The following is a 72,089-nucleotide window of genomic DNA, read 5'->3' as shown; positions in this document are numbered from 1 at the left end:
TAGCCAGAGCACTCAGACAACAAAAGGAGATCAAGGGGATACAGATTGGAAAAGAAGAAGTCAAAACATCACTATTTGCAGATGATATGATAGTATATTTAAGTGACCCGAAAAGTTCCACCAGAGAACTACTGAGCCTGATAAACAACTTCAGCAAAGTGTCTGGGTATAAAATTAACTCAAAGAAATCAGTAGCCTTCCTCTACACAAAGGATAAACAGGCTGAGAAAGAAATTAGGGAAATGACACCCTTCACAATAGTCCCAAATAATATAAAATTCCTCGGTATGACTCTAACTAGGTAAGTGAAAGATCTGTATGATAGGAACTTCAAGCCTCTGAAGAAAGAAATTGAAGATCTCAGAAGATGGAAAGACCTCCCATGCTCATGGATTGGCAGGATTAATATAGTAAAAGTGTCCATTTTGCCAAAAGCAATCTACAGATTCAATACAATTTCCATCAAAATTCTATCTCAATACTTTGTGGAGTTAGAAAGAGCAATTTGCAAATTCATTTGGGGTAACAAAAAACCCAGGATAGCAAAAACTATCCTCAGCAACAAATGAACTTCTGAGGGAATCACCATCCCTGACCTCAAGCAGTATTACAGAGCAATGGTGATAAAACCTGTATGGTATTGGTACAGAGACAGGCAAGTACATCAGTGGAATAGAATTGAAGACCCAGAAATGAACCAACACACCTATAGTCACTTGATCTTTGACAAAAGAGCTAAAACCATCTAATGGAAAAAGGATAGCATTTTCAAGAAATGGGACTGGTTCATGTAGAAGAATGAAAATTGACCCATTCTTATTGCCCTGCACAAAGTTTAAGTACAAGTGGATCAAGGACCTCCACACAAAACCAGATACACTCAAACTAATAGAAGAAAAAGTTGGGAAGAGTCTTGAACACATGGCACAGGGGAAATTTTCCTGAACAAAACACCAATGGCTTATGCTCTAAGATCAAGAATCGACAAATGGGACCCCATAAAACTGCAAAGCTTCTGTAAGGCAAAGGACACTGTCATGAAGACAAAATGGCAACCAACAGATTGAGAAAACATCTTTACCAATCCTACCTCTGATAGAGGGCTAATATCCAACATATACAAAGAACTCAAGAAGTTAGACGCCAGAGAGCCAAATAAGCCTCTTAAAAATGGGGTCCAGAGCTAAACAAAACATTCTCAGCTGAGGAATATCAAATGGCTGAGAAATACTTAAAGAAATGCTCAACATCCTTAGTCATCAGGTAAATGCAAATCAAAACAATCATGAGATTCCACCTCACACCAGTCAGAATGACTAAGATCAACAGGTGACAACAGATATTGGTGAGGACGTGGAGAAAGAGGAACACTCCTCCATTGATGGTGGGATTGCAAACTGGTACAACCACTCTGGAAATCAGTCTGGTGGTTCCTCAGAAAATTGGACATTGCACTACCTGAGGACCCAGCTATACCTCTCCTGAGCACATACCCAAAAGATACTCCAACATACAACAAAGACACGTGCTCCAATATGTTCAGAGCAACCTTATTTATAATAGCCAGAAGCTGGAACGAACCCAGATGCCCTTCAACAGAGGAATGGATACAGAAAATGTGGTACATCTACACAATGGAATATTACTCAGCTATCAGAAACACTGTCAGTAGATACGTGTGTCCAGATGTTCATGCACCACGTGTGCATACAGGTGGAGACCAAAGAACAAGTTTTGGTGTAGTTCCTGAAAAACAGTTATGTTCATTTTGGGGAAATGTGTTTTCTCACTGGCAAGAAACTTGTCAAGTAGGCTAGGATTCGTGGCCAGTGAGCCCCAGGGGTCTGCCTACCTCAACATCATTAGCACCGGGCTTAAAAGTGTATGCTACACATGTAGCCTTATTTGCATGGGCTCTAAGTGGTCAAACTCAGGGATCCCCGTACTTGGAAGATAAGCCCTTTACCCCTGAGCTTCTCTCCAGCCTTGATGCAATTGCTATTTTTAAAATGTTATGCATGTAAAAAATTTGGAGTCATATACCCGGCCAACATGGTAGTAGTTACTTTTCCCATTGTATAGTGATAACACTTGAAACTTTTATAGTAAGTATTAATTATTCTTACATGGAGACAGTCATTGAAAGAGAAGGCAAAAACAAAACAAAAAAAAATTACCACTGAGAAATTGTAGTGAATCATGGTTTTATTTAAAGATTGCTTTTCTTCTTCAACTAAAGTTTGGATTTTTTTCTTACAGTTTGGTAATATTCTTTTGTGAAATAATATGCTACATTTTCAATAGCCACTCATTGGCTGACAGACATTTAGACTGTTTCCATTTCCCCACCCTTGGGAATAGAGCAGCAATGAACACAGAGGAGCAACCATCTCTGAGGTAAGGCGTAGAATCCTTTCTACACAGGATCCCAGTAGCACAGGCACTAAAACCAATGACAGACAAGAGACCTCAGGAAACTGAAAGGCTCCGGTACAGCAAAGGATATACGCCCATCAGCTCTGTAGCTGGACCAAATGGCAGATCTTTCTCCTGCTTTTCTAGGAGCCTCCACATAGATTTTGACAGTGGCTTGCAGTTTGCAAGCCCACCACCAACAGCGAATAGATGTCCTCTCCCCACACCCTTGCCAGCATTTGTTGTCCTTTTAAAAATTCTTAGTCATCGCGACTGGAGTAATACGAAATCTAAAGCAGTTTTGCTGTGTCATTTTCTGACGTGGCTGTGGAGGTCGAGCATTTTTTAAACCACTTTTGTTGTTGCTCTTTGTGTATTCTAGGGGAGAGCAGGTAGAAAGTTTATCCCATTCTGTGGGCGGCCCTTTCCCTCAGTGACAGAGTCCTTTGCGAGCCTTTTCGTTTCATGAGGTCTTTTTTTGTCCATATTGGTCTTAGTGTCTGTGCTTCTGGGGCCCTGTACAGAAGGTTCTCCCCGTGCCTATAATTTGAAGCATATCCTATGCTCTGTTATGTCAGATTCAGGCTTTCAGATCTTGATCCTTGATCCATATGGAATCGTTTGGTATGGATAAGAGATAAAGATCAATTTCATTCTCCTACATGTAACCATCAAGTTTGGCCAGCATAATCAAGACGATGTATGTATGTATGTATGTATGCATGTATGTATGTATATGATGTATATATCATATATGTCATAAATGTGTATATTTATATATAAATATATATTATAGTTTAGCAGTATAACTTGAAATTGGGGGTGCTGATACTTTTGGCAGTGTTTTTATTCTTCAGGATTGTCTTGACTGTCTTGGTTCTTTTGCATTTACATGTGAATTTTGAGACTGTTTTTCAATTTCTGTTAAGGATTATGTTGTAATTTAGATGAAGTGTGTAGATTGCTTTTGATGGCGTAGCTGTTTTCACACTATTACTCCTATTAATTTATTAGCACCAGAGGTCTTTGCATATTCTGGTATCTTCTTCAGTTTCTTTCTTTAGTGTATTAAAGTTTTCAGTGTACAAGTTTTTTATTTCTTAGTTTGATTTATCCCAAGATACATGTTTCTGAGGCCACTGTGAATGTGATCCTTTTCCAGATTTCTTTCTCAGTATGTTTGTTGGTGGTGTATAGGAAGGCTACTGGATTTTGTGTATTTTGTATCCTGCTACTTTGCTGAATGTATGTCAGTTGCAGCTGTTTACTGGTTGAGTCTTTAGAGTCTTTTATGTGTAAAACCATGTTACCTGGATATACTTTGACTTCTTACTTTCCTGTTTGTGTCTCCTTCGACGGATTCTCTTGTTTTACTACCCTAGCTAGACTTTAAGCACAATATTGAATGGTGTAGGCATCCTTACCTTGTTCCTGATTTAATTTTTCTCCATCATGACCCTAGCTATGCACTACATTTCCTCCCTTTTCTCCCCTAAAAGGCCCTGTTTTGGATATATATTGAACATAATTGTAACAGTCATGTAAGCTATGATGTATAATAGATACTAAAAGTGTCTATTAATTTTGTCGCTTTAGATAAAGAATTCTATCTTTTATCTTAATATGAAGAATTAATCATTTTACATCTGAATTAGGTTTTGACTTTAGCTTGTATTATCATTTGAAAACTATCTTTTTAATTTATATCATCTTTTTAAATGTCAAACAACTTAAAGTTGGATTATGAGGCTCTAATTAGTCTTTAACCTTGTTAGAAATCTGAGAATGAATTATTATTTGGAAATATAGGATATAGTATAAAATATAGTTTTTAAAATTTAAGAATTTGTTAAAACGTTGGAGCATCTGTGTTTAGTCTTTTGACCTGATATGAATATAAACATACATATATTTTATATATTTCATCTTGAATGAATTATGCTGGGCAACAGACCTTGACATGAAGTAGAAACTATGAAGGACTAGTTTGTTCTGTCTTGGCAGAGCTAAACTGTCAACTATTTTGCATTGTGTGTCTTTTTTTGGACAGTATTTTTTTGTGTGTAGATGAATAGGGCTATTTTTGCCTAGTGGCTATCTTTCTACAGTTGGAATAACTCTATGTGGAGGTTTTGATGTTTAATTTTTCCTTTGAAGGGGAATTTTTCCTTTGTCAGGAGTAGATATGCCTCATTGTCAAATGATCTTTAATAATGAAATAATATTAAATGTCACATTATTTATCATTATTGTCACATTGTAGTTTTTGATGTTTTAGAAGGCTAGCTATATAAAGTATATCTGAACTCTTAAAGAATTATTCTTAGCAATTTCTATTTGAGTAATATTGAAAAAATTATAATTAAATTAAAATCTAATACTACTATAAGTTTACTATCTGGCCCAGTTATTTAATCATCTTAAACAGTTTGTAATAGCAGCTATTAGAAGGACTGAGTCAAAGCCTTATATTTTTAAATGAGTTGATTAGGCACAATCTCTAAGAGTAACCATATAAATTTTAATTATTGTATCCATATATAAAGGTTAATATTAATGAAAACCTTAAATCTGTAACAATATATAAATATATCAGTGTAAGAAATTATAACTTTAATTTTGTGTCAATTATAAAGATTTCAACCAAGTAAAATTCTGGCTACGTGTTTTGTTTAAGAAGAATTGAGTAATCTATCCCATATAATGTGCCTGTATATTGACTACATGCTGAGATATGCCTCCTGGATCTCTAGACTCTCCAGAATTTTATCATGAAGGGATGTTGGATTTTGTTAACGCCTTCCCTCCATCTAGTAAGATGGTCATGTGGATTATATCCTTGAGTTTATATGGTGCATTATATTTATTGATTTATATATGCTGCACCATCCTTGTATCTCTGGAATGAAAGTGACTTGATCATGATGGATTACATTTTTGATTTGTTCTTGAATTTTATTGAGAATTTTCATGTTTATTTGTATTGAGGAAATTGCTTTATAACCGTTTCGTTGCATTTAGTATTTTATTGCTTTTTTTTATTAGTGTTTTATTTCTGGTTTAATAAATTAATCAGTTTATTACTGATTAATAAAATAAATCAGTATTTCATTTCTGGTTTCAGTATTGGGAGTGTTACTGGTTTCATTCAAAGGGGTTTGAAAGTATTCCTTCCTTTTCTGTATCAATATACAAATATATCAGTGTAAGAAATTATAACTTTAATTTTGTATCAAGAATAAAGATTTCTACCAATGTAAAATTCTGGCTATATGTTTTGTTTAAGAATAAAGTTAGCTATCTATCCCACATCATGGACTTGCATTCTATTTTATGGGATAATTTGAAGAGTATTGCTGTTAGTTCTTAGAGGTCTCATCAAACCTTGTGCCTCATCCAACAAATGCCAGGGTTTTATGAGGTTTGAGGTTTTCTCATAGTGCTTTGATCTTACTGGTTATTATGTGTCCATTTAAATTCCTTAATTCATCTTGATTTAACTTTGGTAGGTCACATTTTCTAGAAACTTATTTATTTCATTTAGATTTTTACAGAATTAGAATACAGATCTTTTAAAAGTACGTCCTTTCAATTTCTGAATTTTCTGTGTTTGTTGTAACTTCTTACTTCTCACCTCCAATTTTATTTCCTTCTTTTGATTAATTGGCTTATACTTTGTCAGTCTTGTTAATCTTTTCAAAGAACCCGTTCTGCCTTTCATTGATTGCTTGTGTTGTTGTTTTATTTCTATTTCATTGACCTCATTCCTGATTTTGATGATCTCTTCCTGTCCACTGTTTGGGGGTGTGGTTTAATTTTGCTTTCTAAGGACTTCAGTGAGATTAGTACTATAAATTTTCCTCGTAAGACTGCCTTCATTATGTCCCACAAATTTGAGTATGTTAGTATTTAATTATCATTCAATTATAGGAACTTAATTTTTTTTCTTTATTTCACCCTTAACTTATCATTCAGTAGTTTGTTGTTTGGTATCAACAATTTTGTGTATTTTCTCTTGTGTTTTCTCATATCTAGTTGTGTTTCACTGAAGTCTGAGAGAATTACAGATGTTACTTCCATTTCCTAGATTTTTTGAAACTTGCTTTATCTTTTAAGAACAACTATTACAAAATCTTGTTTTCTAGTATAATCTGCTAGCCTGTGCCTTTTTATGAGAGAATTGAGTCTATTATTATTTAGAGTTAATGGTGGTTATAAATTCTCTTAATTTGTTTTTATAATAGGAAGTTTTCATTTTTCCTTCAATTTCAGTGGATACGTTTGCTGGGTATAATAGTACAGCTTGACATTTGTGATGTTTCAGAGATGGGTCCTGAGATCTCTTCAGTTCACTGAGGGCACGACACTGACTAGTCTCATCTGCCATATAGGGGAGGTAAAACATGAGCACACACACTAAGACCAGAAAAACAGTAAACTATGCCTGGGCAGGGTGATACCCGGAAACTCTGGTGGTGTCTTACTGTAATGGTCCTGATGTGCATGCAGCCTTACCTGATCTGGGTATAAGATTGAAAGACTAATCGAACCATGCAGTAGCTAGTTCCCTCTAAAGTATCCCTCGGGAGAGTTGGTATTCTTGCTTAGGGGCCTAAGGTGGGACAATTGCATTATACATGGGATAAGTTACATAATCTTAGGCATAATTATGATTTGGCTATTGTTTTCATTTGGAAATTAAGTATGACATAAAAAATGATTGTGTGGACAAGCAGTGGACTTGTGATGGCTAATCTTGTTCACCAACTTAACTATATCAAATTTAATTAAAACCCAAGTATATGGGCACACATGTTAGGGATTTTTTTTCTTGGTTGGAATATTTGAGGTAGAAAATCTACCCTAAATCTGGATCATTTGAGGTCAAAGCTTAGAATATATCTTTCAGGCCTTCTACTTTTAAAAGTTTCTGTCAAAAACCCAAACCAAAACCAAAAACAGGTGTTAATTCTGATCGACTTAACTTTATAAGTAATTTTACCTTACTCTCTTGGAGCTTTCAATATCCTTTCCTTGTTCTGTGTTTTTAATGTTTTAGGTGTTCTGTAAATCTTTGGTATTCAGATCCCATCTCTTTAGGGAAATGAGAAATGTTCTATTATTTCATTAAAAAATGTTATCTATGCCTTTGCTAAGGTGTTCTTTATGCTCCTAATTCAAAGGTTTCATATTTTCATGGTTCCCCAAAGCTCTTGCATTTTATACATTATTTTACATTTCTCGTTGACTTTTACTTTGCTGTCTAGCCCTGACCCTGCCTTTACTCATGCAGTTCCTTCTGTTTGTGAGGCTCTTCACTGAGTTTTCAATTTGGTTATTTAGTTTAGCATTTCAGTTTGGCTTTTCTCCAGCATTTTTCTTGAGCTCATTCTTTGAAACTGATGTTTTATATCCCTTCATAAATGTTCCCCTCCTCACTGCTCCCATACCCTCTCTGCAACTTCATTCTGCTCTGTTCTGTATATTTTTCAGATTTCAACTTGTGGTAATTAATGCAGCCAACTTCTGTGTCTTGTTATATTGGAAGCATGGAGCTCATTTATGAGTTCACAGGTTAGAGATTGCCTTGCGTTCCAGGTGAAAACCAGACTTGAGCTTTTTAACTCTGAACTAATACAGACTACTGGAATATTTGAAATGGAACTGAATGTATTTGGCAGTGTGAAATAAGACCAGAAATGGAAGGTTATGACTTTTAAGTGTGCTGTGATTGGGTGTGAATTTAAAGGATAGGTGGAATTGCAATGGTTGATATTGATTTTTTACTTGGCAGGATGTAGGATTACGTAGGCAGTAAGACTTTGAACATGCCCATGAGGGATTATCTAGGTCAGGTTAATTGATGTTTGAAGAGTACCTTAACTGTGGACTTAATGGGCTGTCGTCCTGGACTGAATACAGAGGAGAGAATGAGCCAGACACTAGCATTCCTTTCTTTGGTTCAAGACTACATAATCGATGAGAATAGTTTTCTCAAGCTTCTGCCACCATGCTTTCCCCACCATGATGGACTGTACCCTGTAACCATGAGACTAAACATACCCTTCCTTCATTAAATTTATTTTTGTGGGCATTTTCTTGCAATAGTGAGAAGAGTAACTAATACAGATAGATAAGTAAAATCATGAAGTGTCTTTCTGTGTCTTCCTTATTTTACTTGGAGTTCTTTAGGCTTTTTCTCGTTCTGAACAAAGGATTTCTATCTTTTTTGAAAGGCTGAATAGTATTTAGTTGTGTGTCTATGTCATACTTTCTTTTCCCACCCATGCATTTGTGCCATTAGACTGATTCCATCATTTGGATGCTGTCAATCATGCTGCACTGAACCTGGGGGGACAGAGATACCATTCAGATATGTCTTTTGGTTATATAACTTTAAGTGAAATTAATGGGAACTTCATTATTCTATTTACTCTTTTTGAGGAACTTCCACACTATATTTCATAATGGTTATACTTACATCCCCCAATAGTATACATGCATTCCATTTTTTAATGTGTTTGCCACCATTTTCCCCCTGGGAGCCATTCTAATATGTTTGTGAAATGAAAGACAGTGTTTTTCAAAATGTCATTTCATTCTTTAATGGAAAAAGTCATTAAAATATGAAATACCCTGAATTTGCAAGCCACCGTCACACAGAGGCCATGCTAATCTCTGAATCATTCCAATTTTAGTATATGTCCTGCTGAAGCAAGCACAACTATTATGGCTTTAGTTTATATTGATTTTGATACTTGGCAATGTTTATCTACTGGCCATTCACATATCATTGAGATTAATTTATTTGCCCAGTTTTAATTGGATTATTTGAATTCCTACTATGAATTGACTTCAGTACACATTATGAATATTAGCCCATTATCACTTTCAAGGCTTACAAATATTTTTGTCTTATTTTACCCAGATAAAAATACCTTACCACTAGGCAATTTAAAAGTTACACAAATATATTGTTCATAATTTTGGAGGCATCAAAAATTCTGTGGTAAAGGGTCACTTTCTGCTTCAAAGAGGGCACCTCATTGCTTTTCTTATGAGGTAAGCCAGGTTCCCTGAAGCCTGTTCACGCTAGCACTCTCCTGATCATGACAGCAGAACTGTAAAGCACTCATGAAAAGTCTCTCTCGAAGGCCCTACCTTGTAATGCCATCATCTTGGTGATCGGATTTCCACGACATTCCCACTCTTTAGTCTGTCTCCTTACTTGGTTGGATCTTTTGCTGATAAGCATTTTAGTTTTAATGTAATCCCATTAGCCTGTTTTTTACTTTTGTTCTCTGTGATTTCAGGGTTATATTTGGGGGAAAAATTGTTAAGAGCTCTTACCCAATCTTTGCTTTACTAGTGTCTGAGGGACTCATTTGAGTCCCTAAGATGTTTGGGTTGCTCTTTGTACACAGTCCTGCTTCTTACACTATGGGTGTTGATCCCTTATGGGTTCATGTAACCAGAAACGGAAGTCACCATAGTCAAAGTGTTCAGAACATGCAACAACTAAATCTAAATCAAGCAAATAATGAATCCTGCATTCCTGGCAAAGCTTAGCTAGGTTTCATCAAACAAATCTACTAGACTTGGATGTGAATCATAGCTTTGCATTGCAGGGGTCACTACAGTGCACAGATCCGAAGCTCAAGATGGAGATCACTGTGATTCTTACTGGAACAGTGTGGAGCGATGTCACTGGTGAGGCAGGTACAAGATAGAAGGAGGCCTGTCATTGGATGAGAAGGAAAGATGGGTGGGAGAAAAGTTTGAAGGAAGAGGAGGAGACCTGAATGGAGGAGGAGGAGAGAGAGGGAGTGGCCGGGGACAATATGGCGGGTGATGTTAAGATTCCACGCTGTACCTTTACAGGTTGTTATATATGTCTTTAAGGGATGGATGTGTATAGGGCTTTATATGTTTAGGTGGGCAATTATATGTTATCAATTGGGTCAAAGGTTGTTGTGTTGTGTGTTCTTTTTTGTGACGGTTTGAGTGTAGGAAAGTGTGCGACGGCTGGAGACTCTGGGCCGCATTGGGGTTGGGATGTGTGTTTCTGGCAGGGAAACCTGCCTTGGGAACTAGATAGGTAGAGAGACTCAGAAAGAGGCCTTCGGCAGTGTGATACGGGATGGAGCAAAGCAGGTGAGAGGCTTTGCTGACTGAGAATTAAGATATCCAGCAGATATTTTGGGGCACTGCGGTGCCAGATCTAGCAGTAAAAGACAGCATTTTATTTTTTATATTTTTTTTTACAATAGAACAGTTTCCTGCTCTTTAGAAACAATAATTTATTTGCAGAAAAATATTTCCTTATCATCATTCTCCAGCACGCAAATTTGGATTAGTATATCCAAATTGTAGATATTGCTAACTAGAGTTTCATTTAAAACAGTTTGTCCAATGAATGCAGTGTGGAGTCACAAACCCTTAATCCTAGCACTGTGGGGCACAGGAATCTAGGGTTCTATGAATTTGAAACCAGCCTGGTCTACAAAGGGAGTTCCCATCAAACATGTCGGGGAAAAAAAAAAAAAAACAAAGAAAATAAATTTGGCTTTGAGTTGGGATGGAATGTCCAATCATTTCTGAAATAACTCTGAATCTTTGTATGTTATTTTGCACTGCATAGTTAAGTGAACTTCTCAGTACTGATGGTTATAAAATCAAAATATCCATCAACTCTGGCAAACACTGGAGATGCTCTCTCTATAACCCATGGTATCATATACTCAGCCAATATCTAATTCTTGATGAAAAGCAATCAAGTCTCATCTCGTTAAGATGCACATTTGCTTTCATTTCAATAAATGGAAATACTGCATGTATACCAGAGAGCTGTGGGAAATAAACCTGTTATGTATCAGTGAGTGGTTGCTTTGTAAGCCAACTGCTATACACCTATAAATATCAGGGGAAAGGAAATCCCGGTGTGTGGCATCAGATAAAGCTTTGATACCCTTTTATCTTCTTCAGATGAACATCCACTTCCTCAGAACGATTTATTAAGGAGGGTATCCACTCCCCGTGGTGTGTTCTTGGTATCTTTGTTGTGATCCACCTGGAAATAAAAGTTTAGTTTAATGTCTTCAACTGGTAACTGTTTAACTTTGATTAAAAACCCACTTCTACCTTCCCCCATCTGTTTTTGTTGCAACTTACATTTTTTATATGGTATATCCATTGACAAACCATGATAGCTATCATTGCTTTTAAATATAGTCTCATCTCTTGGCTGTATTACACATATGTGACTTAGCAACCACCATTATAGTACTGAGAATACTCTGCCTACTTGGTTTTTACCATGATTTCTATATTTTCATGTTTCTGTGTTATTAGTTGAACTATTTTTCCCCCCTGATTTTCTGGAGAGTTGTTATAGCTACTACTGAAAGTCGGGTATTAAGATTTCCAAGTTATTGTTCTTTAAAACTAACTGTTATTATCATACGTGTATATGTACTGGAGCAGGTGTGTGCATGCTGACGTCAAGGAAGTCTTTGTCCAGTCTCTTCTCTCCCAACTATTTAAGTAAAGGGGATTTGTCAGGCTTTTAGGCAAGCATCTTTATCTGCTGAGCTATTTGTCTGGCCTTCCATTATTACTATATTGCTTTTCCTTTCAATTCTGACAGTAATGTGAGGCTGCATATATAATAATTATATTTAACATATGATTATTAACTATATACCTATAATTCCTGTCATCTTGATGAACTGACCCATTGCCACCAGCAAGATCCATCTCTTAAACAGTCCTTGTCTCGAAGTCTCACTTGATCTGATATAGATGTAGCCACTAGAGCTCTTCTGGCTCCTGTTTGCATAGTTTTGTTTCTATTTTACCTTCAGCGTATTTGTACGAGTCACTGAATATTAATATGCCTCTTAATGATGGCCCACTGTGGAGCTGCTCCTTTTGAAATTCATGTTTTCAACCTTCACCATTGGCTGGGAGAGTCTGATGCACTTGGTTTCTGATAAAGTAGGATTTATGCTGTCACTTTACTACTTTCTATGACCCTCTCTTCCTCCTGATCTTGTCTGCAATCCCCTTTTAGTTATCTAGTGTATAATTCTACTCACTTCTTGTTTAATTAGGTGTTTTATCCTCTTACTGGTTACCCTGAAAACTATACCACTTAACCTTTAACAGTTACCAACCATGGGGTTGGGGATTTAGCTCAGTGGTAGAGCGCTTGCCTAGGAAGTGCAAGGCCCTGGGTTCGGTCCCCAGCTCCGAAAAAAAAAAAAAAAAGAAAAAGAAAAAAAAAACAGTTATCAACCTGCTTCTGTGTAGCTTTCTTTCCTATCCCACTTATGTTGTTTTTGTCCTAACTTACCAATACCATGAATGCACTAATTAGAATGAAGAGATGAGTCATACATAAGACTATCAAAGTACAAATGTAAAATCACTCAGATGCAACTTGAAGAATCCATCATTCTCATCATTCACACAGAATGGGCTCACTGGCCCAGAGTCTACTGAACCCCAGATCATCACCATCTAAGTCCAACACGACCCCTTGCCACACAGCGATGCCTTTTCAGAGAAAATGACTTTGATAAGTATTTGCTCTTGGTTTGTTTGAGCTTTTCAGCAACTACAGTGTCATTTGTTTGGAGGTCATGGAAATGGGCTAAGCTTTTCTGCAGATATACTTGTTCCCGCCTTCACATCTAAGAAACCAGATATGAATCTGAGGGCTACTGTACACGACAAGTGTACAGTCTGGTACAAGCTGTAGTACTGTTGTTGTAGTGAAATAAGTGACCAAGGCTACTTACGGAGGGATGAGTTTACTTTGACTTACCATTATGGAGAATCAGGGTTCATAATGGCAGGGCGGGGCAGCAGGCAGGGATGACCAGAGCAGGAAGCTGACCGCTCACATGGTGAACTTCAAGTGTGAGGTAGACAATATGAACTGGATCAGGTGAAGGCTTTTAAACTTACAAACACACCCCAGTGACATCTCTTTCAGCAAGCCCACACATCCTAAACCTCCATGAACAGCGCCACCAACTGGGAACTAACTACTTAAAATGGCCAAGACTTGAGGGCTGAGGTGGGGACGGCAAAATTACTTACTCCACACAAAAAAAGTTGTTTCTTTGTTTTTAATGGTTTCTTTGGCTTTGACTTTCTGAGGTGGGTTTGTTTCTTGAGTCTATATTTATTTGTTGAGTTTCCAGATTTGCAAACTGGTGTGATGTTTTGGATCATGAATGTTACCTAAAAGCTCATGTGTGACAAATTTTGGGCTCCAGGATCGTACTCTGGGAGGACAGTGGAACTTTTAGGAGTTAACGCCTCATTTGTAATTGCCAGTGTTATCCTCAAAAGGGAGTGTGGGCCCTGTTTTGCTTTCTGACCCAGAAGTAAGCAGTTTTCTCCAGTACATATTCCACAGCCCTGCCACCTGGAACCCCATCAGGCCTAAAAGCCATGATCTGGTCCACTATTGTTTGAAATTTCTAAAACTGGAAGCCAAAGTTAATCCTTCATCTTCCTATCATAGGTATTTCGCCTTTCATCAAATCTGGGGGTCTTTGCAACCACTGTAACCCCAATATTCCCTTTCCTTGCTCCCTCTCTTCTTCACCTATGGCTTCCGCACCACCAAGCCCAGTGAGATGGCAGTGGTCTTGTTTCCTTTTCCTTCTGCTCCTCCAACTTGGTTATTGGGAACTGAACTTGCTTATGTTTACCATTCTTCCTCCTTAGTCTACTGTTTGCAGGCATGAGGTGCTGAAGAGATGATTCGGCAGTTGACTGTACACGCTGCTCCCTCAGAGACCTCAGAGATTCATTCCTAACACATCAGGAGGCTCACAGCCACCAGTGAACTCCAGCAAATCCAGTGCTTTCCTCTGGCCTCTGTAGACACCTGCGCTCCACCACTCCCCCTCCAAATACACATAAAGCATTTTCTTTAAAAAAAAAATTCACATCTTTTTTTTTTTTTGGTGGGTTATTATCAGAGTGAAAAACTACAGTATAAATTGCCAGAACTTTAAACCCTCTGTCTGTTCATAGTTCTCCTGTTTTCTTCAATTAAGTCTGGTCACTTCAGCACTGGATTTAAAATAGCCGCTTTAAAGTCTTTCCCGAATAAATCTATTGTTTGGCTGTTCTATGAGACTGCGTCTGGGCCTGGTTTTTAAGCCTGGGTATAAACTATACTGCTTCTTTCTGTGCTTTGTAATATTTTGGTTGGAAGACGGGTATTTTGAAAAATGAGCCAGCTCTGTTTCTCCACGATATTGCCAAGCTCGCTGTGGAATTGTTGTTTGGCACCTTTCTGGAGATGAGGTGCCATTTTCTGGGTTCCCAGTGAGGTCTTGCTATGGTACTGAGGCAGTTCTCTGAACGGAGAAGCCCCCCACTTTGTGTTCCTTGATAAACGTCCTGCCCTGCTTCGGGCACCTCCCAGCTCTGCACTCCTCTCAGGTCTTCTTGAATGTGTGTGTAACCATACAGTGCATATACGACCTCGGCTTCACTGTTTTATTTTTGAAATGCATACCTATCGGGGCCCTTTGTTTCTTTCTTAACAAAGTGTCTGTCTCCTCATTACAAATCTGTTCTCTTATTTCTTTATAGTTTTGCGGACTAGGCCGTTTGGTCCACATCATGGTTCCTTTCAAGTTCTCTTTATGTGAGGTTGTCGTTCTAGTTCCCCTCTCCATGTGGACACAGCATTCGTTATCATTTAACTTGCTTAGTGAAATGGTGTGGTGCCTTGGTCAGGAAAAAAACGAACATGACGTCTACAGGTTTGTTTCTGGACTCGCTTTGTCCATTGGTCTGTTTATCTAGTAATCTTACAGTGCTATAGTTTAACTATTGTGGCTTTACAGTGAACTATCTCTTTAACAAGAGTGCTTCAGCGAGGTGATGGAGAGCTGGGTCAGTGGCCAGGAATATTTGCTGTTCTCCCAGAAGACCTTGGTTTAGTCCCTAGTGTCCTTGTGGTAGCTCTCAACCATCTGAAACACCAGTTCCTCAAATCTGCTGACTATGAGGCACTGCCTAAGTGTAGTACACTTATATATATGCAGGCAAAACACTCACACATAGAAAATAAATCATAAAAGATTGTTACAACTATACTAAATTCTTTTTATTGCTATATATACTTTTGTAAACATCATTATTTAGTACCCATTTTACAAACTATTATCAATAGAATATTTATATTATTTTTTTACCAGCTTTACAGTACAATTGACATATGATAAATGAAACCAAACATATATACCACAGTTAATAAGCCTTTACAAATATATCTGTGAAAGCAATACCACAAGATAGTGAACACACCCACGTTTCCATATAACCTGCCAATGTCTGTGAAAGAAAACCACTGGAGTTGACACAGTATTGAATCTATAGATCCACAATGGAAAAATAGTGTCTGTATTTTCTAATCATGAATAGGGTACCCTGATTTCTTCAGTGTTCTCTCACTTAATAATCAGAGAAGTGCTATACATGCCCCTGTGTGTATGTGAAGGTGTTTTTACTGCACGGGTTGAAAAGGAAAACAAGAACCCAGACAGCTACCTCTGCATTTCTCACCTTATTCTGATCGTGGCCAGGGTTCCACCGTCTTCAGGATTTTAACATTTGACTTCTAGTTGCACGTACATGCTTAAGTCTGTAGGATGTGTGCACACGAGTGTCTCTGTGCAGAGAGGGATCCCGTTGGGCTGGAACTACAGATGGCTGTGGTCTGTCCTGCGCTGGTGTTGGGAATCGAGCTCAGTGAGGTCTTGGCTGCTGAGCCACCCCTCAGCCCCTGCCTTCTTTACCTTCTTAGATGTCAGAATCTAATTCTAAGGCTTTACCTGAGCAGAACTGTTTGCATACACAGAGTGTATACACATGTACACACATGAGCGTGGACATGTGTGTTTTTACCTACAGTCCTCAACATTTTTTACATATAATTCTTGATTATCAATAACTTCCATTATCTCAAGCACATGAATAATTTCAATGTTCCTGTTCACAAGTGGTTCTCCGTCCCCCACACCCCTCTTCTCTCTCTCTCTCTCTCTCTCTCTCTCTCTCTCTCTCTCTGTTTAATCCTTATTTTAGCTACGGTGAAGACCTTTTCCATCAGTGTTCTGGTTTAAGTAGGATTTCCTACTTAACACTACTTTAAAAAAAAACAACTATTTTTTTTTTCTCCAATAATTTTGCTCCTTTTCACTCAGTTCTGTAATGACTGGAAAGAAAAATTTAAAACTCGTTTTAGAAAACTAGGACGTTACTTTACATATAGCTTTATCACTCACTCCACAAGTTAAATAGACTGTGGGCTATTTTCCACGTGATTATGCGCACTCTTAGCAGATTACCCAAGCCACTGTTGGTTTTTGTGATTCCCTCCTGCAGGAAGTGCTATACAGAATGCTTTCAGTTTTCTCCCCGTGGCATCACTGGATTAATGAAAACACAGCATATAACAGACACAAATCAGATGTCTTCAGAGAACTGGAAATTTTCCCCCCGAGGGACCAAAGTAGAGGGTAAAATTACAAATGGGTGACTAATGGGTTTACCAACCCCATTTATTAAATGATCTTCTAAGGTTCTTTCAAAATTGTGTCTGCTTAGACCACTAGCAACTTTAAAAACATCAAAACATGACAGCCCACTAGCTCCTGAGATAGGAGGCAGACCTTTCACTGGGCATAGTTACTCCCAGAAATATGAAGTCTTTTGTGACGAGTACTTTGATACTAAACACGTAGATTTTAACGCATGACTTCATCCACCTAACACCATCAAAGCAGTCAGCTGGGCATCTTGACAGACAGACAGACACAGCCAAGTTTAACATACATGCAGATAAAACACACATAGCGCTTGTTTTAGGAGAGGTAATGTTTACTCAGACATCATCAAAGACAACACCGTTTCCATATTCTACAGAAGTACAGTAATTTACAGCTGGTTTGGTACATGGCCACATGTTAAAAAAAAACAAGTCTAATGGGAAAAGAAATGGTTCAACCTATTTCTGTGCCGTTCATCACAATTTAATAGGTGCACCACTATGTCCTGGCAGACAGCTGCACAGATTAGAAACCTAGAGCTGCTGCTCAATATACATCATTCTAGAACAAGAATAATGGAAACAAACAGGGACAGTAAGTGTGCAACTCAAGCTAGCATTCTGAAGAAACAGGACAGACGTTAGTGAAGATGGAGGACTGCCACTAGTGCACTGTCAGTACTCTGTGACAGTCCCAGTGGTATTATACATGGCACAGGATTTCTTCTTCAAATAATGCTTGGCAAACTGGATCAGGTTGACCCACATTTCTAGAGCAAAGTTAACTTAAAATGAAGGAAAACTTCATTAGATTTCTTTCTAAATAATCCTTAAAGGACCGAAATTTCATGTCTATTTGTCACGCCCAAATTTAAACAGATCCATACTTTGTGCCCTATGAATCTGCGCTGCTGCCCTAGCCACATGTGGAGCCTGAGAGCATGGAACATGGCTGCAGTGGAGGGCGGCAGGACTGCAAGCCACACAGTGAATTGTGAAGACTAATCTAAAAGGAAAAAGGAGAGAGATGGCTCCTTAATTTTGTTACATTGATTATTGTTGAAAGAGTGTTTTAAAAGATTAGGTTAAATAAGATATATTATTAAAAGTTAATTAGATTGCTCTTAGAAAATAATAATACCCTTGGGGCTCACATTACATTTCCACTGAGCACCCAGCTATAGACAATACATGATATGTTAACCTCAGAATTTACATTTAATCTTAGCCAAAAGTACAAGTGATAACCTTAGGATTTAGCATAATTTATTCAGCTGGGGTACTAAACCCCAAAATACCACAAGTGTACTTTGCACATACCTTTTTACAAAAGTTTTTCTTATTCCCCTCCAAGATACACACTTTTAACTGTAAAGAATTTAGAGATTTAATCCTTTTAAAACTCTGGATTGCTATTCTTAAGAGCTAAGGGAATTTCAATACAGACTGTCATTCCTGGCAAAGTGGTATCTATCAATGAGGACAGTTGTTTCCAGTGAAACAGCTAGCCACACTAATATTTAATGTCTGGGATATTACAGTGTACCATGATTACACTACCGTGTCCAATGTTAACTACAGCCCACTGAATGCTTTTAGGAAAATCTACAAGCAATGTAAACTATCACCCATGGTGAATTCTGATAGTAGAATATAGTATCTGAGATCTTTTTCTTCAGTGAAAGTCCCCCAATTTTATAATGTTTTTAAATTAAGCAATTAACTAGCACACAAACACTCGAGTTTAGAAAAAGCCATTTCTGTACTTTTGAAAAGTCTTCCTCTTAGTTTTCATAGCAGTATAAATATTTGGAATACTTAGACACCTCACTTTTTTGTCTCCAGCTCAGAAACAGTGATGTGATCTAGTCTAGTGTACACTCTGCTACTCTCCTAGAACAAAATACAGCAAAAATACAAAGCTGACTATCCCCATACACGATCACGCATCAGCATGCCCACCAGAAGGCAAGGCCTAATGACACTTGCACTCCGCTTGGTTCCTCACAGTTCAAGTAGGAATGTCTGTTTAAAAACTGTTTAATCATTTGCATCAGGTCAACCCACAATAGGTACCTAAACTACAATGCCATTGATTTAAAAAAAAAAATCTTCCTTGTGTCAAATATATTCTGAGGAAATGGTATGAAGTTACTCAGCCTAACTTCCCATGTTATCATTATCACTTTTAAGACAATGCAGAGCCACTGAGAATTAGAGAGAAATGGAAAACCTCCGCTACAAAGTACTGGATGTGCCAATATATAAATGGGCTGTGGAAGACAGCGAGGCTCTTCGGCTGCTGACACTCAGAGACATTTATTAAATGTGCCTTGTATAGGGAGATACTGCTTAGACTTTTCCGACTCTTGTTTTCATGTAACGAGTCTATTAAATAGTACCTTTATTATGTTTCTAACACCAGCCTAAACAAACAAGTGTAATAATTCACGTCATGCAGCAACATTTTTCACTGTCTAACATATCACTCTATAAACATATATTCCTCAGTGAAGAGAGGGCACTGTCTCCTGGGTGAGCTCTTTAGTCTGATGTTAGAGCAATAGCTAAGGACTTAGTGAATGTCTGCACTCCATCTACACCACTTCTTTAACCAACAGAAAGCCACCTGCCTTAAATACATGACATTGGATGTGGGGGCAAACGGTGGTTTCTAGGGGAGTGCTGGAGTGTCCTCTGAGTCGGTATTAGTATACATCCCAGGACACATTACACCAACCTCAGATGTTTCATGCATCACTTTGTAAATATGAGCAGAGTGTCTGTTGCATGCTGCTCGGTGCTTTTAGGAAACTGATTGCTAGGCATGAAATGAAGGCTGAATCCTTAACAATATGGGAAAAGGACAGAATAACATATAAACATACAAACCACCAAATACCTAATCAGTTTTCACAAATATTTAAATACGGCAAATGAACCTGTGTCAGTTTCCAACTTTACTGGAGGAGGCTGTCTGTCAAGAAATTGCCTTAAATTAAAATATTTTGAGCTAATAGGAAAATAAAAATTCATTGCATAAAAATCTTCTGTGTAAAAAAAAATCATGTAAGCCTAAGCTCTAGATCTTGTTAAATGTGTGAATGTGCATGCACACGTGTGCACACACATGTACGCTCACATATTTAGACTTAAAAAGAACCTCGACTTTGGTTGCAATGTTATACAATGGTATATCTTGCCTTGTATATTTAAACATGTGCATTTCTTACAAAATCGTATAGTTTACCTAAATGTGGGCAACGTTAACATAGAGCTATGCTAATACTCCTCCTCCTCCAGCATTTATCAGTTCTGACTTGTTAATCTCCAACAGTACGCACAGCATTATGTGATGCCCTGAACCTGTCTGTCTTGCATCTCACACTTGCAGAGAAAAAGAAGTTTTAGGAAGCAAAAAAGCTGTTGGTTTGCAAAACAACAGTGACTATTTTCCTCAATACAATTTTTAAAGGCTGAGAACATCAACTGAAACAAAATATAATCTCCTCCACATCCCCACAGTGGAGACAGAACACAGACGTTCTCTTCACAGCAACATTTATGATAACATCCTTAATACAACTACAGGACAAGCAGCAAGATGGTCCATATTAGATTTCGCACACTCAGAGCTAACAATTAGTAACAAGCAATATTTTGCCTTTTCTTTTTTGGCCAAAGAATATAAAATGTTGTTCTAAATTGATTAAATCTTCTACACTTTGAGATTAACAACAGACTAATAAACATCAGGGTCAGCTCTGTGGCTCACGCTTGTGTTCAGAAAGCATGAACTACGTACAGCTAACATCTTTTGAAGCACGGTTTCATCAGCAGATCAACTTAGCTGCCCTTTCTTTTTAAACCAACAGCCTCTAGTTGTTCCGTGGTGACGGGGATGGGAATGGCCTGAGAGGGTCAAGACATTGGGAGCCTGAGAATTCCTCCCACCCTAAAGCCACACAGGATACACTGGTTTCTACCTCAATTATGAACACAACATAGAGATGTATTATTCAACAATTCTCTGCAAAGCACTTTGGAATATTTACTACATATTTTTAAGAAATCAAGATGACAACTATATGCTATCATTAACTATGACAGGCCTTCCCTTCCACACACAAATTCATAGAAATTGAAATTCACCTTTTCTTTTGGTATTAGCCAGTCCCATTTCCCCCTGTGCCTGAATTTGGGAGGGAAGGCAGGTTCTCAGAATAAGGCAGAGGGTCACCTGGGACAACACCCGCTTTCTCTCTTGGCAGTGCCTGGGGTGCCTGCTTCCCTTCAAGCACAGCTGCATAGCTTTCATGTGTCTTTAATTATGCACACACCGCCCTTCAATTATGATGCCTCCAAAAGTCAAAACGTTTGCTGTCAGACAGACAGAATGAATTCTAACTTTTGGTATTCTTTGTAGAGTACATAAAAATTGCCAATTAATGAACTATAAATCAAAAGGTCTTCTCCAGTCAGTCTATCTCACTGCAACACAATGAGCCGATAAAATGTTTACACTTTTTACTACCTAAACACAAGAGTTCAGTATAAGATAACTTGTACCACAGTTAGAAAGGCACTCAAGTTAACACAATGTACAGTTTTTGAAAGACGACACTGTACGACAGTATGTGGAATTCTTGGGATAGTTTTTTCTTACTCACTGCTTCTATGAATCTGAGTTTGTGAAAATTCCTGGTACCCCAATGTGCTTCTCTAATAAAAGCAGGAGCTCATTACAAACTATGTGTGTGTCACAGGTGAGGGAACAAACACATTGGTTGGGTTTGCAGTTTCATTTAAGACAAAGATATGGTTTTTACAATGTTAAAAAACTTTAGAATAAAGCATTTAAAAAATTTTAAGGTACAATTTCTAGAAGGAAAAATAACAGTAAACCCAAAAAAAGGTTTTGGAGAAAAAAAAAGGGGGGATAGATCATTCACTATTCATTTTACAGCTGAATCTTCCCAGACACCATCTTGTGCTGAATAAGGGAAAATTGCAAGACTGAGAACATGTAGAATGTTATACGCACACATCCACATGTACGCAGACACACACACATAATGTGAACAGAGAGGAGCTGAACATTACTGAAATGACATTGTCTGTCACATATGCTTGCTATAGACCACACATAAACTCAAAAGTTTGCTTTTACACTGTATGTTACATAGCCCTTATTTGAAACTATAAGTGGCTTCTGGTGATAATCTGTACACATTTAATTCTATGAGTGACAATAAATCTGAGCTTGAGACTCAGCACCGGCAAAAACAAAGAGAAAGAACTAATGTCATGATTAGCTTAAGTCAGAGCTGTGCCCTAAGAGTAAGAAATGTGACTGGTCTGGGCCCAAAGCTTCTAAGACGGTATAAAACCCTCAGGCTTAAAAAAGGACTCAAACAGGTTCAAGGAGTACCTACAAGGTCCGCAGTTCAAGTTGGGGATTGGGCTGAGGCCTGTATAAATACAGATCAAGAAGTCTCTAAAACCCAAGAATCATTGAATGTGCCTCTGGTGCTGTGTGCACGATCTGCTCTCCCACAGCATCAGTGAAAGAAAACAATGTTCTCATGAAGTGGATGGCACTGACTTGAGAATGCTACTGTAGACAAAGAATGGCTAAGAGAAGTCCAAAGCCCCATCTCACGGCTGAGCGTTAGCAAATCTAAGCAAAGGAATAGACAGCAGCTCTAATCTCACCGACTTTACACATGGGAGCGCTCCTTAGGAATTACAGAGCTAGCCGCTATCACTCCCTTATAACTCATTAATTTCCTCATCATTATTCCATCATTCATGAGCAAAGGCAATCTTTCCCTTCTTCAAAGAGCTCGTAATCATTAATAAATAGCTACTAAGTCCTTATGATGTGCAAGCCATATGATATAATCTGGCATTGCAATTACCAAAATAAAGACTTTTAAAACAAGAACAGGGTTACGGCGAAGATCACAGATCTTACTGCCTGTTGTATGTCAGTAGATTTCTTGATACACAGGAGTAAAATCAGACACAACGTGTCAGTCTAAACCCTCTTTTCCTTTTAACAGCAATATATATATATACATATATATATATGTATGTATATATATAATGTGTAGACGAGTATGACTAAAAAAGCCCCTAAATTAGACATTTTTTTTCTCTACTGAATGAATTCACTTGGTCAAAGACAGTGGCTTGCTAGTGAGGGTAAATGCCAAACATTAAGGGAAAAGTTACAGGGAAATCTTAAGTCCTGTGAATGAACACTTGAAAATGCTAATTTCAGAAAAAATGTAGCACACAAAACCCACACAGAAACGGGATCTTTTAGATATTTGCATTTTTACTCCCTACTTCCAACGTACTAAGAAGATGCAACCACAGTATATTAGAGGAGTCCACGGCTTTGGGAAGGCATGGCTGAGCCTTAGAAGGCAGCTGACACCTAGATGATCAAGAGGCTGAGTAGGAGATAAAAAGGCATGAAGCGCTATAAAAATTTAGCTGAGGTTCATAAGGCATAGCCTATGCTGTGTCCTGACACATACTATAGCAAAGATAAGCCCTATTACTGGGGACACTAAAAAGGATGCCAAGAAGAAAAGGTAAGACTGAGTCAAGACAGGGTGCAGCCACAGGAACCGCATGTCATTTGTGTCACTTCTCAATCTCAGAGGACCTACACATCCTGTAATGGTTTTCCCTATAGAGGTCCAGGTGGAATCTGAGGTATTTAATGATTCAAAATATGCTTTGTATATAGAAGGCTGTGGAATTATTTTCACAATAGTAAGTATATTATTATGTAAATATTATAAGATAGTAAAAACAACTTTCCCCCAAGAGAGCAAGATCTATGTACTGGGGTCAGTAGGAGTTTTCCTGGGTTTCCTAAGTGCCACCCAGCTCAGCAGTCTGCTACTTAATAGGGCCATGATGCTCGAGTAAAAGTCCATTTCTTTTCTCTTAACGCTACTGCAGTGTCCACCGGAGCCAGGCAGGAGAGGTTTGCCTTTCCTTCTGTCCCTCAACCCGCAACACACATAACCAAGCATGAGAGAACATGCCAAACTCGATGGCTGGGCTTATCTCTGCAATCATTGCTTGCATTCTGCACACACACAGGACAAGAGACAGCTTCTACCACTGTGCCTGCTAGTGTTATGACAACCTGACCCTAGCTAGAGTCATCTGAGACGGGAGAACCCCAACTGGGAAAAATGTATCATAAGATGCTGCTGCAAACAAGCCTACAGTGGATTAACTAGTGACTGATGGAGAGGGTCAAGATCACTGTAAGTGGTGCCACTCCTTGGGCTGGTGTCCTGGGTACTAACGAGAAAGCTAACTGAGCAAGCCACAGAGCTAGTCAGTAAGCAGCACTCCCCCATGGCCCGTGCATCAGTGCCTGCCTATAGGTTTGAGCCTGCTTCAGTTGTTGCCCTGAATCCCCTCAGTATGGACTACTCGTTACGCGGAAGTATAAGCAACGTCAACTCTCTTTCCAGCTGCTTTTGGTCACGGCGTTTCATCACAGCAACAGAAACCATGACCAACACAACCATTCAAAGGGAACTTGAGAGGGGCACCTCTTAGTCATACTTCCTGTGCTTCTACACAGGTATTAAGCTATTTAACACTGACAATAGCTTCAGTAGGCATCCCTGAAAAAAGACACATGAGAAAAAAATACAGACCAGTGAGTGGTGCAAAGTACGGAATGAACTGGCGAGATAAGAGAACGTGTACACACAGAGAGGAGGAATCACAGCTCATCCAAAGGGGTGGATGGAATAAGAAAGACTGGACCCATTCCCACCCAACTTCACCAACCTGAAAAACACAGCCCTTATTAGTGATATAGCTAGTGTGTGGACTTTGGTACTTATCCCTGATGAATTTAGTATCAAAGAGCGTTGTTTTATTTTAAAAGTAAAAATTGAACTAAATGCTCAAAACTAGTCTTCCTCCTTTGATTTTGCCAGTAAACTCTGACTAGCCACTTGAGAAAAACCTTTGCAGTTTATCCAGTATAACTTTAGTAACTTATTTAATTTTTTTTTTCAAAAAAAGTTTTACAGGACTACTTTTCTTTGTCCCACTTTCATGAGTGTCTTTAGAAGGAAAAACATAGTAATAACTAAAAATGGCATTTGTGGGTTTTTTTAAAAAAGAATTTATTTTATAAGGGCTGACTTGCTGTTTTGGCATATACCAAATATGAGGTAAAAACAATCTATCAAAACTAGTAATAAAAATAATTTTTCAGTACTACAATTACATAAACTCTTAAATTAGTTTAGTTTTTTAAATAATCATTTAAAAAATAGATTACATTGGAAGCATTTTTTTTCTATATAAATTTCAACACTCCTGGCTTTGGTTCTCTTAGTGGATAACTGGAGAACATGCTTGAGGAAGAAGTGGCTTACATCCTCACGGCCCCATCTAGCCATTTTATTCTCAAAACTGCAGTTAGAGTAAGTTCTTCTGCATATGTGTTAATATTCTTAAGCTGAACTGCAACAAAAATTTTCAATGTTTAAAGAAACTGCCTATGTAGCAACTGAACTGCGGTGAATAAGTATGGGAGCCAATCACAAGAGCCAAACGAGAAGCCCAAGTATGGACGGAGAAAGCCATGGACCAAAGAGGAAAAAAAAAAGAATTAAGACACTGTTTAGCAGGAAGGAACTACACGATTATACCCAAAGGAATGCCGGCTCTTGACAAAATAAATAAAACAAAAGGTTCCTTATAGACTTTTAAGCTGTAGATGAAAAATACAGTTAGCCAGTTAGTTCATGCAACTATAGCGTTGAGAAAGAAAAGCAATATTGCACTAAAAGGAATTTCCTAGGCTGAATCCACCCCTGTCACTGACTCAAAGTCACCAGCCATTTCCTGTATGCATTGGCATACCTGGCTTGCTCTACATTCCGACAAGTAGACAACACTTGATCAATAAACTTGTGCTCCATCTCCAGGCCTAGGGAGTCTGGAGCTGGGGTCCGCTTTAGGCGCTTGGTTTCCTGGGAATAGCCTTGCTTGCTTGAGTCACTCAGTCCGTCTACTTCCATTGCCTGAGATAGCTGAGGGCTGGTTGGAATCTGGTGCAAGTCATTCAAAGCTGCCCCAGAGCAGTCTGCGGGTGACAGGGGAGTCAAGCTTGGAGGGAGCCTGCCATTTAAGTGATGTTGAAGGTAGAAAACGTGCCGCCTGTGATGGGGTAGGGGAAGAGAAAGATAACCGTGACAAACTCAAAGTTCTCAGGGGAAAGAAGGTGATCACTCATACACAGTGTCAGCCCACACCCAGTTTATGACCCACAACTGTCCAGGGGAAAGAAACTGACCAAGATCTCAGAGTTTCACCCCTTGCTCAGGCTGCTTCGAGAGAAAACAGCATTGCTCTAAGGGCTTTTCAATAAATATTTATTTGGATCACAGTGAATTTTCAGTTCTAACTCTAACATGAATTAGAAACAGTCAAAAGTCAATATTCACTATAAATTATTATATAACACAAAAACAAACAAGTAATTAAAAACAAGTTAAAGTAAACAGTTTCAGACTAAAGATGCAGTTTATAACCTCTACCTAGTCCTTTCTGAGGACATCTCTTTCTTTCTTTCTTTCTTTCTTTCTTTCTTTCTTTCTTTCTTTCTTTCTTTCATTCATTCATTCATTCACTCATTCATGAGCACATGTGTATGTGTATGCGCATGTGATTGTGGATACAGAAGTCAGTCCTCTCTTTCCACTGTGTTCCATGTTCTAAGTTCAAGGGATGAAACTCATGGTATCAGGCTAGTTGGCAAGCATCTTACTAACTGAGCTGGCCCAGCAGGCCGTAGTCATTTTTTAAAAAATTATAATACACTCAAGGTAGTGAGGTCTTATTTAAGATCCTTACTAAACTAGCACTTTAGTCTTACTTATCAGTATTCAGAAGAGGCGTGCTGGGCTCTGAGCAAAGCACATAAAAGATACCATTCCTATTTTCAATGGAGGAGCAGTCTGGAATTGCTTATTAAAATGAAAAATTGCTCTGCATAATACCCAAACAGTTTTCCCAGGGTGCACACCTGCAACACAAACTATGACCTGACATATAACAGGAGCTAAGCTGTTGCATCTCATCACTCATTGAAGGGCTAAGGCCTTAAATATCAACATTTTAAGTCCCGACGCCTTGCTACTGTGAGGAGGAGATACAGCAGAACAGCAAAGTCTCTGAACAAGAGCCTCACGGCCTGTCTTAAAACCATGCAGTCAGAATGCTTTGTGGTGAGAAGAAAGGGCCACTGTCTACTCTTGAAGGTTCTGAAAAAATGAAAGATAACTTCTGCCTTCTGAATGCACTAAATATGGATTAGCAGCTAACAGACTAAGCAGCCATGAGAAAGATTAGACCCTAGAGAAAGGTATGGGGACTCAGTTGACTTAGGAAATAAAATTTTTACAATCCTTATCCTTGACCGGCAAAGACAAGTCTCGTTTTAAACTGAATCCTATGACCTGAAGCAGACTTTGGACCTGTAAAGGTTGAGATTCTTCCAAATAAAGATCCAGAATAACTGAAGCAATGGGCTAACCCATCTGGGCTTCATCCCAACATGAATTTTATGATATCAAATGTACTAAAAATCCAGGTTAATAAAACCGCTGGCTTTTCTGGTTGTTGTTATACTAAAGATAATTAATTTGCAGATCATTAGAGTAGGGGAAAAGGTAAAGCTTACCTTATATCCCATGATCTAATCATCAGGTTCAGCCCTGCCTACATCAAAATCATCTGGAAGGTTGTACTTAAAAACACATGGTAGCATCGTATCCCGGGGATGCTGACTGTCAGAATCTTCAAAGAGTTATGAAACATTTTTATGTTTCCTAGTGTTTCTATAGAATGTCTGAAGTAACACAAGGCACTCTGTTGTGTAGGGTGAACTTAAAGCACAGGCAGCGGTGTGAGAAACCTGCACTAACAAGGACAATGTTGGTGAGATGATAAGGCCCCTCCTCAGCCAGGAACACTAGGATCAGATACAGACGTCACATACAACAGGTTCTGCAGTCTCATGGGACACACCCAGCTAATCCCAACAAAGGTTGTCTCTCTTACCTGTGACACCAAAGGGTTTCATGCCCTGGATAGGAATCAATAAGATCTGTGCAGAATTCCACCTCTTCTTCTAGGAGCTGGGGAAGACTCACACTGGGCTCCTCTGCTGAGGCTGCTGCTGCTGCTGCTTCTTTCGGCTCACATTTCAAAGAGTTGTGCTGCGGTACAGCATTGTCTGTCGTTGTCTGGCTAATCAAGGACTTTAGCAAGAACTGGCGATAGTGAAATCCACTGTGGTCTGAGACATGCACGGACGCCCAGTGTTTAGTAGAAGATAGTTCATCAAGAAGGATCTGGTAGGAAGAGAAAGGGAGGGGAGAAGAACATTCACAAAGGCTTTTCCTTCTCATCAACCTTGTACGAAATCCTGCATGATGCTCTCTTAGAAACAGAATGTGGCTAACGTCCCTCTTGCCTTATAGAGCAGAAGGGTTTTGTTTTGAGCAGAGTTTACAGACTCACTACTCTTTCCCTCTGCCTTACCACTGTGGATAACCATCACCGCCATCACCAAAAACCAAAACAAAATACCAAACAACCAAAACACAAATTCCAAACCAATGAATTTTTAGAGTATTTATTTACAAGGAATACTATTAAAGAAAGCAAAACACACAATATAAATTCAGAGGTGATTTTGATTCTTATTACATTTAATACTTCTTATATTCAATTTGTACGAATATGCACTATACTTTTGTTAAGGAACTCAAAGTAACTACTTTTCACAATAAATGCCATAGACAGAGACTGTTTGGTCCCACCTGGCAATTCTAAAGGAAAGCTCAAACTATGGTGCACAAACAACAGAACTTCCCAGAGCTCACAATAGTCACTGACTACCTCAATCAAACCCCTCTCAATGGTGATGGTAACAAAAGTGTGAGATTCAATTCAGTTCTAAAGTATTCAAAACACCATATTACAAAGCAGTACATTACATTTGAAATACTATGAGTTTTGGCAATATTAGTGAAGAAGTATTGTTTAGTACTGGTCTGGACAGGGAGCTGATCAAGTGAAAAGTTCATCATAGGCCTGACATGTTCTATCAGGAGTTGGTTTTCCTGACTGTTTGAGACAGGGTTTCACTCTGTACCTGAGGCTTCTGGACTCACTATGTATCCCAGAATGGCCCCAGGCCTGCAGGGTCTTGGTCCTCAGCTTCATAAGTGGTGATGACAACTGTGACAGCTGAGAGGCACCATGCCGGGCTCTGAGACAAGGTACTCAGACAAGCTAAGGAATGGACCACATGCCTCTGAGAGGAGAGCAGTGTAGACAACACAATCCCCAGTGACTTGACCTGCTTCAAGGCTCCAGGCAATGGTTTTCCAGTACTGATCCTTTTCCCACATCTCACATGTCTTTTCTTTTGTAGGAGTAATCGTTCCCTCTGAACCTCCATAGAACTTGTACATTTTCCCATAAATGACAGTTGCAGGTGTCCTCATTATCACTGAATTGTAAGGATGTTTCATTTTTAATATAATGATAAATTGGTACAGGGTATTTATCCAATACAATCGATGTTTCCATTCTCTTCTGTCCACTAGCATCAGAGTAGATGTACAAAGACTTGATGAATGAATGAGTAATTTAACGAAGGCAGGGACAAGTAGAAAGGATTAAGATTATTGGGCAAATTATATCCTTTAAATGTTTCTCATATCTTCTTTAAGATTTTTTTTTTAATTTTACTTTTGTTGAGACAGGACCAGTTTGGTAACATTGCCTATACTGGCCTAGAACACGCTCTTTCTGCCTCAGCCTTTGAGGGCTGGATCCTTAAGTTCTGATGGGTTCAGTCACCGCCACTACATTCATTTATAAAGCTACAGCTGACACATCTCCAAGAAAAACATCTGGCAAACCTACAGCCATTTCTACTTGAAGCCTGTATCTGAAAAATATCATTAAGGATATTGTTATTACTTTTAAGAATCAGCACACTGTATAGGACAGTTAGTCATATTTAGACGTTTGTTTTTTTTTTTTTTTAGTCTGGCTTCTCAATATAGACTGACAGTGCCACAGCTATCTAAACTGAACGTATGTAGCATGAAAAACTTAGACTTCTGACTAGATGTTTTTTCTATTTTTAAAAAGGTTTAATTTATCATTTAATTAGTGAGGCAAATGCAAAACATAGATGAAAGTTTTTTCAATAAAACCAATTTAATTATTTTAAAAGTGATCTTAAATGGGCTGGGGAGATGGCTTGACACACAGCCATGAAGACCTGAGGACAGACTCCAGCACCCACAGAGAGCTAGGCATGGGGCTCATATCTGCCATCCCTGGGTGAGGGAGGTGGAGACAGGAGGACCACAGAGCCTGTTGATCAGTTAAGACTAGATACTCCAGGCCCAGGGTCTAGGGGGCTTGGTAGATGGCTCACTGAAAAAGCACTTGTTTCCTGAGCATGATGACCCGAGTTCAAATCCCCAGCCTCTGAGGGGAAAGCCAGGCACGGCTACACATGCCTGTGACAGGTAGATGCCAAGAACCCATGGGCGGGCCAGCTAGCCAGAGGGTGAGTTTCTGTCTAGAGAAAGATCCTGAAGCAAGGTAACGAAGAAAAAGAGCAACCGATGAAGCTGCTTGCCTGCTTGCTCTGGTGCACACAGGCATGAATGCATATAAGGGGGTGATGGAAAGACCCCCAATCAGCCTCTGGCCTCTACATAACACATGTGCATGGATATGCCCCAGCTTAACACTTGTTAAGGAAACAAAACCTATGCTATTCTTTGTGTGTAAGGATGCACACTAAGTCATAAGAGAAGCCAGAAATTTCAGAGCATTTTCTTATTTTAGGGTATTTTTTTTTACTAGAATAAAACATATATAGACAATGTTTTAAAAACAAAGACAGCAACTACTTTAGATAACTTTAAAAACACAGAGGCCAGGCTTCAATGTCAGGTGCTGACAGGATGAATGCCTTTGTAGAATGTACCTTAAATGACCCTACTCTTTTCCAGCATCCAAGTAAACAGAAGAATATGTAAACAGCAGCAGGGCTACAGAATAGAGGAGCTGATTGATCCAAAACAAGTACTGAGAATACCTAGGCCAGCACTTGTATGCTTTTCCAGTAACTATTTCCTTGATTACAGAAGTGACTGTCCTGGTTAGGTTTTTGTCAATGTGATCTAAACTAGAGTTGTTTAAAAAAGAATGAATCTTAATTGAGGAAATTCCTCCATAACACTGGCCCATAGACAAGTGGTGTTCTTGTCTTGACCAATGATTGATGATGGAGGGCCCATCCCTTGGGAAGCAGTACCACCTTTGGGCAAGTGGTCCTGGATGGTTTAAGAAAACAAGCTGAGTAGCAGTGTTCCTCCAGGGCATTGACCTGAGTTCCTGCCCTGACTTCATTTGGTGACAGACCTGAGAGTTATAAGATAAGATAAACTCAACTTTAACTAAGACAGTGATAAAAAATGATCATTATAGAAACAGTAAGGATTAAAAATTAAAAAAAAAATACCACATCGCACATTAATCCATTGGGAGATAACTTGTGAACTGATTCTATTCTGCTTAAAATATAAGTGTGTTAGTGATGGCTAATCTTCACTGTCAATTTAGCTGGATTTACCATCACTGTGGAAACAGACTTCTGGGCATGTCTATGTGGGTATTTCTACAAGGATTTTACTAAGGGCAGACCCAGCCTCAGTGTGGGCAGCACCATCCTCTGGGCTGGCCCCAGAGCGAGGGAGAACATGTGCTGAGAAGCAGCATTCGCTTTGCTCTATTGCTGACTGAGGACTCAACATGCTCCGGCTGCCATACTTTCTCTGCCATGATGGGCCACGTCCCCTCAAAACTGTAGGTCAAGGAAACCTTCTTCCCAATGTTTCTTCTTGTCAGGTGTTTGGTCACAGTAACAAGAGAGTGGTCAGGACACCGCTACTGCAATGAACATTCTGCCACAGCACCTTTCACTGTCACCCAGCAGTTCACCCTCAAGATGAGCATTTGACTATTCCCTTATTGCTACTCACATGCTACTTACACACAAAACCATAATCTCCTGTACAGGGAGATAAATTGTACAGCCTTTCAAGAGGGCATGTTATAATATTTGCCATCAGTCTTATAAAGTTGTTCACTCTGTTGCCAGAGTCCAGCCTGGCACCAGTACTTTGAGAAGGCAGCAATGGGGTATGGAGTCAGTGGAGGGGACAAAGTTTATTTACTTTTGGCAATTCTTCTGTCTATAACTCTGCTATTCTAAGGCCAGTGGATGATTCTTTTGCATTGGTTTAGCTCGCAACTCTTTGCTGGGCTTCTTTGGGCTTGCTTACGCTGGTCTCTGCATCGGTTCACCTCGCTCTCTGCTGATCTTCATTTGTGGTTGACTTTGTATAGAGAAACACACCAAAGAACTTCTGCTACTATTCCAGTTGCTTCGAGTTGCTTCCATGGACTCATTGCTGACCATCTGAGCCTCCCAGTTTCTTCTTCTTTTTTTTTTTTTTTTTTTTAATTAACTTGAGTATCTCTTATATACATTTCGAGTGTTATTCCCTTTCCCGGTTTCCGGGCAAACATCCCCCTCCCCCCTCCCCTTCCTTATGGGTGTCCCCCTCCCAACCCTCCCCCCATTGCCGCCCTCCCCCCATAGACTAGTTCACTGGGGGTTCAGTCTTAGCAGGACCCAGGGCTTCCCCTTCCACTGGTGCTCTTACTAGGATATTCATTGCTACCTATGGGGTCAGAGTCCAGGGTCAGTCCATGTATAGTCTTTAGGTAGTGGCTTAGTCCCTGGAAGCTCTGGTTGCTTGGCATTGTTGTACTTTTGGGGTCTCGAGCCCCTTCAAGCTCTTCCAGTTCTTTCTCTGATTCCTTCAATAGGGGACCTATTCTCAGTTCAGTGGTTTGCTGCTGGCATTCGCCTCTGTATTTGCTGTATTCTGGCTGTGTCTCTCAGGAGCGATCTACATCCGGCTCCTGTCGGTCTGCACTTCTTTGCTTCATCCATCTTGTCTAATTGGGTGGCTGTATATGTATGGGCCACATGTGGGGCAGGCTCTGAATGGGTGTTCCTTCACTCTCTGTTTTAATCTTTGCCTCTCCCTTCCCTGCCAAGGGTATTCTTTTTCCTCATTTAAAGAAGGAGTGAAGCATTCACATTTTGATCATCCGTCTTGAGTTTCGTTTGTTCTAGGGATCTAGGGTAATTCAAGCATTTGGGATAATAGCCACTTATCAATGAGTGCATACCATGTATGTCTTTCTGTGATTGGGTTAGCTCACTCAGGATGATATTTTCCAGTTCCAACCATTTGCCTACGAATTTCATAAACTCGTTGTTTTTGATAGCTGAGTAATATTCCATTGTGTAGATGTACCACATTTTCTGTATCCATTCCTCTGTTGAAGGGCATCTGGGTTCTTTCCAGTTTCTGGCTATTATAAATAAGGCTGCGATGAACATAGTGGAGCACGTGTCTCTTTTATATGTTGAGGCATCTTTTGGGTATATGCCCAAGAGAGGTATAGCTGGATCCTCAGGCAGTTCAATGTCCAATTTTCTGAGGAACCTCCAGACTGATTTCCAGAATGGTTTTACCAGTCTGCAATCCCACCAACAATGGAGGAGTGTTCCTCTTTCTCCACATCCTCGCCAGCATCTGCTGTCACCTGAGTTTTTGATCTTAGCCAATCGCACTGGTGTGAGGTGAAATCTCAGGGTTGTTTTGATTTGCATTTCCCTTATGACTAAAGATGTTGAACATTTCTTTAGGTGTTTCTCAGCCATTCGGCATTCCTCAGCTGTGAATTCTTTGTTTAGCTCTGAACCCCATTTTTTAATAGGGTTATTTGTTTCCCTGCGGTCTAACTTCTTGAGTTCTTTGTATATTTTGAATATAAGGCCTCTATCTGTTATAGGATTGGTAAAGATCTTTTCCCAATCTGTTGGTTGCCGTTTTGTCCTAACCACAGTGTCCTTTGCCTTACAGAAGCTTTGCAGTTTTATGAGATCCCATTTGTCGATTCTTGATCTTAGAGCATAAGCCATTGGTGTTTTGTTCAGGAAATTTTTTCCAGTGCCCATGTGTTCCAGATGCTTCCCTAGTTTTTCTTCTATTAGTTTGAGTGTGTCTGGTTTGATGTGGAGGTCCTTGATCCACTTGGACTTAAGCTTTGTACAGGGTGATAAGCATGGATCGATCTGCATTCTTCTACATGTTGCCCTCCAGTTGAACCAGCACCATTTGCTGAAAATGCTATCTTTTTTCCATTGGATGGTTTTGGCTCCTTTGTCAAAAATCAAGTGACCATAGGTGTGTGGGTTCATTTCTGGGTCTTCAATTCTATTCCATTGGTCTATCTGTCTGTCTCTGTACCAATACCATGCAGTTTTTATCACTATTGCTCTGTAATACTGCTTGAGTTCAGGGATAGTGATTCCCCTTGAAGTCCTTTTATTGTTGAGGATAGCTTTAGCTATCCTGGGTTTTTTGTTATTCCAGATGAATTTGCAAATTGTTCTGTCTAACTCTTTGAAGAATTGGATTGGTATTTTGATGGGGATTGCATTGAATCTGTAGATTGCTTTTGGTAAAATGGCCATTTTTACTATATTAATCCTGCCAATCCATGAGCATGGGAGATCTTTCCATCTTCTGAGGTCTTCTTCAATTTCTTTCCTCAGTGTCTTGAAGTTCTTATTGTACAGATCTTTTACTTGCTTGGTTAAAGTCACACCGAGGTACTTTATATTATTTCGGTCTATTATGAAGGGTGTCGTTTCCCTAATTTCTTTCTCGGCTTGTTTCTCTTTTGTATAGAGGAAGGCAACTGATTTATTTGAGTTGATTTTATACCCAGCCACTTTGCTGAAGTTGTTTATCAGCTTTAGTAGTTCTCTGGTGGAACTTTTGGGATCACTTAAATATACTATCATGTCATCTGCAAATAGTGATATTTTGACCTCTTCTTTTCCGATCTGTATCCCTTTGATCTCCTTTTGTTGTCTGATTGCTCTGGCTAGAACTTCAAGAACTATATTTAATAAGTAGGGAGAGAGTGGGCAGCCTTGTCTAGTCCCTGATTTTAGTGGGATTGCTTCAAGTTTCTCTCCATTTAGTTTAATGTTAGCAACTGGTTTGCTATATATGGCTTTTACTATGTTTAGGTATGGGCCTTGAATTCCTATTCTTTCCAGGACTTTTATCATGAAGGGGTGTTGAATTTTGTCAAATGCTTTCTCAGCATCTAATGAAATGATCATGTGGTTCTGTTCTTTCAGTTTGTTTATATAATGGATCACGTTGATGGTTTTCCGTATATTAAACCATCCCTGCATGCCTGGGATGAAGCCTACTTGATCATGGTGGATGATTGTTTTGATGTGCTCTTGAATTCGGTTTGCCAGAATTTTATTGAGTATTTTTGCGTCGATATTCATAAGGGAAATTGGTCTGAAGTTCTCTTTCTTTGTTGGGTCTTTGTGTGGTTTAGGTATAAGAGTAATTGTGGCTTCGTAGAAGGAATTCGGTAGGGCTCCATCTGTTTCAATTTTGTGGAATAGTTTGGATAATATTGGTATGAGGTCTTCTATGAAGGTTTGATAGAATTCTGCACTAAACCCGTCTGGACCTGGACTCTTTTTGGTTGGGAGACCTTTAATGACTGCTTCTATTTCCTTAGGAGTTATGGGGTTGTTTAACTGGTTTATCTGTTCCTGATTTAACTTCGATACCTGGTATCTGTCTAGGAAATTGTCCATTTCCTGAAGATTTTCAAATTTTGTTAAATATAGGTTTTTATAGTAAGATCTGATGATTTTTTGAATTTCCTCTGAATCTGTAGTTATGTCTCCCTTTTCATTTCTGATTTTGTTAATTTGGACGCACTCTCTGTGTCCTCTCGTTAGTCTGGCTAAGGGTTTATCTATCTTGTTGATTTTCTCAAAGAACCAACTTTTGGTTCTGTTGATTCTTTCTATGGTCCTTTTTGTTTCTACTTGGTTGATTTCAGCTCTGAGTTTGATTATTTCCTGCCTTCTGCTCCTCCTGGGTGTATTTGCTTCTTTTTGTTCTAGAGCTTTTAGGTGTGCTGTCAAGCTGCTGACATATGCTCTTTCCTGTTTCTTTCTGCAGGCACTCAGCGCTATGAGTTTTCCTCTTAGCACAGCTTTCATTGTGTCCCATAAGTTTGAGTATGTTGTATCTTCATTTTCATTAAATTCTAAAAAGTTTTTAATTTCTTTCTTTATTTCTTCCTTGACCAGGTTATCATTGAGTAGAGCATTGTTCAATTTCCACGTATATGTGGGCATTCTTCCCTTATTGTTATTGAAGACCAGTTTTAGGCCGTGGTGGTCCGATAGCACACATGGGATTATTTCTATCTTTCTGTACCTGTTGAGGCCCGTTTTTTGACCAATTATATGGTCAATTTTGGAGAAAGTACCATGAGGAGCTGAGAAGAAGGTATATCCTTTTGCTTTAGGATAGAATGTTCTATAAATATCCGTTAAGTCCATTTGGCTCATGACTTCGCTTAGTCTGTTGATATCACTGTTTAATTTATGTTTCCATGATCTGTCCATTGATGAGAGTGGGGTGTTGAAATCTCCCACTATTATTGTGTGAGGTGTAATGTGTGTTTTGAGCTTTAGTAAGGTTTCTTTTACATATGTAGGTGCCCTTGTATTTGGGGCATAGATATTTAGGATTGAGAGTTCATCTTGGTGGATTTTTCCTTTGATGAATATGAAGTGTCCTTCCTTATCTTTTTTGATGACTTTTAGTTGGAAATTGATTTTATTTGATATTAGAATGGCTACTCCAGCTTGCTTCTTCTGACCACTTGCTTGGAAAGTTGTTTTCCAGCCTTTCACTCTGAGGTAGTGTCTGTCTTTGTCTCTGAGGTGTGTTTCCTGTAGGCAGCAGAATGCAGGGTCCTCGTTGCGTATCCAGTTTGTTAATCTATGTCTTTTTATTGGGGAGTTGAGGCCATTGATATTGAGAGATATTAAGGAATAGTGATTATTGTTTCCCTTTATATTCATATTTGGATGTGAGGTTATGTTTGTGTGCTTTCATTCTCTTTGTTTTGTTGCCAAGACGATTAGTTTCTTGCTTCTTCTAGGGTATAGCTTGCCTCCTTATGTTAGGCTTTACCATTTATTATCCTTTGTAGTGCTGGATTTGTAGAAAGATATTGTGTAAATTTGGTTTTGTCATGGAATATCTTGGTTTCTCCATCAATGTTAATTGAGACATTTGCTGGATACAGTAACCTGGGCTGGCATTTGTGTTCTCTTAGGGTCTGTATGACATCAGTCCAGGATCTTCTGGCCTTCATAGTTTCTGGCGACAAGTCTGGTGTGATTCTGATAGGTCTCCCTTTATATGGTACTTGACCTTTTTCCCTTACTGCTTTTAATATTCTTTCTTTATTTTGTGCGTTTGGTGTTTTGACAATTATGTGACGGGAGGTGTTTATTTTCTGGTCCAATCTATTTGGAGTTCTGTAGGCTTCTTGTACGTCTATGGGTATCTCTTTTTTTAGGTTAGGGAAGTTTTCTTCTATGATTTTGTTGAAGATATTTACTGGTCCTTTGAGCTGGAGTCTTCACTCTGTTCTATACCTATTATCCTTAGGTTTGATCTTCTCATTGAGTCCTGGATTTCCTGTATGTTTTGGACCAGTAGCTTTTTCCGCTTTACATTATCTTTGACAGTTGAGTCAATGATTTCTATGGAATCTTCTGCTCCTGAGATTCTCTCTTCCATCTCTTGTATTCTGTTGGTGAAGCTTGTATCTACAGCTCCTTGTCTCTTCTTTTGGTTTTCTATATCCAGGGTTGTTTCCATGTGTTCTTTCTTGATTGCTTCTATTTCCATTTTTAATTCCTTCAACTGTTTGATTGTGTTTTCCTGGAATTCTTTCAGGGATTTTTGCGATTCCTCTCTGTAGGCTTCTACTTGTTTATTAATGTTTTCCTGTGTTTCCCTAAGTGTGTTCATGTCTTTCTTGAAGTCCTCCAGCATCATGATCAAATATGATTTTGAAACTAGATCTTGCTTTTCTGGTGTGTTTGGATATTCCATGTTTGTTTTGGTGGGAGAATTGGGCTCCGATGATGGCATGTAGTCTTGGTTTCTGTTGCTTGGGTTCCTGCGCTTGCCTCTCGCCATCAGATTATCTCTAGTGTTACTTTGTTCTGCTATTTCTGACAGTGGCTAGACTGTCCTATAAGCCTGTGTGTCAGGAGTGCTGTAGACCTGTTTTCCTCTCTTTCAGTCAGTTATGGGGACAGAGTGTTCTGCTTTCGGGCATGTAGTTTTTCCTCTCTACAGGTCTTCAGCTGTTCCTGTGGGCCTGTGTCTTGAGTTCACCAGGCAGCTTTCTTGCAGCAGAAAATTTGGTCTTACCTGTGGTCCCGAGGCTCAAGTTCGCTCGTGGGGTGCTGCCCAGGGGCTCTCTGCAGCGGCAGCAACCAGGAAGACCTGTGCCGCCCCTTCCGGGAGCTTCAGTGCACCAGGGTTCCAGATGGTCTTTGGCTTTTTCCTCTGGCGTCCGAGATGTGTGTGCAGGGAGCAGTCTCTTCTGGTTTCCCAGGCTTGTCTGCCTCTCTGAAGGTTTAGCTCTCCCTCCCACGGGATTTGGGTGCAGAGAACTGTTTATCCAGTCTGTTTCTTTCAGGTTCCGGCGGTGTCTCAGGCCGGTGTCCTGCTGCTCCTGGGCCCTCCCCCACGGGAGCCCAGAGGCCTTATACAGTTTCCTCTTGGGCCAGGGATGTGGGCAGGGGTGAGCAGTGTTGGTGGTCTCTTCCGCTCTGCAGCCTCAGGAGTGCCCACCTGACCAGGCGGTTGGGTCTCTCTCTCACCGGGTCTGGGAGCAGAGAGCTGCTGCGGGCCGGGATCCGCGGGTGTCTCCCAGTTTCTTCTGAATGAGCTGTTGCTACTGATTGGTGTTTGGTGAGTAACTGGACTGCCACTGCTGATTTGTGTTTGGTGTTTTGCTAGTGGACTGGACTCCTGACAAAGAAGGTTGGAATTGCTCCCAAAAAACTATTTCTAAACTGGTCTCAACCTCCGTTTCCTATTATCCTTTCTTTCCCCCTACTTGTGGGAGGTGGTGGGCTAGAAGGGAGGTTGGAACATTAAAGCATAATTAAAGTAGGTTTTGAAAAAAATCTAAGCCTACAAGTAATTGACTAAAAAAAGTATACACCTTTGTTATACAATGTAATCATAAGCATGTATACATTGTGGGACTATAAAAAACAAGTTAATCACCTTACAGAGTTATCACTTTTCTTTATCGTGAGACTAAGATATAGCTGCAGCAAGCTTCAGCTGTATACATAAGATACTATTCTTTGGAAAATGTATTGATTTTTGTGTCTGAGTGTTTTGCTTGCATGTATGTATCTTGTGCCGGTGGACGTTAGAAGGTGTCAGATCCCTAGGAACTAGTGTTATAAGCAGTTGTGAGCCACCATGTGGGTGCTGAAAAACAAACTCCAGTCCTCTGTTAGAGCAGTGAGGGCTCTTAACCCCTGAGTGATCACTAAGCAATCGCTCTATGCCCTCCACATGATGTTATAATTATATATACTAAGCTGTATGAGGTCATTAGGGCTTATCCTTAGGTAAGTCTAATTTGTTCCCGGTGACCAGTAACTCTCCTTTTTTCATCACTTCCAACCATCATTCTACTGGGCTTCAATGAATTCAGACTTTGTAGGTTTCACATAAAAGTGAGATTATATAACATTTACATGGTTTATTTTTACCTAGCATACCATCCTCCAGGTCTCTATTTTCTTCTCAGATTTAAAAAAATCCATTTTAGTTCAGTTTATACCTAGAAAAAAAAACTAAATTATTTTCTAAAAAGTCAATCCAAATTTTACTAGTTATCATAAACTGAGCAAAAATCCTTTTTTCTATGTAGAATTCATATTTAGCATTAATGGAATTTTTACATAATTATATATACTAAAATTATTTCTGGAATTTATATATTTTTATCATTACCTAGTCTATTTTTTAAAATGTCCTGTCTTTTACTTACTTAACATAGTTAAATATCTAATGGCATAGAGTCTGTTTAATTTCTTAACTTTTTTTTTCTTTTAGTATAGAATAGAGTTTATTAAGGGTATGGGGAGGGGAGTTAAGAGTGTAGTAGGGCAGAGAAAAAGAGAGAGTAGAAAAGAGTAGAGTAGAGGTCAGCCATCAGGTCGTGGAGAGATGAGCACATGGAGAAAAGGGGGAGGGGAATGGGGAGAGAAGGGACAAAGGGACAGGGGAGAGCAAGAGGAAGCAGGAGCAAGAGCTTCTTAAGCTGTTTTGTAAGCTTTTCTATTCTAATCAAAGTTATAAACCTATATACTTTTTAGCATATTCAGAACTATATTGACATTATTTGCTGATTTCAAATGTTCTTACATACCTGCAAAAAAAATCCCGCATTACCAGGGGAATCACTAACTATCTCCCAACTATTCTCAGGACTCAATAATCTTTGACTATCTGAGTTCATCAGGGAAATGATCACACAGTCTGATTTTGAATCTGGTTACTTTTAATCATGTTTTCAGATTCACTTACATCACATAGTGTTACAGTGTTTCATTCCTTTATTATGGTTGACAGTCTATTTTACTAAGATATCACCTCAGCTAGTTGTCGTGAGTCTGGGGACGAGCATCCTCACTCCCGCATGATGTTATGAACACAGGATTCTCCAGAGGCATAAAAAACCATTCTTCTTTTCCTCCCAAGAATACAATGTACGGGTTTGAGCTATACCTGATGCCTCCCATATACAGCAATTCTGTGGTTTTCTCGCATTTTTAATATTAATCTTTTTTCCATAGTCGATGGTACCAGATTATATCCCTACCAGCTATATGACCCCCTACTGAATCCTCATGACATTTGATACTGTCTGCCATTATTATTGCTATTCTAGTAGGACTGAAACAGTGGTTATGACTTGCATTTCTCTCCTTTGTTTATGATGACAACTATTTTTTGTGTCTTTTTTTATTGGATATATTTCTTTATTTATATTTCAAATGTTATTCCCTTTCCTGGATTCCTGTCCATAAGCCCCCTATTCCCTCCACTTCTCCCTAAGGGTGTTTCCCCCACCCATCCACTCCCTTTACCACCTCCTCACACATCCACCCCCCTTACCACTCACCCTGACATTCCCCTGCACTGGGGCTCCAACCTTGGAAGGACCAAGGGCTTCCCCTTCCACTGGTGCCCCACCAAGGCTATTCTCTGCTACATATGCAGTGGGAGCCCAGGGTCAGCCCATGTACAGCCTTTGGGTAGTGGTTTAGTCCCTGGAAGCTCCTGTTGGTTGGCATTGTTGTTCTTACGGGGTTGCAAGCCCCTTCTGCCCTTTTACTCCTTCCTTTAATTCCCCCAAAGGGGGTCCCGTTCACAGTTCAGTGGTTTGTTGCTAGCATTTGCCTCTGTATTTGACATTATCTGGTTGTGTCTCTCAGGAAAGATCTATATCTGGTCCCTTTCAGCATGCACTTCTTAGCTTCATCAATCTTATCTAGTTTTGGTGGCAGTATATAAATGGGCCACATGTGAGGCAGGCTCTGATTGGCAGTTAGTTCAGTCTCTGCTCTAAACTTTGCCTCCATATGCCCTTCTATGGATATTTTTGTTCCCCCTTTTAAGGAGTGGAAGCATCAGCATTTTGCTCATCCCTATTCTTGAGCTTCCTGTGGTCTGTGGATTGCATCTTGGGAAATTCGAGCTTTTGGGCTAATATCCACTTATCAATGAGTGCATACCATGTGTGTTTTTCTGTGATTGGATAACCTCACTCAGGATGATATTTTCTAATTCATTCCATTTGCCTATGAATTTCATGATGTCATTGTTTTTTGATAGCTGAGTAGTACTCCATTGTGTAGATATACCACATTTTTTGGAATCCATTCCTCTGTTGAAGAGCATCTGGGTTCTTTCCAGGTTCTGGCTACTATAAATAAGGCTGCGATGAACATAGTGGAGCACGTGTCTTTACTGTATGTTGGAGCATCTTTTGGGTATATGCCCAGAAGTATAGCTGGGTCCTCAGGTAGTGCAATGTCCTATTTTCTGAGGAAACTCCAGACTGATTTCAAGAGTGGTTGTACCAGTTTGCAATCCCACCAACAATGGAGGAATGATCCTCTTTCTCCACATCCTCTCCAGCATCTGCTGTCACCTGAGTTTTTTATCTTAGCCATTCTCACTGGTGTGAGGTGGAATCTCAGGGTTGTTTTGATTTCCATATCCCTGATGACTAAGGATGTTGAACATTTCTTTAGGTGCTTTTCGGCCATTCGATATTCCTCAGCTGAGAATTTTTTGTTTAGCTCTGTATCCCATTTTTTAAGGTTATTTGGCTCTCTGGAGCCTTAACTTCTTGAGTTCTTTGTATATTTTGGATATTTGCCCTCTATCAGATGTAGGATGCAAAAGGCTTCTCCCAATCTTTTGGTTGCCATTTTGTCCTAACGACAGTGTCTTTTGCCTTAGAAGCTTTGCAGTTTTATGAGACCCCATTTGTCGATTCTTGATTTTAGTGCATAAACCATTGGTGTTCAGTTCAGGAAATTTTCCCCAGTGCTCATGTGATAGAGACTCCTCCCCACTTTTTCTTCTATTAGTGTATCTGGTTTGATGTGGAGGTCCTTGATCCACTTGGACTTAAGCTTTGTACAGGGTGATAAGCATGGATCGATCTGCATTCTTCTACATGCTGACCTCCAGTTGAACCAGCACCATTTGCTGAAAATGCTATTTCATTTTTTTCATTGGATGGTTTTGGCTCCTTTGTCAAAAATCAAGTGACCATAGTTGTGTGGGTTCATTTCTGGGTCTTCAATTCTATTCCAATGATCTATCTGCCTGTCTCTGTACCAATACCATGCAGTTTTTATCACTATTGCTCTGTAATACTGCTTGAAGTCAGGGATGGTGATTCCCTGAGAAGTTCTTTTATTGTTGAGTATAGTTTTTGCTATCCTGGGTTTTTTTGTTATTCCAAATGAATTTGCAAATTGCTCTTCTACCTCTATAAAGAACTGAGTAGGAATTTTGATGGGAATTGCATTGAATCTATAGATTGCTTTTGGGAAAATGGACATTTTTACTATATTAATCTTGCCAATCCACGAACATGGGAGGTCTTTCCATCTTGAGATTTTCTTCAATTTCCATCTTTAGCGACTTGAAGTTCTTGTCATACAGATCTTTCATTTGCTTGGTTAAAGTCACACCAAGATATTTTATATTATTTGGGACTAATATCAAGGGTGTTGTTTCTCTAATTTCTTTCTTAGCTTGTTTATCCTTAGAGTAGAGGAAGGCTACTGATTTGTTTGAGTTAATTTTATACCCAGACACTTTGTTGAAGTTGTTTATCAGGTTTAATGGTTCTCCGGTGGAACTTTTGAGGTCACTTAAGTACACTATCATATCATCTGCAAATAGTGATATTTTGACTTCTTTTTTTCCAATCTGTATCCTTTTGATCTCCTTTCGCAGTCTGATTGCTCTGACTAGGACTTTGAGTACTATATTGAATAAGTAGGGAGAGAGTGGGCAGCCTTGTCTAGTCCCTAACTTTAGTGGGATAGCTTCAAGTTTCTCTCCATTTAGTTTGATGTTAGCTACTGGTTTGCTGTATATGGCTTTTACTATGTTTAGGTATGGGCCTTGAATTTCTGATCTTTCCAGGACTTTTTTTTTTTTTTTGGTTCTTTTTTTCGGAGCTGGGGACCGAACCCAGGGCCTTGCACTTCCTAGGTAAGCGCTCTACCACTGAGCTAAATCCCCAGCCCCCCAGGACTTTTATCATGAAGGGGTATTGCATTTTGTCAAATGCTTTCTCAGCATCTAATGAAATGATCATGTGGTTTTCATCTTTGAGTATGTTTATACAGTGGATTATGTTGATGGATTTTCGTATATTATACCATCCCTGCATCCCTGGGATGAAGCCTACTTGATCATGATAGATGATCATTTTGATGTGTTTTTGGATTTGGTTTGCAAGAATTTTATTGAGTATCTTTACATCAATATTCATAAAGGAAATTGGTCTGAAGTTCTCTTTCTTTGTTAGGTCTTTGTGTGGTTTAAGTATAAAAGTAATTATGGCTTCACAGAAGGAATTGGGTAGTGCTCCATCTGTTTCTATTTTGTGGAATATTTTGGACAGTATTGGTATAAGATCTTCTATCAAGGTCTGATAGAATTCTGTGGTATATCTATCTGGTCCTGGGCTCATTTTGGTTGGGAGATTTTTAATAACTGCTTCTATTTCCTTGGGAGTTATGGAGTTGTTTGGATGGTTTATTTGTTCCTGACTTAACTTTGGTATCTGGTATCTGTCTAGAAGATTGTCCATTTCCTCCAGATTTCCCAGTTTTTGTTTTGTTTTGTTTTTTTAAATACAGGCTTTTGTAGTAGCATCTGATGATTTTTTGAATTTCCTCAGATTCTGCTGTTATGTTTTCCTTTTCATTTCTGATTTTGTTCATTTGGATACACTCTCTGTGACCTCTGGTTAGTCTGGCTAAGGGTTTATCTATCTTGTTGACTTTCTCAAAGAACCAGCTCCTGGTTTTGTTGTTTGTATAGTCCTCTCTTTTTCTACTTGGTTGATTTCAGCCCTGAGTTTGATTATTTCTTGTCTTCTACTCCTCCTGGGTGTATTTGTTTCTTTTTGTTCTAGAGCTTTTAGGTGTGCTGTCAAGCTGCTGACATATGCTCTCTCCTGTTTCTTTCTGCAGGCACTCAGCGCTATGAGTTTTCCTCTTAGCACTGCTTTCATTGTGTCCCATAAGTTTGGGCATGTTGTATCTTCATTTTCATTAAATTCTAAGAAGTCTTTAATTTCTTTCTTTATTTCTTTTTTAACAAAGTTTTCATTGAGTAGAGCATTGTTCAACTTCCATGTATATGTGGGCTTTCTGTAGTTATTGTTGTTATTGAAGACCAGTCTTAGTGCGTGGTGATCTGATAGGTTGCATGGGATTATTTCTATCTTCTTGTATCTGTTGAGGCCTGTTTTGTTACCAATTATATGGTTGATTCTGGAGAAGGTACCATGAGGTGCTGAAAAGAAGGCATATCCTCTTATTTTTGGATGGAATGTTTGATAAATATCTGTTAAATATTTGTTTCATAACTTCTGTTAGTTTCTCTATTCTCTGTTTAATTTCTGTTTCCATGATCTGTCCATTAATGAGAATAAGGGGTTGAAATCTCCTACTATTATTGTGTGAGGTGCATGTTTGATTGGAGCTTTATGGTCTCTTTTATGAATGTAGGTGCCCTTACATTTGGAGCATAGACATTTAGGATTGAGAGTTCATCTTGGTGAATTTTTCATTTGATGGATATGAAGTATCCTTTCTTGTCTTTTTTGATGACTTTTGGTTGAAAGTCAACTTTTTTCAATATTAGAATGGCAAGTTGTTTCTTCAGACCATTTGCCTGAAAATTTGTTTTCCAGCCTTTTACTGTGAGGTAGTGTCTGTCTTTGTCTCTGAGGTATGTTTCCTTTATGCAGCAAAATGTTGGTCCTCTTTATGTATGCAGTCTGTTACTCTATGTTTTTTTATTGGGGAAATGAGTCCATTGATGTTGAGATATTAAGGAATAGTGATTGTTGCTTCCTGGTATTTTTGTTGTTAGAGGTGGAATTATGTTTGTATGTCTCTCTTCTTTTGGTTTCATTGCAAGATGACATTCTTGCATTTTGTATGCCATAGTTTTTTTCTTCTGTTGGGAGTTTTCCATCTATTATCCTTTGTAGGGCTGGATTTGTAGAAAGATATTTTGCAAATTTGGTTTTGTCATGGCATATCTTGATTTCTCCATCTATGTTAATTCAGAGTTTTGCTGGATATAGTAGGCTGGCATTTGTGTTCTCTTGGGGTCTGTATGACATCTGTCCAGGATCTTCTGGCTTTCATGGTCTCCGGTGAGAAGTCTGGTGTAATTCTTATAGGTCTGCCTTTATATGTCACTTGACCTTGTTCCCTTACTGCTTTTAATACTCTTTCCTTGTTTTGTGCATTTGGTGTTTTGACTATTATGTGATGCGAGGAATTTCTCTTCTGGTCCAGTCTATTTGGAGTTCTGTAGGCTTCTTGTATGTTTATGGGCATCTCTTTCTTTAGGTTAGGGAAGTTTTCTTCTATAATTTGGTTGAATATATTTACTGGTCATTTAAGTTGGGAGTCTTCACTCTCTTCTATACCTATTATCCTTAGGTTTGATCTTCTCAATGTGTCCTGGACTTCCTGGATGTTTTGGGCTCGGAGTTTTTTGTGTTTTACATTATCTTTGATGGTTGTGTCGATGTTTTCTATGGTATCTTCTGCCCCTTCTATCTCTTGTATTATATTGTTGATGCTTGCATCTATGACTTCTGATCTCTTCCTTAGGTTTTCTATCTCCAGGATTGTCTCCCTTTGTGCTTTCTTTATTGTTTCTATTTCCATTTTTAAATCCTGGATGGTTTTGTTCAATTCCTTCACCTGTTTGGTTGTGTTTTTCTATAGTTCTTTCAGGGATTTTTTGTGTTTCCTCTTTAAGGGCTTCTACTTGTTTACTTATGTTTTCCTGCATTTCTTTACGGGAGTTATTTATGTCCTTCTTAATGTCCTCCATCATTATCATAAAATGTGATTTTAAATCTAAATCTTGCTTTTCCAGTGTTTTTGGATATCCAGTTTTTTCTTTGGTGGGAGAACTGGACTCCGATGATGCCATGTAGTCTTGGTTTCTGTTGCTTAGGTTCTTGCGATTGCTTCTAGACATCAGGTTGTCTCTGGTATTAGCTTGTCTCGCTGTTTCTGATAGTGGTTGACCCTCCATAGGCCTCTGTGTCAGCACTCCTGTAGAACTGTTTTCCTGCTTTCTCTCAGACATTTCTGGGAACAGGTGCTCTGCTCTCAGGTGTGTAGGCACTCCTGGTGACTGTCTTTCAGCTTTTGGCACAGGCAGGAATCAGAGGGGTCCTGCTGCTGGCTGCTCTTATGTCCTTGTGCCTAGGGGGCCCCATTGGCACTAGGCGATTCCTTTTGTGTCGGGAATGTGGGCAGAGAGTAGTCTCCTCTGATTTCTCGGGAGTGTTTGCACTTCTGAGGGTCCAGCTCTCTTCCCCACGGGATTTGGGTACAGGGAGCTCTCCCCCACGGGATTTGGGTATAGGGAACTGTTTGACTGGTTCAGTTCAGTTCTGGGTGCAGACCAGAACCGCAGGTACTGGCAGCTGACTGTTCCTATATTCCTATGTCCAGAGGCACTGTGCAGTTTCCTCTTGAACCAGGGATGTGGGTAGAGGTGGGCAAAAGTGGCAGTCTGTCCTGCGGCCTCAGGATGGTCAGCACTTCCGGGTGTTCCGCTCTCTTCCCCCTGGGATTTGGGTGCAGAGAGCTGTGGCATGCTATCAGTTCCTGCCCCAGAGGACTTCTGCCTCTGTGTGCCCTGAGTCCACCAGGCAGGTGACTTGGAGCAGAAAAGTTGGTCTTACATCTGCTCTCAGGTGTGTAGGCGCTCCTGGTGACTGTCTTTCAGCTCTTTACAGAGGCAGGAATCAGACAGGTCCTGCCGCTGACTGCTCTCAGGCCCTTGCGCCAAGGGGGCACAGTTGGCACTGTCTTTTGTGTCTTTATTAGACATTTTACATTTCTATTTTTTCAAATGGAATTATAATCAATCTTTAATTGGCTAGTCACAATAAATTTTGCTTATCTATATCATTCTGCTCACCCTCAAAAGTAATCTTTAAAATTTACAAAAATGTGTTTATTTAAACATAGAAACATAAAACACAAAAATGCTGTTTTTACTCCATAGCACCATTAAGCACCATTACTCTCTAATCTTTATGACTAGAACCCTATTATGCTTATTATTAAAAACAAACACACAAACCAAACCGTAATAGCACTACTTGTATATATAAACACATGGTGACTATTTACCTCACTGTCCTATCATTCAAAAGAATTTGTTGTTTCATTTAAATGCTAATGTACTAAAACTGTGTAAAGTCTGCACTATATTTAGTTTTATTCCAATAACCTACTATAAACATTTTTCTTTAAGTCGTCTAATAAAGAACGTCCTTAGTAGACTAAAACACTCCAGTTTGTGATGGACTGTAATGTTAAGGAATTCCTCACTTCAGAGGGCAAGCATTTCTAATTATTTTACAATTATAAATGCTGCTTTCACATAGCAAACCTTGTATTTACTGGCCAGCATTAAATACTAAGCAAGAACACTATGGCAATCAGCAGTCCTCTGGACAGCTGTTGAGGAATTACCATCACACTCTTCAGACAGGAAAGTGAGGTCACAGCAAACTGGCAGAACAGCTAGAACATACAAATTCGGTCTGTATGCCCATGGAGAGGCACCTTTAACTACACCACGCATGTCGTCACTGTCATTGCTTCATTAGGTGAGGTGAAGTCCATGCACAGAAATGCTGACTCTTCCCCTCACTAGTACTGGCTATCCGGCACGTCAGTTCCTACCTTCAGATCCAGCTTGGCCACGTTCTGTAACACCCAGATGCGATGGGACCAGGCATTATAGTTGCTGGGATATCTCCCTGCTGCTTCACTGCAGACTTCCATCTCTTCCTGTATTATCCGCTGTGTCCTTTCTGCAGGAACTACACCTAAGCTTCCTTTGGCCACAGAGGAAGGCAGGGACGTTTCCTGACTTAGCTGCTGTAGCACCCAGCGCCTGTTAATACAGCATGGGGAGTGGGGAGGGAGGAAGACGAGGGAAGACTCGGGTAAGAGAGGAGAACAATCATTTTCCTGTTCCTAGTTTCCATGTACGGGTAATACAAAAATAATCTATAAGCTCAGATTTGGGGATATCAAAGGGCTCTGCTCCTGTGCTCTGGAATACAATTCAGAAAGGGAACAAGAGAATGACAGATAGGAAAGGGAAACTTTTCTAAAACTTAAAATCTGTCAAAAAGAAATCATCAGTTCCAAAATGCCAACTTCCAAACTGGACTTGACCGAGAAATACAAAAGGAACTAGTGTGCCAGAGAGAGAGAGAGAGAGAGAGAGAGAGAGAGAGAGAGAGAGAGAGAGAGAGAGAGAGAGAGAGAGAGAGAGAGAGAGAGAGAGAGAGAGAGAGAGAGAGAGAGAGTGTGTATGTGTGTGTGTGTGTGTGTGTGTGTGTGGCGGGCTGGCAGCTGACTCATGTGTCAGTTATGTGTGCACTCACTCCTGCATTTGTTTGCAAATAAAGGGCTCTGTTTTGTTTTGTTTTGCAAATAAAGGGCTCTGGGCTTTGTTTCATTAAGCAAAATGTCTATACTTCAGCATAAAATGTGGAAAAAATAAAATATATTGAAGCATCAGGGTTTGAAATGTCCTTAATTACAGATTTTCCTTTTGTCTATGTATATTTTGCATCAGCAAACATTTCAATCAAAAGTAACATAAAAGGTTTCTGACCAGTTTGTAATTTTATGGAAGCATACTTTCAGACTAAAAAATTCAAACCCATAGATACAGAAAAATGAGTAAGAAAATTCATTTCATTGTTAAACAACGAAGTTTCACAATAAAACACTGTTTTGCTTTTAAATTAGACTCCCCCTCCCCAATAACTGAGATGTATATTTGATAGTTTCCTTCTGGCACAAGCCCCACCCTCACCTTTCCACCCCAACATTAGCACACGGCTCTCTGGGGCATATCATGCCAATTTTTGGAAAGGAAGAAAATACAACTAACTATGGTTTGGTAAGAGCCCACTCACAATGCTAGCTGTAATGCCTCAAACTAAAGATCTGGTTGCCATCCAGACGGTGTACATTCTCACACACAATGGCCTTGGTTGTGTAAACCTTGCTCCCCAATTTAATGCTATGGTGAATAAAAGGCTAGAGCCTGTGACTGGGCAGCAGAGGGAGGTGGGACCTGAGAAATCAAGTGAGGGCTCTCGGGAGGGACTATGGGGAGAAGGAGAGAGGAGGAGGAGAGAGCAGGAGGTCTCCATTAAACTTGGCTGAGAGAAATCCCTGAGGACAGACTGATGGAGCAGACCAGTCTGTGGCTGGGCGAGACTCAAACAGCAAGTCACAAGGTTTGGATACAGGTGAGACTAGCAAGGAATCTGCTGAATCTAGGCTTACAGCTTGTAAATAAAACACCAGGATTCTGTGTCTTTTATACAACCAGCTAGAATATATAATTCATTGACACAAGCCCACATGTTATAGTTACGTCTAAAGGCAATCTCCAAAACTGTTCAGATGGGTGACAGCAGCCAGCATTAGTGAGCAGTGATTATGTGAAGTACTTACATGTGGGATTTCAAGAGCACTGAACTATGAATTCTATGAGACAAGTATAAGTATTGCCCATGTTTTGTGAATATGAAAACTCAGACTTGGAAGGACTTGCTACCATGAGTACTCAGGTAGCAAGTGATAATTCTTAGAATCAAATGTATGTAATGTGACTTTAGAATCAAATTCTGAACAAACACCTAACCATGTTTCATAAGCTGTGATCTTAAATACTGAAAAAGAATACAAATATCAACCACACCTGTGAATCCATGTCTCTGGACTCTTAGGAAACTTAGTTAAGGCCAGTTTTCCCAGATGTAGATCCTTAACTGGACTTAAAGTGCCAGAGAGGATGAGCTCTTTCCTGAAACAGAGAGAGAAGCGTTACTCTCCTACTCAAGCAGTCCTTACTGCTTCTAATGCTTTAGTTGCTTGAGGAATCACCAGGAATTATTAAAGAACAGACAACAAAAAAGAGAGGCTGAGGAAATGGTGTGAGTGTGAGGGCCTGAGTTTGATCCCCAGAATCTACATAAGATGAGGCAGCACAGCAGGAGCCTGTGACCTCAGTGCTAGGACCATGTCTCAGATCACTGCACTGGCATCCTGTAACCCAACGATAATCAAATCCCCAGGTCTCATCCCAGAGAAACGAACCAGAAATGTGTGACCATAATTAAAGTTTAAAGATGACTGCTGCAGAATTTATTATCATGTTGGGGAGTTTTTTTTTTTTTTTTCCAACGTGGCAAAAGCTAGGGTCATCTAGGAAGAAGGGTCTCAAGTGAGAAAAACATCAGCATTAAAGTGGCCTCTCACAGCAATAAAAACCTGACAAAGACAAGGGTCAACCACAGTTTGGACATTTTAAATGGAAAACTTCAGAAGTAATCCCTAAGTTTTAAATGACAGGTGGTGCTGAGCACGTGATGACTCAGGATGAGAATTTGTCGCCCCGTATGCTCATGCCGCATCCCGCCAGCAGTTACGCAGCAGGTCTGAAGGCACAGGGGCCTTGCACGTAAAGGGGCCGAGGTGTGTACTTTTCTTCTCCAATTCTCCCAGCGTCTGCCTCCAGAAGTGCGCCACTGGCCCCTCCACCCCTTTAGCGCCCCTACCGTATCTTATTTCCTTTAGTTTTCATGGCGTGTTTTGTAGATTCTGGCTCTAAGATGTTCTAAGCCCATCTTGCATATTTCCTGACTTGGTCTTTGAGTCAGTCATTTCTCCAGAAGGCCCAGTTCCTTTTACTGAAAACCTGAGTGCCAGGTTCAACTGTTATTGATAGGATAAAAAGGAGGCTCGAATGGGTCAGCCAAATATTCTAATTTTACAGATATGAGGAACTGGATGTGGAGAGGCTCAGGAACCTGCTCCATGCAGCACGACCATCATTACTTTCACAGACACCTCAAAAATGTGAATGACAGAAGTCAGCAACTTAAAAATCACTCATGAATACAAAACCCATTATTATAATGTCATTTTCTTTAAAATAAACAGAAAGTTAAGTAAAATATAATTTCAGTAATCTCTAATTGTAGAGAATTATAATTTTTATGGCTCTTTCCTATGGGAAAATTTTAAATAATTCAGAAGAACATTCAACAGACTTCACCTTTACTTAGCATTCATATTCTGCTTTCTTTTAAGAAAATTTCTTTTAGTCTAATACCAGTTGATTTAAACCCATATTCACATTTTTTTCATTTAGCTGAAAAATAAAACAAAACTTAAATAAAAATGTTTTTTGTGTGAATTAGTCAAATGTGATCTCTCTTCCAACCCCCCAAATGTTAGATATCTCAAGTGTTCATAGCACCACAATGGTTACAGCTAAATGAACCTACAGGCCTGCGGCCTTAAATCCTCTTCCCATACATTCTCCTGCACTCCAGTACAGCTACACTATCAAGCCATGCCTACTGACCCAATGGCTCATGGGAAGTGCCTGTTATCTCCAAACAAGGGAAGAAAACACAAGAAGGCACCCAAAGGTATATTGTAATCCAGCAGGATAATCTATATTTTAGGGGGAAAGTGCTTATAGAAAACAGACAGTTACAAGGGGCACAGTACATATGTTAGAACCATCATGGAGATATTATTAGGAATTTGTCTAAGAAGTAAACAGAGAGGCTGGAGAGATGGCTCAGCGGTTAAGAGCACTGACTGCTCTTCCAGAGGTCCTGAGTTCAATTCCCAGCAACCACATGGTGGCTCACAACCATGTGTAATGGGATCCGATGCCCTCTTCTGGTGTGTCTGAAGACAGCTACACTGTACTCATATAAATAAATCTTTAAAAAGAAAAAAAAAAAGCTCTTTGAAGCAAACACAGGATGCTATGGGCAATTGGTTTATACTTCATTTTTCAAGCAGCTAAGACCCTCGGGGTTATATGTCTTCAGAAATTTGGGTGAACTTCGTTTTACCACTGAAGAAAACAACGTACCTCACATTCCATGCAGTGGTGAAGTCTGGGTTGAGCAGCAGCAGAGTGCAGGTGACATCTATCAGTTCTAAAGTAAAAAGAGACAGATTAAGAACATGGTCCTGCCCATCAAAGCCCGGTTTCTTTGAAGGTCCTCTCCACTCTTTCATTATTACAACCTGTATCTCAGGCCGGATGAATTTTAATGACAGACACACCTTTGTAAGATGTCAGGGCTATGACTGCTATCCTCAAGTTTTTTTTTTTATTTGTGATTTGTATAATTCTTCTAAAAGTTAACAAGCTTACAATAGGCCCATAAGGGATAATTCATCTTCCATTCTTTTAGTAGATCTGGCAATAATCTAACTTACACTAAATAACAATTTTGAAACCACCATTCCGTTAATTCTACTAATGTCTCAAAGTCTAATTTTCTAAGGGAGCTGAAGAAAAAGTCACCTACAATCCAATTTACATTCTTCTGCAAAAAAAAAATTCCTTCTACACATTGTACATAGTGATAGCAATGATAAAAGTTACAGTAATCATTTTTAAAAGACTGTTAATGGTCTATTTTCTTAGGATATATTTCCTGAAAGATAATCATCATGCAAAACAGTACAAAAAACAGGGTAACTCCTACTGCATTACAGGCTGTCCTCTAAATGCACTGTGACCACTTTATACTGCCACGGAGTCACACGACTACTTTTGTCCCGATTCTAACCTATTATATTTTAAAGCATCAACATGGTGGCTTAAAAGAAAAATGACATTCTACTGTATTTTAATCTTACGAGTTTAAACTTCGGCTGTCCGTCACTTTCCCTTCTGTTTACTATTTGCGGTTCACCAAGGACATGCTATGCACACACTAGATATTTTGTCTTAACAAGACATCCATGGATACAAGTGAACTCCATAAGCCTGCTTCTAAAAGAACAAAACTGCCCAACTCTGGACATTTTATTGTTACTAAAATTGAAGAACTTTAGAATTGCTATTGCCAATCTAGAGACATAATGCTAGGTAAGGGCAGCAGCTGTATTAGACGCCAAGTGTATACAATATAGAAGTCTTGAATACACTTTATGTGGCCCTGCTGGGAACAGCACAATCGAAAGCTACAATCACATTAGTTCAGGGCAGTCTCACTGCGCCTAGCTACTTCTGTTCAACTTTACAGAAGAAATGTGGAACTTAGAGTTCTTAAAGATTATTTTATGTATGTGGATGCTTTGTCTATACTATGTATCACCTATATATGTATACATGTGTGCCTAGTGCCAGAAGAGGTCGTTGGGAGCTCTGGAACTGGAGTTATAGACAGTTGTGAGCCACTGTAGGTGCAGAGGATTGAACCCAGGTCCTGTGTGAGAGCAGTCAGTGCTTTTAATGCACTGAGGCATCTCTCCAGCCCTAAGATTTAGAGGTTTTGTCAGTTAATTTGTGAAAGGTTAATCCTGACACTTTAGCATATCACTTGCACTGCAATTAAAATGTCTGTCTATAACAGATAAATGAGATGTTCACAGTGCTTAACATGGGATGCACTTCAAACATAAGAACAAACATGTAAGTATCTCATACAACCACTTAAAGATGGTCCAGTCAACCACTGATTATTCTCACATACTGTTAATGGAGAGACTACAGCTGTCTGGCACCTATAATTCTGCTGCTACTGACAGCTCTGGACGCTCAAACACTGAGAGGCTGGAACTACACACGCTGACTGTGACCCACATTTCCCCACGCCAAGTTCCCACATGCAAGCGTGCTGGGTAAATCAGTATATCCTAATTCATGTCCATTTTCTTTCATTTTTAATAGTTTTTGACACTAATTTAATATCTACCAAGGAAACTTATATATGATGTTCCATATCACTATACACTTAGTTCCACAAATATTCTAAGTATCAACAATGAGGAAAGATTAAACAGAACCATTTGAAGAATGGGTATAATTCTAATAATACCAGATTTTATCCTTCATAAGGTTGTCTTCTGGGAAGGGCAAACAAAGGGCATATACTACATTTGAGGCCTAATTCTATTTTTTAAACATAATATTTTTGTTGATTCTTTGGAAATTTCACATCATGTACCCCTACCACACTTATTTTCCAATCTTTCCATGTCTGTCCCCTACCTGTGTGACCTCCCTCATAAAAGAAAATAAAAATTAAAACAGTAAAAAAAAAAAAAAGAAAAGAAAAAAGAAAAGGGAAGGAAAGAAGGAAGGGAGGGAGGGAGGAAGGGAGGGAGGAAGGGAGGGAGGGAGGGAGGAAGGAAGGGAGGGAGGGAGGGAGGAAGGGAGGGAGGGAGGGAGGGAGGGAGGGAGGAAGGAAGGGAGGGAGGGAGGGAAGAAGGAAGGAAGGGAGGAAGGAAGGGAGGGAGGGAGGGAGGAAGGAAGGAAGGGAGGAAGGAGGTGTGGGGGGGGAGGGGTGAGGGAAACAAGTTCACTCTGTTATCTATATCCTCACTGGTACATGGTCAAACTCTCCGTGACCTGCCCCTTCCATAGAACTGAGTCCTTCCCCTCCCACCCTCTGCCAGCAGCCATGATTGGGACTCCTCAGCATCTCTATCACACATTTTAAGAGTTCTCTTTGATGGCTTCCTGTTTAGGCTGCTACTTTAGGGATAAGGGTTGAGGAGATGAAGTTTGGGGTAGAGGTGGTCACCACAGCCTTCCAGGTCCCTCTTTCTCACTGTGCATCTGCAGTCATCGATATCACCACCGGGGCAGCTCTAGCTACTTACAGTTGGCAGAGCATGGATCACAAGCTTGCACACGATGTCTGGGGACAGCACAGATCGAAAACTCAGGCCCCGACTGCAGAACTACAGATCCAGACAAGGCCCTCAGCGGCAGCCCAGACCATGGACACCACCATGGCCACTCACTTCAGCACAGTCCTCACCACAGCACACATATAGCTCACTTTTTCTCTTTCCCCTCTCCCCATCACATATTTGCTCATCAGTGGTGGCGGTGGGGTGAAGGGGCTGGCTTCTGCCCTGACTACTTCTTCCTAGGGTACCTGTAGGGACTATGAATGAGTGCAATGGTAAAGGCACTGCTGACTGGAAAGCATGGGAAAGTCAGAGGACTGCGGAGCCAGCACAACTACAACAGAAAGAGGGAAATCACCATATACCAAAACTGGCTAAATTCTTATATATTTGGTTGTGAGCCTAGCCTTTAACGGCTGAGCCATCTCTCCAGCCCCAAAACTGGCTAAATTCTTAACCTGAAAAGAACAGTCACCAGTACCCGGTGCTGGCATGCACTTATGACACATGGGGCACATGGAAAGGTTTCTATGTGATGGGAAGCTGTGGGCTGTCTTTGATGCCCGCAATTGTTTCAAAAGCTGTTCCACTCTTGGTCCCCGTGATTCTTTCTACAGAAAATGTGCAAGAGTTACTTCAGTGTGTGGTTAACGCAGCTCCTGCTTCCTGCAGTTAGAAAGGAGCCTCTGTACTGCAGCACAGGCAGAGCCGATGAACATGCGGAATATGAAATCTCCAGTATTCACGTTGCTCTTTACAGTCAGAGGGAGCACAGAGCACAGCCCATGAAGCCATGTAGTATCCGTGGGCCGTGCTGCAGCTAATCTGAGTGGCCTGTGCTGCCATCTGAGGCCATGGTGATGTTTGTGGTCTGGGCTGCCGCTGAAGGCCTTATCTGGGCCCATGTTCACGGTCTGTGCTATCACCAGAAACCATAAAGTGAACATCAAAGTCCCCATGCCTCAGTGAGAGGTTTGGAAGAAGGCTCATCAATATAGTGCTTCCTCTGCTAGTGACGGCAGCTGCTAGTGATGCAGTCCCACTGCATCCCTCATGAGAGTTCTGGGCAAAACAATCACAAAGTAAATCACTTAATCTCACTGTGCTTTACCTTCTCATAAATGGAGCTCACAACAGAAACAAGTGTTAGGACAATACCTGACATACAGTGAACACTGAGTTCTGGATGTTACTTTTCATTACAAAGGTTGCAAGTCTTAGTCCCACCCTAGGAGGATGTGAGAGGGTCAAGCTTAGCAATGGTTACTGTGCAGAGGGATACCTAACAACATCTAAGAATCCTGGGATTTAAAACCTCAGCAGCCTTAACAGCCGTCAGTGGTGTCTAGTAATTAAGTCCAACCAGGGTTTACCCCTCCTCAGGAACTTCTCATCTTTTCTGATTCTGAAGTCAGTTCTGAGGCAAGTGGGGGTGGGGTGTGTGTGTGGGGTAGTGTATAATGTAAGAAACAGGAATGAACCAAGACAAAGGAAGAGATTATGTAATTTAACCTCAGCCTGCTGGTGGTGCTCTGACTTTTCAGGTCTATCTTCCAGCAAAGCAGATGTGAGAATACTTTTGGCAAATACTCTAACCAGTGCAGGTAGAATGAACCGAGTCCTCAACATGAACACGTGTAACAGTTGATGGTAAAGACGTTACACTTTAAATTTCACCTGCTACAGGCCATTTCTTTTACAGCCTTACACAGAAGATAAGAGCTACTGAAAGTCCTCCAGACTCTTGAAGTCAAACAGGTCTCTCTCCAAATACAAAACACAGGCTAATAAATACATGTTTACCGTACACATTCCAATGTATGACTAACCCGTCATCACCTCACAGGCAGAAAGTGAATCCGGGCAAATCATTCACAGGAAGTAGCTAAATTAGAGCTGGAAGAAGAGAAGCACATTCCCACGCTACAGAAGCCAGAGGTTAAATCAATACACTTTGTTGGCTGCATTTTATTCTGGCACTAGTTCTGCTTTACTACTGTCTCTGACAGAAAATGGTCTCTATGCACCTAAAACTAAAGCGCTTGCGCTCTCTCTCTCTCTCTCTCTCGCTCTCGCTCTCGCTCTCGCTCTCTCGCTCTCTCTGGCACTCTCGCAGGCACACTAGTTCCCTTACCTCCCCCAGGTGCTCTTGGTCACGTTGCTCACCACAGTGACAGAGACCCTGCTCAGCTGTGCCATTCTTGCTCGTCTTTACTTGGCTGGTTGGTTGGCTGGTTGTTTGGTTGGCTTTGGTAGGCCAATCAGAATTATAATATCATTCTTCTGCCAAACCAAACATAGCTATTACTATATCGGGGCTTTTAAATGCCACTCCCTAACTAAACAAGATATCTTTCAAACATCTTAAATATTTGATCATTAATGAGTATGATATAAACCTAAGCGAAAAAGAATCTATTCTAATGATAAAAGTCACCGAGTTACAACTATTGCAGGATTCTGGCCCAAGCAAGTAGATACCTGAGACACTTATTTTTAATTTACAGAGTACTTCCTACCAAAAAAAAAAAAAAGTTCAAAGAAACGGCATTTTTCTAGAAAATTTGAATATATCCTTCTTTAGCAAGATTCAGCTGTGTTCTAAGTGTTTTAAGTTCATAACTTGGTACAAAATCTTTGTGTTAGCATTTCAGACGTCCAGGCAGAGGTTTACTGTTTTACTGACAGTGCAGCACAAGCACAGCCTGAGTGGGCTGTGGCACCGCACTGAACGAGGCTCCCGTCCTCCCACGCCTCAGGTTATCACATGACTAGCTCTTCTCCAGGCCACCCAAGATAGATCAAACCAGCCTCCGATGTCCTCCTGGTAGTGCCCTGTGGAACTATCAACTATTCACAGACTGAAATCCTGTGAATAAGATATCAAACTCTGCAGTGTGATGCCTACAAGATAAAAACCTGAAATGCAAAGAAGGCTTTGGACGGCCAGGGGACAAAGGTGGGTGGAACTTAGACATATGAGTGGACAAGGCTAATGCCATCAGACAACTTAGATTTGGTCTTCTGTAGGAGACAGTTATTCTGCCCCCATTAGTGTGCACAGGTTCAGTTACACCAGGTAGAGTCCCAGGGCCTTTTTAACTCCACATTATGGTGACAGAATAAAAAAGGAGGTCTCACAAAAGCCTTACGTTTGTCTGAAAAGTGCCTAAACTCAGGTCATGCTGCTAACATCACACCAGGTTTAGATGGCACTTGTGACTTAGAAACATGAGTCAGAGGATCAATCAAATGAAACGAGTCACAGAGAAAATCGAAACCACTTCTCATTTAAAAAGTTGGACTACTTCGCAGCTCACAGAGGAGAGAGTACTATTAACCTATTTTGACAGTCTTTTAAAGGCAGTACTGAGAAAAATTCAGAGAAACCAGATGGGACACATCTGCAACATACCTTTCCCCCATAGAGGCCTCTGGCTCTCAGCTCCTGACGTGTTAGATAAAGGAGGCATGCATTATTCATCTTTTATACCCTCCGTCCTCAGAGCAGCTGCTGTCTGCTGCTAAGAGCGGCCCCCCTGGTAATAGGTACTGAACTGATGATTAAACCTGTTTAAAAATCAAGTTCTTTTTCAAAATCATCCTCCAGGCACACTGGGCACTTCTGTAGATGCTGCTGTATAAGGGAAGGACACGGAAAAAAAATAGGAAAAAAAAAAAAGAAGAGAGGGTGGGGTCTTAGATAGACACGCCCCAGAAGTGAGACCTGAGGTGAGCCTGAAAGGACAGAGGATTTGTCCACTCAGAGGCTCGGTGTGAGGAAACTGGGAAAAGAGGCCAAGTGGGGTACTTAGGGATGGTCGGTGACATAAAGAGTTGTCATAGAACAATGGAAGAAGTAAAAGCCAACATTTTCTCTTTATTTTTCACTCTCTCTTTTTGGGTACATAAGACTCAGAAGGCCACAGAGCGGGATCACTGCAGCTAGGAGAGCACCGTGCCTATCTCTGAAATGTTACTGAAAACAGTTCTGCTGGCTAAGGGATCAGAAATCAGGTGCTTATAGGATCTAGAAAACTCTTTGAAGATGCTCAAACTTCCTTTTATTTATTTATTTTTTAAACTGAAGGATGCTCTCCTTAAATAAAATCTCACAAATGACCTCAGCATATTAAGACGTAAAATCACTGTGGTGACAGCAGGGGGCCACTTCCACTATAATCAGTGCCGTTGCAGACGGCAACACTAATGATCAAGTCTAAGCTCTCATCTGCAGAGAGGACGAACGCCTGCTCAAGCAGTGCAGAGGAGAGCCAAAACGAGAGTCCAGGAATGCCAACCCCAGGCCAGGGTTCCTCCCGGAGGAAGACTGTCGCATACTCACCATCTTTGTGTAGCCACTGCTTTCTTGTTCTGTACAGAAGGAGTTTATTGTGGACATATGGTAATAAGAACTTGACACACCAGCTCTCCACGCCGAGTTTGTTCTCAACCAGGACAATGGGACTCCGGTTATATCTTGCTTCGGGACATGGGATCAGACCAATTTCATCTCTAAATATGGAAGACATAAAAAGAAATTGAAGATATTACTGGCTTTTAATTCTTTTTTTTTCTAATCCCACAAAGCATTTTAAAAACCACACATATTTAATTCTCTTAAGAACAGAACTAAAGCTCATCTACTGGAGTTGTAGCAACCGATAATTTTTTAAACGCAGTTTGTTGACAACAGCTGGACAGGGGAAACTACACTGCAGCCCTCCCTGCTGGGAGGAGTGCAGACTCAGCTTTTGTAGATGGCAATCTGAAAACACCTTAAGAATGTTAAAGGGCGAGTCTTCTCCCAAGATTACATCCCCCTACCACCCCCCCCACACCCCCCCCCCCCCCCGCTTCTGCCACCCTAACTACAAAATACAGTACTGTAACGAGAGGAAACAATCAAACTGTCTAACAGTATAGTGCCGGTAAAGTAAGCACAGCCCATCAGTGTGAAAACTTAAGTAAAGACACAGGTTTGCATATACAGGTTTACCTGCTGAGAGAATGTGGAGAAAGCAAACTGTACACAATGAAACAGCCCTTCATATAATATTTAAAAACATACACATATATAAATTACAGAAATTTTGAAAAAGGTAATGAGGAAGAATTTTGGTTTTATGCAATTATTTCTGTTTTAAGAATGTTGTCGGGTGGTGGCAGTGCATGACCAGCACTTAGGAAGCAGAGGCAGGTGGATGTCTGAGTTTAAGACCAGTGCGGGCTATAAAGTGAGTTCCAGGACAGTGTGTTTGTGTTGGCCTACTATAATAATAAATGTGGAACAAAACCAGCAAAGGTTAGCACATTCTTCCTCTGGATAGGGCTGGATTAAAAAAAAATCACCTCTATGATAAAAATATCAAGATGTAAAACACATTTTAGAATGTGGTCGGTCAATCCACAGTAAGTTGAAAATTTACACTAAAACCAGACTTGATTAATAAACAATGTGCAGAGGATGTGACTTCACAAATGAAACAAGTATTTGTAAAACCAACACACATCACTCATTTGCAAAAGTGGTTAAGATTCTTACATAATTTTTTAAATAGGATGTCCTTTAATGAATAACAAGAACTCTCTCTGTTAGAGGGGCTGGGAGATTAACAGTGACTATGGATTTGCAGAGGACATGGGTTCAGCTACCAGCTGCCATGTGGGGCATCTATCTCACTACAACCTGTAACTTGAGCTATGGAGAAATCTAATACCTTTTTCTTGGCTCCTAAACAATGGGAGAGAGCAGTAGAATGCTTCAAGTAGAAACATTAGGATGGGTTAGGATCCGCAGGAACAAAGCCAACTGGGCCTATACTTGCCTTAAAGCACAGCACTGTCAGGGGCAAGGGCAGGGAGATTGCCAGGAATTCTAATAAAGGTTTAGGTTTAGTGAGAGACCTTGTTTCATGAGAATAAGCTGAAAAATGATAGAATAAGCCCCACATCCAAACATACACACGTGTACTACATACACCAAACACCCAAAAAAAGAAAAATGTGAAAAATTTCAAAGTTATCTTTAAAGTTTGTCTATTCAGTTTTTTTTTTTTTAAAAAGGATTTCTTTTAGTATGTGTATATATTCACAGATATATTTTGGTGCTCTAGGAAGTAGGAAAAGGTACCAGATTCCCTAGAATTGGAGTTCAGGTGGTTGTGGGCCACTGGATATGACATGGATACCGGAAACTGAGCTCCTGTCTTCTGCAAGAGCAGAAGTGCTTATGACCACTAAACCATCTTTCCAATCCCATAACTATTTTACACACACACACACACACACACACACACACACACACACACACACAGACAGTTCGGTAGGTAGATAACATTCTTGAAACCCTGAGTTTGACCCTAAGCACCAACTAATTCTTCCTGGAGTGCAGACATGTTGCAATCCCTGTACTTGAGAGGCAGAAACAGGCTGGGCATGGTGGTGCATGCCTTTAATCCTAGCATTTGGGGAGGCAAAGGCAGGAAGGTGGATCTCTGAGTTCAAGGCCAGCTTGGTCTAGAGTAAATTTCAGGAAAGCCAGGACTACATAGAAACCCTGTCTCAAAAATAAGGGGGGGTGGGGGGGGGCAGAAACTGTACAACTGTAAACTCAAGACCATATTGGGTCACAGAGCAAGACAGAACTGCCTGAGATGCTGTCTCCCTGTCCCCTACCAAAATTAATTAAAAAAAACAAAAACAAAAACAATTTGATCTTCAGAAGTTATGTGTGATGTGGCCTTTTAAGACTCTTGAATTCCTTTGCCAAGAAGACAGTATTCTGACAGATATAAAAGGGAAACCACGTTTAATTATAGACTGGAAGAATCCTCTTTTGTTAAGTCACCACAAGTCAGAAGGAAACACAGCTCTAAAATAGACCCAGAGAAACCTCTAGTTAGTTCAGAGACAAACCATTTTCTACTGATTGCTTTGTTAATAACAAAGGAATCTGTCAGGATGCTACCTACTATTTCTTCCAAAGTAACTAAACTCTGCAGAAGATTTGGGACCCACAATGCGTTCAGGAGACTCAAAGGCCTCTTTTAATATAGACGCATCACTCTACACCAGTACTATTGCTGTACAAAACTCTTCACAGATATACTGCATAGTATGATCAGTGTCTGATAATCCAAAAGAAGGATATGCAAAGGTCCAGACTTCTAAGAGTGTCTCTGAAAGGCTGCCCATATCTACAAGAAAGGTTAGACTTTTACTCTTCCTGTAGCACAAATGAAGTTCTATGAGGAAACACTGAGAGTGAGACCTCAAACCAATAATGCAGTTTCAAAGCACGATGCTGCATCTGTAGTGGAAGACAAGAACGGAAATCCACCTAATTCTTTGTAAACACACCTAACCACACCTAGTTTCTGGGAATATGTTTCCTGGTGTTCATATTTTAGTATATTAAGTTGAGCATTTTAGGAAATAGCCTACTAATAAAATTAACTCCTTTAATCCCAGCACTGAGAGGTAGAGACAGAGGATCTCTGTGAGTTCAAGGGCAGTCTGGTCTACATACTGCGTTACAGGTCAGCCAGGACTACATAGTGGGACCCTGTCTCAAACAAACATGAATAACCTAAAATTAGCACAACCAAATGAAAAAACCAACTCCTAGATTTATTCACTCAGGAGGCTATTCGTGGAGATCTAATAACTACCTGAAACACTTTAAGGAGTCCCAGGAGCTAAAAATGTAAATGCTACACTAGCAAGAATAAAAGAATCCCAGCTTCCAGACACACTGTTTGGGGGTAGGTTTTTTACATTTAAATTCAGAAAGTTAAAAACAAGCTTTGCTCACTGTAATGTCTATTCTTGGTTGTCAACTTGACTATATCTGGAATGAACTACAACTCAGAATTGGAGGGTTCATCTGTGATCCAGATCTTGAGGCTAGAAGACACAAGTTTCTGACCTGGATCTTGGCATGGAGATCTTGAGGCACAGTGGCTATGAAAAGCTTAGGTCCAGGCAAGGTAGTGCATGCCTTTAATCCCAGGAGACTAAGGCAAGGAGACCTCTGAGTTCAGGGTTAGCCTGGGACAAAACAAGTCCCAGACACACATTTAATCTGGACATTACTTTCTACCAGAGACCTACATAAGTTCATTGGCAGAAGGAAGATGCTCTCTTCTTCACCACTTGCATTTACTTGCCCGCACATCTGTTGGAATCCACTTCTACAGAAGACCAGGTGAACAACCAGCCTGTGGGACTGAGCAACTACTAGGTTCTTGGACTTCCCATCCACAGCTGACCAGTGTTGGGGAGTCAGACTACAGACTGTAAGTCATTAAATTCCCTCAATACAGAAAGACATTGCATATGTTCTGTGACTCTAGAGAAATTTTACTAATACACTTACTATAGTTGTACTAAATATAAAATCCCAAGTGCTAATTTGGCACCTAAATTATAGGACAAAGCCATCTGCAGAATTGAAAAACACACTCCTGGCAACCCTTCCAAGAAACTTTCAAAAAACAGAGCCTTGTGGACAGCCCGTGTTCAATATCTGCACCTGAATGGCTATGCTTGCTCCTCAGTGACATTCACACAGCTTCCAAAGGTTACTCTGAGAGAACACTGTTCTGAGAATGGCATGGGCCATCCAACGTGCAACTTTAGCCTAGCCAGACTTCACTTTTCCCACCTGTAAGAGCGGAGAGCTGTATTCCATCCCCAGTAAAGGAAATGGGCTAGAGTGCACACAGCTTTCCATGTAAAGAGAATGAGTCATACGAATGTAAACCTGTGAAGAACTATAAACAACAACAACAACAACAATCTCAAATGAAAAGAGATGCAGTGTTGTATAGAGACAGAAGAAGCTCTTGACAGAGGCCCTTGGACTAATTAGTCTTCTTTCTACCACTGACAGTCAGTGTGATGTGTTAAGTAAGTCCTATACCTCTGTACTGCTCATCTGAAACACAGAAATAGTATCTTCCCTGTTAGGAAAACCGAAGGTGAAGAATGTGGCAAACTATGAAGTGCTCGGCAAGGATAAACATTATCAGCTCATTCAACAGCATGAGGTCAGTGTCAAGTTTCGTGGTTAGTAGGCAATAGATAGCTGAAGCAAAGAATGTCAATCCTTTGTCAAGTTATTTTACCCTAAAAAAAAGTGTTTTGTCACTTCCAGAAAAACATAATAGCATTTTCTTTAGAAGGATATGTTGTCTTTAAGCTTCCAAGTAACAGAATGTTGCAATTTAGACTTCTGTATCTATTCCTTTAGATCACTGTCTAATTTTTTCAGGCAATTTTGGATCCCAAAATCATTTACAAATGATGAAAGCTCATTCTTCTTTATCTCCTTTCATCGGATGAAGTCCATTGGGCTTAAGGGGATGACCTGAAGCCAACATTACTTGCAGCTAACTTAAGAATCTGGGTCTCCAGTTTAAATTATTTCATACTCAAGGAAATGTAGAAAACTCAGAACTAAAAGAAGATCCAAATCTAGGACTCAAATTCTAAATAAAAACTTTAAAAACTATACTATCATTTAAATGAGTGAAATGGATGTGTAAGACCATTATATTCTGTGGTTTCATATTCATCAATTTGCAGACAACTTTAAACTGTTTCATTGTTATTCCCTTACTTAGTAGCAAATTTCCATAGGGCCCTCCTATGGTTTAAAAGTGTCTCAATTGAAATTCGAGTTTCCTTGAAAGAACTATCTTGACCTTGTAATTCAAATTAAGTCTCCTGGGTATCAATCACTATTCATGATGTCTTTCTTACCTTTCTGCCTACTTTCACAAGTTAAGTGTTGGTTGGTTTGAAGTTCCATTAAGGATAGGGCTCTTTTCTAACTATGCACTCCTCTACATGCTCAGCTCCTGGTAGGGTTAGCCCCAGATGAGCATTTGGCCTGTCAAATGGGATTTTTTTTTTTCTATACACATGAATGCAACAATTAGGCCAGAGAGTCAAGAACTTCTATAACTCACTCCTGTGTGATCTTCCAATCACATCTTGCTGCTTTTGATTAATAGAACGGCTCCAGTTTCTTCTGACACTGTCTTTCCCAGTCTTTGGTGTTCAAGTTAAATGCTGCCTCCCAGGGGATACACCCAGTCTCCCATCTCTTCCAATAGACAGCACTTACAACAGCGCTAACAGATCTTCACTAGGAACAACATTGTAATGTTAATCTACTATTTATGCAGGTTAAATCTTAGGTCTCCACTAAACCCACACCAGACAACACTGTTCTTACTTCTCACATGATTATTATGCTTAAAATCAGAAGTCCAGTTTTCATTCACATTAAGAACATTCCAAGTGTCCGATAGTTACAAGTGGCTAGTATAGCGGATGTACAATTCAACCACACCAGAAATTTGGCTTCGGTAAAAACTGTATTTTATACTTCTTGTCTCACATAGTGAATATGCGCCTCAAATCAATGTAGATAGTTGTGATGGTTTGTATGTATTTGCCCCAGGGAGTGGCAAATTAGGTGTGACTTTGGAGTAGGTGGGCCACTGTGGGTATGAGCTTTAGACCCTCATCCTAGCTGCCTGGAAGTCAGTCTTCTAGCAGACTTCAGGTAAAGATGTAGAACTCTCAGGTCCACCTTCATCATGCCTGCCTGGATGCTGCCATGCTCCTGCCTTGGTGATCATGGACTGAACCTCTGAACCTGTAAGCCAGCCCCAATTAAATATTGTCCTTCTAAGAGTTGCCTTGGTCACAGTGTCTGTTCATAGCAGTAGAGCCCTAAGACAATATTCAATTGAAAAAGAACAAATTTCTGGACTAATAGTATGAGACTATTAACATGATGACCTAATTAGGCTGTACAGTAGACAGCTGCCTTCCAAATTAAGGCAGTCTATACCTCGTGGTAATAAATATTACTGGGTCAAGCCACTAGTTGCAGAGAACCCAAAAGGATTCTTGCACAACCATGCAAACAATATTTCTGTTGTGTTTTCCACTTTTACAAAGTGTTCTGGCAAGGAGTAGAAGGACTCAGGTTAATTCTGGTGCTCTGACTTCTCATTGGCCTTTCAAGATCAAGACAGCATTGAGCTTGGGGGAAATCAATCATACCTGACAGCAACATCATTCCTATCTCACTGAGCCTATGGCTGCTTCAGGTAGACACTTCTACAGAAACAAAGCTAATCTGTGCAAGAGAGTAGATGTTAACAAATTAATTGGCAGCCTATCTTACCTTGGAGAAAATGGGAAACAAAGGTAAATAAGGAAAACCATTTATAATACTGTTATTAGGTAATAACTTTAAAGGTAGATATATCTGAGTTTTCTTGAGTCTAAAAAGGCTAGATTAAGCAAAGACATACTAGCACTTCTGAAAAGTCCAACATATAAGACATTTTAAAAGATGGATAAAAGATACTTCTACTGTACCGAATGTGTACTAAAATACAGCAGCTGACAAATGCTAAATAATGAATTGAGCTATTTAAATGTCTACAGACTACATAACTTAGTTCAAGTGCCCAACTTCTCTCAAACCTTCAGATTTCAAATGACCCAAAAAACTTACGAATAATCATAAATTAGACGATGGAAGAGTATATATTAATGAGACCACAGAGTAACATTATGATGGAGAGGCACTAAAATCTTTTAAGAGTTTTTGATGATCCAGAAAAATAGAGACCTGCTTCATACTCCACTGGGTCAACCTGCCAAACTAATTAATCTTAATTTGGCCAAATATAGTATTTTTTTAGTCTACCTCAAAGATGAGAAACTGAAGTGATCACTATACTAAATGTCTAGCCTTTGCTACAATGTTTTAGAAGAAAAACAACATGATTAAAAAAAATGAACCTTTCACTTGCCCAACTTTTTTTCTCTCTAAAGGATGTGTCTCTTACTTGCACTGCAGCTGGAATTTTCAAAAAGGGCCTCAAAGGCTGACACACAAGACATCAAAGCATTCCTTAACAGGCCCAGCAGCCACTATGGCTACTGCCAGGAAATCACTCCAAACACTCATTCTGAAAAAAAAAAGTCAGCAGTCAAAAGAGGAAAGGAAGAGGACTTAGGGGCTGTCAGAGCTGGCAGGTATGTTTAGAGGCCAGTAGTTTTTTGTCTTGAATGAAGTACAATTTTAAGTCCCTAATTGACACAAGGGAGCAGGCCATCTGAGGACTTCTAAATTCTATTATGAGATCACCTTGGAGGAAAAGAACACTTTGTTTTTAAAATGTACATTTGGCCTTTCATTTAGTCAGAAAAGCTAAGGAGGCTAGAATGCTTAAAAATAATCATGAGCTTTAGTTTAAAAATATTGAAGTATTAAAAAATAAATTGTATAGCCAACGAGAAAATAATACAAAACCGGACTCCATGTTTGTTTCCCCAGGGGAGGGAGAGGAGAAATGGGCTACATTCTGGCTTCTTTCTTATTCTTTTGTATACTGACGTAGGAAACTCTTAAGTAGCTTTCTTTTCATTGGTTAAAGGGAGAGCAGGAAGAAAACAAATTACAATCTTGAAAGTATCCTCCTGAAGAGTAACAAATAAACTGAAAGGGAGGAGGAAGAGATAATATATGTGTCAGTTCAGTAGTGAACTTTTAGAAGGCAACAGTGCTGGGTAAGAATGCCTTAAGATGCTGGTCTGTAACTTCGGACGCGCTACTGATAAAAAGTATCCAGTGTGCAATAGCTTTAGGAGATCCACCCAGGTCACCTTCAAAAATTGTTACATCCGACTCGCTTTGCAATTTTGTGACAAGCAAGTCAAAAAGTGAAAGGAAGCCTCCAATCACCTCTAGTTAACCTGTAAGGAGGGGTGTAAGGAGTCTTATGGGGTGAAAAACCCTCTACAGCCACGCACTGGATGCAACCAGAGAGTCGCCTCCAAGGCACAGAGCCCCACAACAGTGGCCCGCCGGGCAAGCGCACCCCGGCGGAGGGCAGCGGGGAGAAGAGTTGCCACAACTCCAGGGACGCGCCGGGCAGGGCAAAAACTCCACGCTCGGACGTGGCTCTCCGAGGTCGCTCCCCAACACTGACCCGCCACGCGTCCTGGTAACGGCCAGCTGGCCGGGCGCGACAGTCCCAGCCACGCTCCGCCTGTCGGAAGCGCGCGTGGGCCCCGGGCGGCCGAGGCGAGTGGACTAGAGCGCGGCCCCGACCCGCCCCCGACGATCCGGGCAGCGCAGGGCGCTCAACTCACATGTGCGGGTTCCTGCGGAAGGCGTTAGTGATGTCCTTCACCACCCTTTGCACCAGTACCGCCACCTCCTCGTTCGTCTCGGCCATGTTGGCGGCCGCCGCGATCGGGCGCGCCTCCGGGAGGACCCAGCCGCCGGCGGGAGTTCCGCGGGGACGCGCGCGCGCTGGCTTAGGCGCGCTCTTGCAGAGGCCTCCGAGCACTTCCGGGTCAGGAAGGGCGGCAGCGCTGCTGGGTTGGGCCAGCTCTTGTCGTTGATTGAATTTTGGTTCACTAGGCGTGGAGGAAGGAGGGTCTCCCACGCACCTCTCCGAGCAAGCGTGTCCCGGGGTGGCCTTTACCCAGGGACCTCCGGGCCGCAGCACCGTGCCCGCTTCACCCGCCCACCCTGGGAGGAGGCCAGTGGCTGACCTCCTTTTGCATGCTTGTGCTACTTTATGTCTAAAATTTAAAGTAGCCCTTTTAATGAGATCTTATAATGCATTAAGCAAAGAAAAGAAAGTAAAGGAGAAACAGCCCTCCAGATCTAGGGGAACAGGTTAAAAAAAAAGTAACCCACTGTACTTTTGGTATTTTTGATGTTTGGTGATCTGTGTGTTAATTTATAGTATAAAAGAAAAATTTAAAAAAAACCCAAGGCTTTGACAATTTGTATCTGACATCTGTTGCCCCACAAATTATAAGATTGCTCTGTTCCATTTGGATTTTAAAGTGCTGTAATTATTTTTTTTTATTTTTATATATCAGAGGTTTATTTGTCCAGAGTACAAAATTCTGACTACCTCTAACTGGTGATGCCGCCTCCTCCTCCTCCCCCTCCTCCTCCCCCCCCTCCCCCTCCTCCTCCTCCCCCTCCCCCTCCCCCTCCCCCTCCTCCTCCTCCTCCTCCTCCTCTTTCTCCCCCCCTTTCCTTTCCTCCCCACCTTCTCATGCTTGAAGTCTGTATCTTTTTGAGTTTTGGGGTTTTTGGCCTGGCAAGGTAGCACACAGCTGTGGTCATAGGAGGTGAAAACAGGACATGATATTCAAGATTATCTTTGGCTGGGCTATTTGAAACTTGGGTATCTAAAAAACAAAAGTTTTGCAAAGCAATCTGTGGTTGATCCTGGTCCTGGTGAAGAAATGAGAAAGTCTACAAAATTATAGAAAGCAGGACAGATCTGATTGAAACACTGTAAAACCTTAAGACTCTTGACAAGCTCTAGGAGAAAGCAGCGAAATGAATGGGGTGTGTTATATCCCTAGACAAGAACAATGTCAAGGGTCCTATTGAAGAGTGAGTGATACCAGGGGTTGGAGAGATGGCTCAGCAACAAAGAACACTTGTTTTTAGCACCCACAACCATCTGTAACTCCAGCTCCAGGCAATCTAACATACTTTTCTGGCTTCTGTGGGAAACACACACACACCTTTAGTATTTTAAAAAAAAATATGCTACTGGAGGTTCCTCAGAAAATTGAAAATAGCTCTACTTGAAGAGCCAGCAATACAACTCTTGGGCATATACCCAAAAGATGCCCCACCATGCCACAGGGGTACATGTTCCACTATGTTCATAGTGGCCTTATTTGTGATAGTCAGAAGCTAGAAACAACTGGGATGTCCCAGGACAGAAGAATGGATACAGAAAATGTGGTTCATTTATACAACGGAATACTATTCAGCTATTAAGAACAAGGACATCATGAGGTTTGCAGGCAAATGGATGGAACTAGAAAATATAATCCTGAGTGAGGTAACTCAGACCCAAAAGGACATGCATGGTATATACTCACTAATAAGTGGATATTAGACAAAAAGAAAAAACCCAGAATACCCAGAAAGTTAACAAGCAGAAGGGCCCAAGTGAGAATGCTTCAATCCTACTTGGGAGGTAGAAGAAAGCAACCAGAGTCAGGGAGAGAGTTAGGTTTGAGAAGGGACAGGGAGAGGAAAAGGGAACATGATCAGGTGTTGGGAGGGGGCAGAACTGAAGCCCTGAGGGCCAGCAGAAAGAATGGGAACAAGCAACTTGGGGGGGTGTTCTAAAATGTACCCAAGACCTGGGAGGTGAGAGACTTGTAGCACTCAAAGGCAGGGACCTTAGATGAAATGCCCTACAGTGAGGAGAGGAAACTTGTAGAGTTAGTTCACATCCAGTGGAAAGACAGGGCATCAAATGGAGGGATGGGGTTGCCATCTGTATTAGTCAGGGTCCTCTAGAGTCACAGAATTTATGGGTAGTCTTAGAACTTAAGGGAATTTGTTGATGACTTACAGTCTGTAGTCCAACTCCTCAACAATGGTCAGCAGCAGCTATGAATGGAAGTCCAAGGATCTAGCAGTTGCTCAGTCCCACAAGGCAAGCAGGTAAAGAAGAGAGAATCTTCCTTTTTCCAATGTCCTTATGTAGGTCTCCAGAAGGTGTGGCCAATATTAAAGGTATGTTCCACCACTCCTGGATCTGGGACTTGCTTTGTCCCAGATGATCTTGAACTCACAGATCTCCTTGCCTTAGTCTCCTAGGATTCATAACATTATGCCTCAAGATCTCCATGCCAAGATCCAGGTCAGAAACTTGTTGTCTTCCAGCCTCAAGATCAGGATCACAGACGAGCCTTCCAATTCTAGATTGTCAATCAGTTGACAGCCAGGAATAGCCACTACAATCCACCCCTTGTCAATTTGACACAAATAATATCTCATGTCCACATGAAACAATAACAAGGTCCTGAATATGCCTAACATGATGTAACTATTCCTTGTACAATTTCAAATGCATTTGTAAGTTTACAGTGGGTCAATGTCCCTTGGGAACATTCTTTTAGTATCTCAATTTAAATATTGATTGATGTTAAAGAAACTGGAAGAAAGACAAATGATATGTTCTTAACAAAATAAAACAGAAGCATTTATATTGCTTTATACTCCTCGTTTCTGTAACTAGTTACATGGCCTTAGCTGGTGTTTATAACTACCCTCCTCCACTGCCCATTCTGTATCTCCTCTACCCTCTGCAAGCACCTCAGCAGGTCTTGGCTCTTTTCCTGGATGAGTGACCCATACCTTCATTCCTGATGGGTTTGTATTCCTTGTCATCCTGCTTGGATTAGGGACTGACTTTAATCACAGAACATGGTAGTGCGAAGAGATGTCCTAAGGAATCTTCTGCACGCCAGATATAATGCCTCTTACCTCCATTGTGG

The 72,089-nt window shown here is 40.3% G+C and overlaps 1 protein-coding gene and 1 non-coding gene across 3 annotated transcripts; both read right to left on the bottom strand.

The window, feature by feature from the left end:
- Nucleotides 1–9,033: 9,033 nt before the first annotated feature.
- Rnu6-65 (RNA, U6 small nuclear 65) lies at nt 9,034–9,137 on the bottom strand. Its single transcript, XR_005499985.1, has one exon. It is a non-coding gene; the product is annotated as a U6 spliceosomal RNA (small nuclear RNA).
- Nucleotides 9,138–25,568: 16,431 nt separating this feature from the next.
- On the bottom strand, nt 25,569–69,218 carry Ptar1 (protein prenyltransferase alpha subunit repeat containing 1). Of its 2 annotated transcripts, NM_001105760.2 has the most exons (7): nt 68,907–69,003; nt 60,061–60,230; nt 52,933–52,999; nt 50,737–50,841; nt 48,690–48,903; nt 28,124–28,416; nt 25,569–26,218 (listed from the first exon to the last, which is right to left on the bottom strand). In NM_001105760.2, exons 1-7 carry the CDS (start codon nt 68,990–68,992, stop codon nt 25,876–25,878), a joined length of 1,278 nt encoding a protein of 425 aa, NP_001099230.2. In that variant the 5' UTR covers nt 68,993–69,003; the 3' UTR covers nt 25,569–25,875. The 2 variants fall into 2 exon arrangements, with proteins under 2 accessions (NP_001099230.2, XP_063138719.1); XM_063282649.1 differs by lacking the exons at nt 25,569–26,218; nt 28,124–28,416 and adding an exon at nt 39,878–39,970 and having other exon boundaries at nt 68,907–69,218.
- Between the last annotated feature and the right edge of the window lie 2,871 nt (nt 69,219–72,089).

Source organism: Rattus norvegicus, chromosome 1 (genome assembly GCF_036323735.1).
Source record: "Rattus norvegicus strain BN/NHsdMcwi chromosome 1, GRCr8, whole genome shotgun sequence".
Lineage (NCBI taxonomy): Eukaryota > Metazoa > Chordata > Mammalia > Rodentia > Muridae > Rattus > Rattus norvegicus.
Note: the sequence above shows the minus strand (reverse complement) of the source record. Positions and strands in the feature narration are given on the sequence as shown.

Coding starts and splice junctions, on each gene's coding strand:
- Ptar1 (NM_001105760.2), bottom strand. CDS start 68,992: ATGGCCGAGACGAACGAGGAGGTGGCGGTACTGGTGCAAAGGGTGGTG. Junction 50,842..52,932: donor ACCACTGCATGGAATGTGAG/GTACGTTGTTTT, acceptor TCTCTGTTTCAG/GAAAGAGCTCATCCTCTCTG. Junction 26,219..28,123: donor GAAACCCTTTGGTGTCACAG/GTAAGAGAGACA, acceptor ACCCCATCACAG/GCGGCACGTTTTCTACCTTC.